The following is a 72,089-nucleotide window of genomic DNA, read 5'->3' as shown; positions in this document are numbered from 1 at the left end:
TTCCCTAGAAAACTTAATAGCATCATAAATTTTAAAGGTAATCTCCTCGTCACCTACTCTAAGTACCAATTTACCGTCATCTACGTCGATTACAGCCCTAGTAGTGGCTAAAAATGGGTGCCCTAAAATTAAAGGCACTTCCATATCTTCATCCATGTCAAGCACAACAAAGTCAACAGGAAATATGAATTTATCTACTTTCACAAGTACGTCTTCTATAATGCCCCTAGGATATTTAACAGATCTATCGGCTAATTGAATACTCATCCTAGTAGGTTTAGGTTCCCCAAGACCAAGTTGTTTAAACATTTTATATGGAATCAAATTAATGCTAGCGCCTAAATCAGCTAGTGCTTTCTCAACATTTAGACTACCAATTAAGCAAGGAGTAGTAAAACTTCTTGGATCTTTCAATTTGGTTGGAAGCTTGTTTTGGAGTATGGCTGAGCACTCCTCGTTGAGTTCTACTGTAGATAAGTCCTCGAGTTTCCTTTTATTTGTTAGAAGCTCCTTCAAAAATTTTGCATATGTAGGCATCTGCGAGATGGCTTCAACAAAAGGTAAGTTGATATGTAATTGTTTAAAAAGTTCAAGAAACTTACCAAATTATGCATCAATGCGGTCTTTTTTCAATTTTGCTGGGTATGGAACTGGGTATGGAACTAGTTTGTCACTATTTTCGGGTTTTTCTTTCCCCCTTTCACTTACCACGGCTTCTTGTGTTAGCTTCTTTTCAATTTCTGCTAACACTTTCCCACTCCTTAGCGTAGCTGCTTTCACATACTCTTTTGATCTGGTGTTACTAGGTAAACTTCCTAGTGGTCTTTCTGAGATCAATTTGGAAAGCTGGCCTATCTAAGTTCCGAGCCCTTGGATCGATGCTTGTTGATTTTTAAGTGCTGTTTCAATGTTCTAAAAATGAGTTTCTGACACCGATATAAACTTTGAGAGCATCTCTTCAAGGTTCGGCTTCTTTTCCTGTTGATAGGGTGGTTGTTGAAAACCCGGAGGACGTTGTGGTTTTTGATTTCCTTGACCGTCCCACGAGAAATTTGGGTGGTTCCTCCAACCTGCATTGTAAGTGTTACTATATGGATTGTTCTGAGGTCAAAGATTATTACCCATGTAATTTAATTGCTCGTTATCCATGTTGTGGGCATAAGGTTGGTATTCCGAATGGTTTGTTCCACCTCTACTTACTTCGCACTACATTACTGGGTGAACTTGTGAAGAACTAAGAAAACCATCAATCTTTTTATTTAGAAGTTCTACCTGGTTTGACAGCATAGTAACTGAATCGACGTTATAAACATCTGCTGCTTTAGTTGGCTTAGTTCTCATGACTTTCCACTGATAGTTATTCAGTGACATCTCCTCTATAAACCCATAGGCATCTTCAGGTGTTTTATTGTTGATGGTTCTACCAACAGTTGCGTCAACCATTTGTCGAGTCGAAGGATTCATGCCATTATGGAATGTTTGAACCTGAAGCCAAAGCGGTAACCCATGGTGAAGGTACCTTCTCAATAAGTCTTTGATCTCTCCCATGCATCGTAAAGTGTTTCTAAGTCCATCTGCACAAACGAAGAGATATCATTACATAATTTAGTCATTTTAGCTGGCGAAAAGTACGAGTAAAAATTTTTCAGTTATTTGTTCCCAAGTAGTAATTGACCCTCGTGGTAACGAGTTCAACCACTGTTTAGCTTTATTCCTCAATGAAAAGGGAAACAACCAAAGACGTATGGCATCATCAGAAACGCCATTGATTTTAAATGTATCACAGAATTCTAGAAAGTTTGCTAAGTGAGCGTTGGGATCTTATCCTGCAAACTGTCAAACTGAACAAACTATTGTATCATTTGAATTGTGTTAGGTTTCAGTTCAAAAGTATTTGCAGCTACAGCAGGTCTAACTATGCTAGATTCAGTTCCTATTAAAGAAGGTTTAGCATAATCATACATAGTGCGTGGAGTAGGATTTTGATTAACCGCAATTACAGGTGGTAGCTAATTGCCTTAGTTTTCAGCCATCTCTTCGGTTGGGGGTTGAGTATCGCCCTCTTGCTTGTTCTCTATGTATCTTAAGCTTTGTCTTATTTCTCTTTGGTTTCTACGAACTGTGCGATCGATTTCTTCGTCAAAAAGTAGTGGTCCTGACGGGTTTCTTCTAGTCATAAACTATAAAAACCTGCCAAGAGAAAGAAAAAGTAAATTAATAAATAATAATAATAAATTAAATTGCAAGAAAAATAAATGGCTAAAGTAATAAAAATTGAGTATTCCTAATATCTTAGTTCACCGGCAACGACACCAAAAACTTGATCGTGTGATTTCATGATAAGCTTTAAATATTTATAATTACTTGTTCTTGAACTAACTATTATCGCGATGTAGGCAAGTGTACCTATCGAATAGTAGTATAGTTTTAGCAAGACTGGATTATCGAACCCTAAAGAACCAAAAGTACTAGTAATGACTGTCTTTTTATTATCTAGCCTAAGAATAAAGAGGTTTTCATTTTAACTAACTAATTATCTAAACTAAGAACTCACAGAGAATAGAATTGGAAAATTACTTTTGGGAAAATCGATTGAATGAAGGCATACCTAAGGAAAAATCCACCCAGACTGTACTTGTTATTCTGGCTCCGAATCGGACGATTTATTCATTTAACTTGTTCCGTAAAAATCCCTAAGTTATGTTATTATCCCTATTCAAGACTAATAATGTCTAATCCCTAGATTGAATAACCGAGGCTTTTCTCTAATTAACACTCTAGGGTTGTATTAACTCGTTTTATGGATCCCCTTATTAGGTTTCACCCTAATCCGGCAAAATCTTGTCACCCTATGTCTAGGCGCGCAATCAACTCCGCTTAATTATGACAAATGTACTCTTAAGCAAGGTCTATTCCTCCTCTGAATAAGATCTTATCTTGAATCAGTATCCCAGGATATCAAAACAAGAATTAAGAACGCATAATTAAGAACAAGTTAAATATTTATCATACGATTCAGAAAATAATAACAAGATTCATCTTAGGTTTCATTCCCCTTAGGTATTTAGGGGTTTTAGTTCACAACTAAACAAGAAAACATCTCAGAATAATAAAGAATACAAAACATAAAGAAAACCCAAAACTCCATAAAATGCATTAGGAGCATCGAATTCACCAATTCTAATGGGAAATCATCCATAAAATGCGTTAAAATTTGGGTAAAAATATGTATAAATTACGGTTTATCATCTGATTTCAAGTAGTCAAGGGGGAGAGGCTAATCAAGCCTTCTTCCAACTGATGAGTGAGTGGTTCGCGGAGTTCGTTCGAACAAATCCGGCTGCTTAGCAACCTCCACTGCCACATGTTCCTCAACAAACCCCTGTAGTTCCTCAAGGTATTGATCTTCTACGATTAAATAAACCACCTGTTGATAAGATTCGTAAACATGGGGCTAAGGAGTTCTGGGCTACCATTGATGATGATGCTGAGAGGGTTGAGTTCTAGCTTGAGAACACGATCCAAGTATTTAATAAATTATCTTGTACTCCTGATGACTATATCAAATGTGTGGTATCTTTACTTAGAGATAATGCATATCATTGGTGGAAAACATTGATATCCGTGGTTCCTAGAGAATGAGTTACTTGGGAGTTCTTCCAATCCGAGTTTCGGAAGAAGTACATATGTCAGTGATTCTTCGATCAAAAGCATAAAGAGTTTCTAGAATTGAAACAAAGCCGAAAGACTGTCACTGAGTATGAAAGATAATTTGTACATTTAAGCAATTATGCCTGGGAATATGTTTCTATTGAGGAGATCATGTGTAAAAGGTTCATTGATGGACTGAACGAGGATATAAAATTGTTAGTCGGGATTCTTAAATTGAAAGAATTCATTGTTTTGGTTGAAAAAGCCTGTAAAGTTGAAGATCTTAACAAAGACAAATAGAAAAGCTAATTTTGAAGCAAGAGATTCGTGAAAGAGATCAACTAGTAAATCTTATCAGTCTGCATCGAAGAAATTTTAAGAATCATTTAATCATTCTAATGCATCTGTGGGACATTCAATCAGAGATCGTGAAAAGCAACCTGTGAGTTCTAAAGCTTAAGCTACATCTATTGCTAGTGTTGGCAGTATGAGATAAAACCAACCTGAATGTAGACATTGTGGAAAACGGCATATCAGTGATTATAGATTCAATGATCGGGCATGTTTTAAATGTCGATCATTAGATCATTTTATTCGTAGCTGTCCTAAATTGGCTGAGCAAGATACAGTACAAAACACGAGGCCGAGTAACACTACAACTAGTGGTAGACCACCCAGAAATGTTGTTAACGTGAATGGTAGTCAAAGAACGACCAAAGACTCTACTGTAAGGTATGAAGCCAGAGCACCTATACGAGCCTACGCTATTCGTGCTCGCGAAGAAACGTTATCTCCAGATGTTATTATCGGTACTTTTACTCTCTATGATACTAAAATTATTGCATTGATAGATCCAAGATCAAATCATTCTTATATATGCATGAATTTAGTATCCAGTAAAACTTTGCTTGTAGAGTCTACTGAATTTGTAATTAGAGTATCGAACCCCTTAGGCAAGTCTGTGTTGGTTGATAAAGTGTGCAAGAACTGTTTGTTGATGATTCGAGATTTCTATTTTCCGACTGATCTGATGTTGTTACCATTTGATGAATTTGATCTAATTCTAGGTATGAATTTGGCTAACGCTACATGATGCTATAGTGAACTGTAAAAGAAATACAATTGATCTAAGATGTCAGAATATTGAAATTATCCGAATTGAGTCATATGATTTGAATGGTTTACCAGCAGTGATTTCTTTAATGTTAGCTTAGAAATATGTGAGAAAGGGTTGTGAAGCTTACTTTGCTTATGTGCTTGATACAAAAGTGACTGAAAAGAAGATCGAATCAGTGCCAGTTGTGTGTGAATATCTGGATGTGTTTCCTGAAGAGTTATTGGGTTTACCACCAATCTGAGAAGTTGAGTTTGGCATTAAGTTAGTGCCGAGAACAACACCGATATCTATAGCTTTGTACCGAATGGCCCCGACAGAGTTAAAAATAAATAAAAGCTCAATTGCAAGAATTAATTGACAGAGGGTTTGCAAGATTGAGTTTTTCGCCCTGGGGTGCTCCCATGTTGTTTGTGAGAAAGAAAGATGGCACGATGAGAATGTGTATTGACTATAGACAATTGAATAAAGTGACTATGAAGAATAAGTATTCTCAACCCAGAATAGATGATTTGTTTGATCAATTAAAAGGGGCTATAGTGTTTTCAAAGATAGATTTGAGATCGGCTATTACTAGTTGCAAGTTAAAGACTCTGATGTGCCAAAGACAGCTTTTAGAACGAGTTATGGTCATTATGAATTTTTAGTTATGCCTTTCGGACTAACGAATGCACCTGCTGTCTTTATAGATTTAATGAATCAAATTTTTAGACCGTACCTAGATCGGTTTGTTGTTATGTTTGTTGATGACATATTGATATATTCACGAAATGAATCTGAGCATGCCGAGCATTTGAGAATTGTATTGTAGACTCTGTGTGATAAGCAGTTATATGTAAAGTTCAGTAAATGTGAATTTCGGTTGCACGAGGTTGGTTTTCTAGGTCATATTGTGTTAGCATCAGGTATTCAAGTCAATCCGAGCAACATATCTGTGATTATAGATTGGAAGCCTCTGAGAAATGTTTCTGAGGTCCGCAGTTTTTTGGGACTAGTGGGATATTATAGATGATTTGTGAAAGGCTTTTCAATGATTGCAACTCCATTGACGAGATTGCTTTAGAAAGATGTAAAGTTTGAATGGTCTGAGAAATGTCAAAAAAGTTTTGGTCAGCTAAAAGCCCTTTTGACTGAAGCTCTAGTGTTAGTATATCCAAAATTGGGTAGAGAATTTGTGATCTATAGTGATGCATCGTTGAATGGTCTGGGGTTGCATTTTGATGCAGGAAGGAAAAGTCATAGCTTATGAGTCGAGACAGTTGAAGCCGCATGAAAAGAATTACCCGACGCACGATTTAGAGTTAGCAGCTATTGTGTTTGCGTTGAAGATTTGGCGCCATTATCTGTTCGGTGAGAAATGCCATGTTTATTCAGATCACAATAGCTTGAAATATCTAATAACTCAGAAATATTTGAATTTATGGCAGCGGACATGATTAGAATTGCTAAAAGATTAGGAGCTAGTGATTGATTACCATCCGAGAAAAGAAAATGTTGCTACTAATGCATTAAGCCGAAAATCTTTGTTTGCTCTTCGTGCAATGAATACTCAATTGGCTCTATCTGACAATGGCTCAGTTGTAGCTAAGTTGAAAGTGAAACCTTTATTTTTATAGCGGATTTGCGAAGCTCAGAAAGTTGATAATGAAATGTTAGCAAAACAAGCTCAATGTGATTCTAACCTTGATTCAGAATTTCAAGTTGACGCTGATGATTGTTTAAGATTCACAGGCCGAATATGTGTTCTGAGAAATTCAGAGTTGATTCAAATGATTTTGAATGAAGCACATAGTAGTCGTTTATCGATTCATCCTAGAAGCACAAAAATGTATAACGATTTAAAACAACTCTATTGGTGGACTAGTATGAAACGTGATATCTCATAGTTTATTTCTAAATGCTTGATTTGTGATGGTCGCTAAAACTAACTAAAAATTTGACTAAGGCAAGTGCACCTATCGAACAGTAGTATAGTTATGGTGAGACTGGAAATATCGTATCCATGGGGACTAAAAGTTCTAGTAATTACTATCTTTTTATTATCTAGCCTAACAATTAAGAGAATTTTTAATCTAAAACTAATTATCTAATTAACTAAGATTGCAATAGAGATTAAAGTTGGAAAATACTTTCAGAAAACCGAAGGAGAAGACAATACCTAAGGAAGAATTCACCTAGATTTCACATATTACCTTTGAATTAGACGATTTATTCACTTGACTTAATCCGTAGGAATCCCTGATTTATGTTAATATCTCTCTCGAGACTAAAAAACTGACTCTAGGTTGATTAATCGAAATCTCTTTCTAATTAAAACCCCTATTGTCGCATTAACTCGATCTATGGATTCCCTTATTAGATTTGACTCTAATCCGGCAGATTTATGTCGTCCTATCTCTAAGATTGCATGCAGCTTCGCTTAATTATGAACGATCTACTCTTAAACAGGGACTTTTTCTCCATTGAATAAGCACATAAAAAACCTGAATTAATATCTTGGAATATTAAAGCAAGGATTAAATCTTACAATTAAGAATAAGAACAAGTATTTATCATATAATTCAAAGAGTAATAAGATTCGTCTTAGGTTTCATCTACCTTAGGTATTTAGGGAGTTTAGTTCATAATAATGGAAAACATCTCAAAAATTGGAAAACAGCAAAACATAAAGAAACCCAAAGAACTTCTAGGGAATTGGATGGAAATCTTCAGTCTTGATGTAGATCCTCCTTCTGAGCTAATCCTGATGGTTGTTCTTGAGTGTTTTTTGCCTTCTATTCTCTGTGTCCCCTTTGATCCTCCTTCTAGGGTGTTTATATAGACTTTGGAATGCTTCAAAACTCTCAAAATTAGCCTTTTCTGAGTAGAATTAGACTTGGGCTCGACACGGACACGGCCGTGTAACACGCCCATGTGAAGGTGCTCAGGCCGTGTGTAATTCTAACTTGGTTTAGTGTTGACACGGCCATGACACACAGGCATGTGGTCTACCCGTGTGTCACACACAGGCGTGTGTATCACCCATGTAGAAGTGCCTAGGCCGTGTGAAACATTGATTTAAGCCCAATTTGTGCCTTTTTGGCTCGTTTCTCGCTCTTTTTCCTATCCTAAGCTCTCCTGAGTATAAAACATGAATTTAAAGGATTAGGAGCATCAAATTCAACAAAACCAAGGAAAAATCATCCATAAATATGCCAAGCATAGGGTAAAAACATGTATATATTATGGTTTATCAATTTTTCAGCAAGTTAAAGCTGAGCATCAGATACCGTCTGGTTTATTGTAGTCGATTATGACTTCTGAGTGGAAATAGGATAGAGTAGCTATGGATTTTGTGTCGGGATTGCCCCTATCTCTGAGAAAGAGAGATACGGTCTGGGTTATAGTTGACAGATTGACAAAATCAGCTCATTTTATTCCAATACGAACGGACTATTCGCTTGAAAAGTTAGCTGATTGTATATCTCTGAGGTTGTGAGATTACACGGAGTACCTATTTTTATTGTTTCGGATAGAGATCCAAGATTCACATCGAGGTTTTGGAAGAAACTGCAAGATGCACTGGGTTCAAAACAACATTTTAATACCGCATTTCACCCGCAGACGAATAGTCAATCCGAGTGAGTTATACAGATACTCGAGGATATGTTGAGATGTTTCATTCTTGAGTTCGAAGGTACGTGGGAAAAGTATTTGTCGTTGATTGAATTTGCATATAACAACAGTTTTCAATCGAGTATTAAAATGGCACCGTACAAAGCTTTATACGGTCGAAAGTGTCGAACACCGTTGTACTGGACTGAACTTAGTGAGAATAAGATTTTTGGGTTCGATTTGATTAAAGAGACTGAACAGAAAGTGAAAGTAATTCGTGATAATTTGAAAGCAGCGTCAGATCATCAAAAATCATACGCAGACTAGAAACGGAAAGATATTGAGTTTTAGATCGGGGATAAAGTGTTTTTGAAAGTATCTTCGTGGAATAAAACTCTTCGATTTAGTTGTAAAGGTAAATTGAGTCCGAGATTAATCGGGCCGTATGAGATCATTGAAAGAATACGTCTAGTGGCATATCGATTAGCTTTACCGAGTGAGTTAGAGAAGATTCACAATGTTTTCTAGGTATCGAAGTTTCAATGATACCAATATGACCCTTCACATGCTATTTCTCCTTCAGAGGCTGAAATTCAGCCAGATTTTTCGTACAGTGAAGAACCGATTCGAATTTTAGCTCATGAGATCAAAGAGCTGAGAAATAATAAAATCGCATTAGTGAAAGTCCTATAGCATTAACACGGGGTTGAAGACGCTACGTGGGAACTCGAAGATGCTATGAGAGAACAATACCCGAACCTATTCACTGGTAAGATTTCTGAGGACGAAAATCCCTAATGGGGGAGAGTTGTGACAGTCTGGTTTTAGCTAAATCAGAACAGTGGTTTCAGAACCACAAATTTGAGGTCAAAAAATTATTTTTAATATAATTTTTGGTGTTTATAGTATATGATTATATATGTGTGAAAATTTCGTGAAATAATTTTAATGTTTGAATGCTTAATTTGATGAAGACTAAATCGAGTAAAATACAAAAGTTGCATTCTAATTGTTTAAGTGTTTAATTACTATGGTTTATTAAATGCAAAGTCTTTATGTTGTAATTAGACCTTTGATGATTGAATTTGACATAAATGGGCTTAATATCATGAAATTTAATGGCTTTTAATTAAAGTTAAATTAGTAAAATTGTAATTAAACTTATATTAAATAAAACAAAACTAAAATAAGCTTTAAAATCATCATCTTCAATCGAATTTGAAGGAGAGAATACTCCATTTTTAGGGCTCATACATTCGGTACCTTTGAAGCTTGATTAAGGTATGTTTTGAGCTTGGTTTTTGATGATTTCTACGTTTTTGTGATTGTTGTATCAAGTACTAGCTAGCCCAGTGACTAAATTGCAAAACTGCTTAATGTTTTAAAAGTTTCCATTGATGAATTCATATGTTTTTGAATGTTTGATGATGAATTATGAAAGTTTAGTGATGGATATCTATGTTTTGTAAAGTGATTTAGAGTAAAAATGCTTATTAGGGATTAAATTGTGAAAAGATAAAAAAGTGGGGTTAAAAGTGTGAATAAATGTGAAATATGGGCTGCTAGGGGTACTATAGTAATTCAGCACACATGTTCTTGAATTGAATTGGTGTAATTTTTTGTTTATTGAAATAATGACTAAATTGTAAAAAATGTGAAAGTTTAGGGCCAAAGTGCAAATTGGCTTAAATATGTGTTTTTGGACTGAATTGATTGAATCAATAAATAAATAAGTTAATTTTGAATTCATATATATCCTGAAAGAAAGAAATCAGATTTAGATCGGGGAAAATCGAAGATTATTGAATAGTTGATCCAGTCCATTTATCCCTAATACGAGGTAAGTTCATATGCAGATAAATGTCTTTAAATTGAATTATACATGTTTAATTGTCATTGAATTATTATGAATGTTGAACAAGCAAGTACGAGCAAGAATCGATTGAGTTACGACATCCGAAAGTCTCGTACGAACCTTAGGAATAGTGTAGGACATTGGCATGTAAGTCCATGTCTGGGACATTGGCATTGTATTGTGATTACGTGTAAGACCATGTCTGGGACATTGGCATCGTTATTCAATTTCGTGTAAGACCCTGTCTGGGACAGTGGCATCGATATGTGATAACCTGTAAGACCATATCTAGGATATGGCATTGTACGAGCTTTATGTGATTTCTGAGTATCCTTAACGATTTTGAATGGTTCAACAGGCAAAGTGAAGTCGAGAAAAAATGTGTGAATGAGTTAAATGGCTCAGGTACATACAAGATTCATACAAGTAATGAAAGGGAAGTAATTATGATATTGAATATGTGTACAATGAGAAAGGTTTGTGATCTTATAAATGTTTACTTATAGTTGCCTATTGATGAAAATGATATTGATTCATGTGATAATTTATTTTTATATGGCTTACTAAGATTTTAAAGCTTACTTTGTGTGTTCTTTCCTTGTTTTATAGATAATCGAAGCTAGCTCAAATTCAGGGATCATCAGGAACATTGTCACACTATCGATCAGCTTGTTTGTACTTTTGAAGCTTTGTATATATGGTATATGGCATGTATAGGCTTGTGTCATTTTGGTATGTTTTGAACTTTGAATTTAGCCATATGAGTTAGCTTGTAAATGGTGTTGTTGATGAAGTTGAATTTAACTTATGTTATGAGTTAATATGTGATGTATTTATGATGCCTTATGTTTTGGTAGACATGATATGGTTATTTTAATGGGTTGATGAATAAGTATTTAGTAAATTGTTAATGATGTATTATGGTTTGAGAAATGGTAAGCTTTGGTATAATTTAAGATGATGTTTGGATGCCATTTTGGTTTAGTAAATGCTTGATGATTTGGGTTATGTCCAAAAATGGATATTAGTTAAAGTATCAATTTGATTTGGCATGTTTTTGGTTGTGGAATTGAGTAGTGAAAAGAATAATGTATAAATGGCATGAAATGTGTATGAAATAACATGTTTTGATTGAGAATTAATGTATTGAAATGGTACTATTTTGGTTGCTAGGTGCCCATGAGGAAAGGGTGGCAAATTGGCTCTGCAAATAGCCTATTTTTGTCCATACGGGCATTGACACGAGCCTGTGTCTCAGCCATGTGCGACACACGGTCACGCTACACTGCTGTGTGTCCCCTGGTGTACCCTTCAAATTTAAGTTAGTATACCCTATAGGTTTGACACGATCTAGACACACGGGCGTGTCTACTGGCCGTATGTGGCACATGGGCTGGCATATGGGCGTGTGGCTGGCCGTGTGACCCAAGTCAGTAACCCTTCCGGTTTTCCCATAGCCGTGGCACACGAGCGTGTCCTCGACCGTGTGGTGCAAGTTAGTATGTATGCCTTATTTTCACACGGCCTATGACAGGGCGTGTCTGGTGGTCGTGTGAGGCACACGGCCTATTCACACGGGAGTGTGAACCCTATATGCAGGAAAATTTTATAAGTTTCCCAAAGTTTACAAATGTTATCGGTTTAGTCCCGAACCTTGTTTAAGCATGTTTTAAGGTCTCGTAGAACCTTATAAGGGACAATATGATTATGTTAGATTGATATTTATGTGAATTGAATCATGTATGAGACATGTATATTATATGTTATGCTTTGATTGGTAATGCCTCATAACCTTATTCCGGCAACGGATACGAGTTAGGGGTGTTACATAGTTGTTATTTAAAAGTATTTTATTAAGTGATTTTTGATGAATTTTTTGATTAAGGACTAAATTATTGAAATAGAAAAAATGCAAGGATTTGATGTGAAATTATTACAATTGTGGGTTGTTTTGTGTGCCATAAATATTTAGCTAATATGAATTGGCATTAAAAATGGTTAATTTGCATGCTTTAGGCTTAGGGACTAAATTGAATAAAAGTAAAATGTTAAGGGTAATTTTGTAAAATATAAAAGTGACTAAATTGCATAAAATAATTTTTTTTACTATCTAAATTAATGAATTAAATGAAATTATTGATTTAGATCAAGATCGAGTAGAAAAATGAGGAGAATGGAAATTTACCAAATAGCCTCGTACTTTGACATTTCTGCGATTTGGCCAGGTAAGTTCGTACAGTTAAAATTTAACATTTATATACATAGGTGATTGATATTACATGATATAATATATATTCTATTGTTGGAAATGAATCATTATCTGAGTTATAATATTGAATCTGATGTTCTGTTTGAATTGAACACGGGATAGAGTACATTCATGTTTTGGTGTGTTACGGGGGTTTGGAGTGGAGATGGCATTGGAGGGAGATATCTTTATATTACCCAAGTAAACTGAGGTCCAGCATTTGTTGCGAACTCTCGTTTTATACTTTCTGTTTGGCATGATTCAGGCGGATAAGCTCTTATGAGCTTCTGTTGGCAATTTTCGAGTGGACTAGCTCTTATGAGCTTCTTTTGGCGTGTTTTCGGTGGACCAGCTCTTATGAGCTTCTATTTGGCATATTTCGGTTGGATGCTCTTATGAGCTTCTGTTTGGCGTGTTTCAGTTGGATCAGCTCTTATAAAATTTTGTCTGGTGTGTTCGGTTTATCTGATGATGTACTCTTATCCGTAAGTCATTCTTCGAATGGAAAATCATAGTAAGGTAATCTATTTAATGAATTTGAAAGATTTTTTATTTATTGAATGTTGATATGAACATAGATGAATTCATCTAATTGTAAATCTCGGTAAGGTAACTTGTTAGTGATTTTGATAAAATTCGCATATATTTAAGCTTGAATTGAATATTTCAATTCACCGGTTGAGATTGTAGATGATAAGAACACATATGATTAATTTTTGTGTTTATACTTTGTACTATGCAAATGAAAAGAGTAAAGAAAAAGAATAAAAAGTGATTTGCGAGTTGATGCATGAACATGTGTTGTGGATAATACTTAGGCTTGTGCCAAGCTTAAGATTGGATTATATCATGCTTAATCATAAAGGTATACATTGAAATGGTAAGTGATTTAATGGAAATATGCTTATGTTCATGAAAAGGTAGTATAAATCAAAAGATGTAATTTCTTATGAAATTATTTATCATGTATTTGAACCCAAAAGAGTTGTGCATAATTGTACTAACTTGTGTACTGATGATGACGATTAGGCTTGTATCAAGCTTGTGGTTATGGTTGATGTTTATGTTTATGTCTTGTGTTATGCAAATGAAATGGGTGAGAAAAGGTAATGAAATGGTAAGTTCACAATTGAAATGTAATGTGATAAGATAAAAAGGATTGATGAGTTAAATGACTTACCTATATGTGAGAAATTTATTTATGCTAAAGGAAAATTTACCTATGTCATGAATAATCACAATAATTTGTGAATTGATAATGTAATTAAGCTTATGCTAAGTAAATGGAACAGAAAGTAAGTAAGTGGAATGATTCAGAATTTTAAGAAAAGATTGATGATTATGTAGTACAACTTATAAGATCTTATTATGTTATGAATAGAAAGTATATATGAGTTGATAGTTTTATAGTTTGATAAATCTTGTGGCATTGGTAAAGCTTTACATTTGTCGAATAAAGTTCATATATATGATGAAATGTTATGTTTAATATTCATATGAGCTTGCTAAGCATTCATTGCTTATGTATTACAGATTATCGGAAGCTCGATCAAGTTGGAAGCTTGTTAGAGATCTATCACATTATCCAGTGATTATATTGGTAGATTTGATATCTTGATCAAGGTTATAATGGTATGTATAGGTGGACTTGTGTTTGATGAACTAGTTGTTATGTTTGGTTTGTAAATATGGTAATATGGTTGGTGTGCTTTTGGCATTTGATGTCTTGATGATTGGTGTTTTTATTGCCAAATTGATGCATGGGTTAAATGGCCAAAGTGGTTTGTGTTGGCATGGTTGAAATGTGGTCAATTAGGTTATGTGTTAGATATGGAATTTAGTTAAGGTTGTTTGGATGAAACATGATCATTTTGAGGCAAATGTAAGCATGAATGCTTGGTTGTGATTGAGGTGTCGAAATGACATATTGGTTGACTGAACAAATGTAAGTATGAATGCTTGGTTGTGATTGAGGTGCCTAAATGGAATATTGGTTGAATAGATTTATAGTATATTGAAATGGACTTATTATGCATATTTTGGCATGTTTTGTTGCCTTGATCATAGGTTCATTTGGCATATGGGTACTTGTTGAAATTGGGTGAAAGAAAAGGCTTGATCTTGGCCTATTTCTTGTCCACACGGCTTAAGACACAGGCGTGTGTCTCAGCTATGTAAGCCACACGACTGTGTGACCCCTGCAGTATAAATTCTTCTAAATTTTTCCTAAACTTTCTAAATGTTTCTGAACAGTTTCTATTGTATTTTTAAGGCCTCGAGGGCTTAATTAAGGGACATTATGAATTTATTTGATTGAAATTAGAATATATATCGCATTGATGTATGAATTGAATGGTTTATTGTTATGTGTGTTCAGTAATGCTCTGTAACCCTGTTTCAGTGACGGATATGGGTTAATGGTGTTACACTATGAATTTCAAAAGTGAATAAATCCATAAACGGATTTAAGATCTATTCTTATTGGGTCTAGTCTGATGCACTACCAATCCAATCAGTGAAAAGAATTACCCGACGCACGATTTAGAGTTAGCAGCTATTGTGTTTGCGTTGAAGATTTGGCGCCATTATCTGTTCGGTGAGAAATGCCATGTTTATTCAGATCACAATAGCTTGAAATATCTAATAACTCAGAAATATTTGAATTTATGGCAGCGGACATGATTAGAATTGCTAAAAGATTAGGAGCTAGTGATTGATTACCATCCGAGAAAAGAAAATGTTGCTACTAATGCATTAAGCCGAAAATCTTTGTTTGCTCTTCGTGCAATGAATACTCAATTGGCTCTATCTGACAATGGCTCAGTTGTAGCTAAGTTGAAAGTGAAACCTTTATTTTTATAGCGGATTTGCGAAGCTCAGAAAGTTGATAATGAAATGTTAGCAAAACAAGCTCAATGTGATTCTAACCTTGATTCAGAATTTCAAGTTGACGCTGATGATTGTTTAAGATTCACAGGCCGAATATGTGTTCTGAGAAATTCAGAGTTGATTCAAATGATTTTGAATGAAGCACATAGTAGTCGTTTATCGATTCATCCTAGAAGCACAAAAATGTATAACGATTTAAAACAACTCTATTGGTGGACTAGTATGAAACGTGATATCTCATAGTTTATTTCTAAATGCTTGATTTGTGATGGTCGCTAAAACTAACTAAAAATTTGACTAAGGCAAGTGCACCTATCGAACAGTAGTATAGTTATGGTGAGACTGGAAATATCGTATCCATGGGGACTAAAAGTTCTAGTAATTACTATCTTTTTATTATCTAGCCTAACAATTAAGAGAATTTTTAATCTAAAACTAATTATCTAATTAACTAAGATTGCAATAGAGATTAAAGTTGGAAAATACTTTCAGAAAACCGAAGGAGAAGACAATACCTAAGGAAGAATTCACCTAGATTTCACATATTACCTTTGAATTAGACGATTTATTCACTTGACTTAATCCGTAGGAATCCCTGATTTATGTTAATATCTCTCTCGAGACTAAAAAACTGACTCTAGGTTGATTAATCGAAATCTCTTTCTAATTAAAACCCCTATTGTCGCATTAACTCGATCTATGGATTCCCTTATTAGATTTGACTCTAATCCGGCAGATTTATGTCGTCCTATCTCTAAGATTGCATGCAGCTTCGCTTAATTATGAACGATCTACTCTTAAACAGGGACTTTTTCTCCATTGAATAAGCACATAAAAAACCTGAATTAATATCTTGGAATATTAAAGCAAGGATTAAATCTTACAATTAAGAATAAGAACAAGTATTTATCATATAATTCAAAGAGTAATAAGATTCGTCTTAGGTTTCATCTACCTTAGGTATTTAGGGAGTTTAGTTCATAATAATGGAAAACATCTCAAAAATTGGAAAACAGCAAAACATAAAGAAACCCAAAGAACTTCTAGGGAATTGGATGGAAATCTTCAGTCTTGATGTAGATCCTCCTTCTGAGCTAATCCTGATGGTTGTTCTTGAGTGTTTTTTGCCTTCTATTCTCTGTGTCCCCTTTGATCCTCCTTCTAGGGTGTTTATATAGACTTTGGAATGCTTCAAAACTCTCAAAATTAGCCTTTTCTGAGTAGAATTAGACTTGGGCTCGACACGGACACGGCCGTGTAACACGCCCATGTGAAGGTGCTCAGGCCGTGTGTAATTCTAACTTGGTTTAGTGTTGACACGGCCATGACACACAGGCATGTGGTCTACCCGTGTGTCACACACAGGCGTGTGTATCACCCATGTAGAAGTGCCTAGGCCGTGTGAAACATTGATTTAAGCCCAATTTGTGCCTTTTTGGCTCGTTTCTCGCTCTTTTTCCTATCCTAAGCTCTCCTGAGTATAAAACATGAATTTAAAGGATTAGGAGCATCAAATTCAACAAAACCAAGGAAAAATCATCCATAAATATGCCAAGCATAGGGTAAAAACATGTATATATTATGGTTTATCAATTTTTCAGCAAGTTAAAGCTGAGCATCAGATACCGTCTGGTTTATTGTAGTCGATTATGACTTCTGAGTGGAAATAGGATAGAGTAGCTATGGATTTTGTGTCGGGATTGCCCCTATCTCTGAGAAAGAGAGATACGGTCTGGGTTATAGTTGACAGATTGACAAAATCAGCTCATTTTATTCCAATACGAACGGACTATTCGCTTGAAAAGTTAGCTGATTGTATATCTCTGAGGTTGTGAGATTACACGGAGTACCTATTTTTATTGTTTCGGATAGAGATCCAAGATTCACATCGAGGTTTTGGAAGAAACTGCAAGATGCACTGGGTTCAAAACAACATTTTAATACCGCATTTCACCCGCAGACGAATAGTCAATCCGAGTGAGTTATACAGATACTCGAGGATATGTTGAGATGTTTCATTCTTGAGTTCGAAGGTACGTGGGAAAAGTATTTGTCGTTGATTGAATTTGCATATAACAACAGTTTTCAATCGAGTATTAAAATGGCACCGTACAAAGCTTTATACGGTCGAAAGTGTCGAACACCGTTGTACTGGACTGAACTTAGTGAGAATAAGATTTTTGGGTTCGATTTGATTAAAGAGACTGAACAGAAAGTGAAAGTAATTCGTGATAATTTGAAAGCAGCGTCAGATCATCAAAAATCATACGCAGACTAGAAACGGAAAGATATTGAGTTTTAGATCGGGGATAAAGTGTTTTTGAAAGTATCTTCGTGGAATAAAACTCTTCGATTTAGTTGTAAAGGTAAATTGAGTCCGAGATTAATCGGGCCGTATGAGATCATTGAAAGAATACGTCTAGTGGCATATCGATTAGCTTTACCGAGTGAGTTAGAGAAGATTCACAATGTTTTCTAGGTATCGAAGTTTCAATGATACCAATATGACCCTTCACATGCTATTTCTCCTTCAGAGGCTGAAATTCAGCCAGATTTTTCGTACAGTGAAGAACCGATTCGAATTTTAGCTCATGAGATCAAAGAGCTGAGAAATAATAAAATCGCATTAGTGAAAGTCCTATAGCATTAACACGGGGTTGAAGACGCTACGTGGGAACTCGAAGATGCTATGAGAGAACAATACCCGAACCTATTCACTGGTAAGATTTCTGAGGACGAAAATCCCTAATGGGGGAGAGTTGTGACAGTCTGGTTTTAGCTAAATCAGAACAGTGGTTTCAGAACCACAAATTTGAGGTCAAAAAATTATTTTTAATATAATTTTTGGTGTTTATAGTATATGATTATATATGTGTGAAAATTTCGTGAAATAATTTTAATGTTTGAATGCTTAATTTGATGAAGACTAAATCGAGTAAAATACAAAAGTTGCATTCTAATTGTTTAAGTGTTTAATTACTATGGTTTATTAAATGCAAAGTCTTTATGTTGTAATTAGACCTTTGATGATTGAATTTGACATAAATGGGCTTAATATCATGAAATTTAATGGCTTTTAATTAAAGTTAAATTAGTAAAATTGTAATTAAACTTATATTAAATAAAACAAAACTAAAATAAGCTTTAAAATCATCATCTTCAATCGAATTTGAAGGAGAGAATACTCCATTTTTAGGGCTCATACATTCGGTACCTTTGAAGCTTGATTAAGGTATGTTTTGAGCTTGGTTTTTGATGATTTCTACGTTTTTGTGATTGTTGTATCAAGTACTAGCTAGCCCAGTGACTAAATTGCAAAACTGCTTAATGTTTTAAAAGTTTCCATTGATGAATTCATATGTTTTTGAATGTTTGATGATGAATTATGAAAGTTTAGTGATGGATATCTATGTTTTGTAAAGTGATTTAGAGTAAAAATGCTTATTAGGGATTAAATTGTGAAAAGATAAAAAAGTGGGGTTAAAAGTGTGAATAAATGTGAAATATGGGCTGCTAGGGTACTATAGTAATTCAGCACACATGTTCTTGAATTGAATTGGTGTAATTTTTTGTTTATTGAAATAATGACTAAATTGTAAAAAATGTGAAAGTTTAGGGCCAAAGTGCAAATTGGCTTAATATGTGTTTTTGGACTGAATTGATTGAATCAATAAATAAATAAGTTAATTTTGAATTCATATATATCCTGAAAGAAAGAAATCAGATTTAGATCGGGGAAAATCGAAGATTATTGAATAGTTGATCCAGTCCATTTATCCCTAATACGAGGTAAGTTCATATGCAGATAAATGTCTTTAATTGAATTATACATGTTTAATTGTCATTGAATTATTATGAATGTTGAACAAGCAAGTACGAGCAAGAATCGATTGAGTTACGACATCCGAAAGTCTCGTACGAACCTTAGGAATAGTGTAGGACATTGGCATGTAAGTCCATGTCTGGGACATTGGCATTGTATTGTGATTACGTGTAAGACCATGTCTGGGACATTGGCATCGTTATTCAATTTCGTGTAAGACCCTGTCTGGGACAGTGGCATCGATATGTGATAACCTGTAAGACCATATCTAGGATATGGCATTGTACGAGCTTTATGTGATTTCTGAGTATCCTTAACGATTTTGAATGGTTCAACAGGCAAAGTGAAGTCGAGAAAAAATGTGTGAATGAGTTAAATGGCTCAGGTACATACAAGATTCATACAAGTAATGAAAGGGAAGTAATTATGATATTGAATATGTGTACAATGAGAAAGGTTTGTGATCTTATAAATGTTTACTTATAGTTGCCTATTGATGAAATGATATTGATTCATGTGATAATTTATTTTTATATGGCTTACTAAGATTTTAAAGCTTACTTTGTGTGTTCTTTCCTTGTTTTATAGATAATCGAAGCTAGCTCAAATTCAGGGATCATCAGGAACATTGTCACACTATCGATCAGCTTGTTTGTACTTTTGAAGCTTTGTATATATGGTATATGGCATGTATAGGCTTGTGTCATTTTGGTATGTTTTGAACTTTGAATTTAGCCATATGAGTTAGCTTGTAAATGGTGTTGTTGATGAAGTTGAATTTAACTTATGTTATGAGTTAATATGTGATGTATTTATGATGCCTTATGTTTTGGTAGACATGATATGGTTATTTTAATGGGTTGATGAATAAGTATTTAGTAAATTGTTAATGATGTATTATGGTTTGAGAAATGGTAAGCTTTGGTATAATTTAAGATGATGTTTGGATGCCATTTTGGTTTAGTAAATGCTTGATGATTTGGGTTATGTCCAAAAATGGATATTAGTTAAAGTATCAATTTGATTTGGCATGTTTTTGGTTGTGGAATTGAGTAGTGAAAAGAATAATGTATAAATGGCATGAAATGTGTATGAAATAACATGTTTTGATTGAGAATTAATGTATTGAAATGGTACTATTTTGGTTGCTAGGTGCCCATGAGGAAAGGGTGGCAAATTGGCTCTGCAAATAGCCTATTTTTGTCCATACGGGCATTGACACGAGCCTGTGTCTCAGCCATGTGCGACACACGGTCACGCTACACTGCTGTGTGTCCCCTGGTGTACCCTTCAAATTTAAGTTAGTATACCCTATAGGTTTGACACGATCTAGACACACGGGCGTGTCTACTGGCCGTATGTGGCACATGGGCTGGCATATGGGCGTGTGGCTGGCCGTGTGACCCAAGTCAGTAACCCTTCCGGTTTTCCCATAGCCGTGGCACACGAGCGTGTCCTCGACCGTGTGGTGCAAGTTAGTATGTATGCCTTATTTTCACACGGCCTATGACAGGGCGTGTCTGGTGGTCGTGTGAGGCACACGGCCTATTCACACGGGAGTGTGAACCCTATATGCAGGAAAATTTTATAAGTTTCCCAAAGTTTACAAATGTTATCGGTTTAGTCCCGAACCTTGTTTAAGCATGTTTTAAGGTCTCGTAGAACCTTATAAGGGACAATATGATTATGTTAGATTGATATTTATGTGAATTGAATCATGTATGAGACATGTATATTATATGTTATGCTTTGATTGGTAATGCCTCATAACCTTATTCCGGCAACGGATACGAGTTAGGGGTGTTACATAGTTGTTATTTAAAGTATTTTATTAAGTGATTTTGATGAATTTTTTGATTAAGGACTAAATTATTGAAATAGAAAAAATGCAAGGATTTGATGTGAAATTATTACAATTGTGGGTTGTTTTGTGTGCCATAAATATTTAGCTAATATGAATTGGCATTAAAAATGGTTAATTTGCATGCTTTAGGCTTAGGGACTAAATTGAATAAAAGTAAAATGTTAAGGGTAATTTTGTAAAATATAAAAGTGACTAAATTGCATAAAATAATTTTTTTTACTATCTAAATTAATGAATTAAATGAAATTATTGATTTAGATCAAGATCGAGTAGAAAAATGAGGAGAATGGAAATTTACCAAATAGCCTCGTACTTTGACATTTCTGCGATTTGGCCAGGTAAGTTCGTACAGTTAAAATTTAACATTTATATACATAGGTGATTGATATTACATGATATAATATATATTCTATTGTTGGAAATGAATCATTATCTGAGTTATAATATTGAATCTGATGTTCTGTTTGAATTGAACACGGGATAGAGTACATTCATGTTTTGGTGTGTTACGGGGTTTGGAGTGGAGATGGCATTGGAGGGAGATATCTTTATATTACCCAAGTAAACTGAGGTCCAGCATTTGTTGCGAACTCTCGTTTTATACTTTCTGTTTGGCATGATTCAGGCGGATAAGCTCTTATGAGCTTCTGTTGGCAATTTTCGAGTGGACTAGCTCTTATGAGCTTCTTTTGGCGTGTTTTCGGTGGACCAGCTCTTATGAGCTTCTATTTGGCATATTTCGGTTGGATGCTCTTATGAGCTTCTGTTTGGCGTGTTTCAGTTGGATCAGCTCTTATAAAATTTTGTCTGGTGTGTTCGGTTTATCTGATGATGTACTCTTATCCGTAAGTCATTCTTCGAATGGAAAATCATAGTAAGGTAATCTATTTAATGAATTTGAAAGATTTTTTATTTATTGAATGTTGATATGAACATAGATGAATTCATCTAATTGTAAATCTCGGTAAGGTAACTTGTTAGTGATTTTGATAAAATTCGCATATATTTAAGCTTGAATTGAATATTTCAATTCACCGGTTGAGATTGTAGATGATAAGAACACATATGATTAATTTTTGTGTTTATACTTTGTACTATGCAAATGAAAAGAGTAAAGAAAAAGAATAAAAAGTGATTTGCGAGTTGATGCATGAACATGTGTTGTGGATAATACTTAGGCTTGTGCCAAGCTTAAGATTGGATTATATCATGCTTAATCATAAAGGTATACATTGAAATGGTAAGTGATTTAATGGAAATATGCTTATGTTCATGAAAAGGTAGTATAAATCAAAAGATGTAATTTCTTATGAAATTATTTATCATGTATTTGAACCCAAAAGAGTTGTGCATAATTGTACTAACTTGTGTACTGATGATGACGATTAGGCTTGTATCAAGCTTGTGGTTATGGTTGATGTTTATGTTTATGTCTTGTGTTATGCAAATGAAATGGGTGAGAAAAGGTAATGAAATGGTAAGTTCACAATTGAAATGTAATGTGATAAGATAAAAAGGATTGATGAGTTAAATGACTTACCTATATGTGAGAAATTTATTTATGCTAAAGGAAAATTTACCTATGTCATGAATAATCACAATAATTTGTGAATTGATAATGTAATTAAGCTTATGCTAAGTAAATGGAACAGAAAGTAAGTAAGTGGAATGATTCAGAATTTTAAGAAAAGATTGATGATTATGTAGTACAACTTATAAGATCTTATTATGTTATGAATAGAAAGTATATATGAGTTGATAGTTTTATAGTTTGATAAATCTTGTGGCATTGGTAAAGCTTTACATTTGTCGAATAAAGTTCATATATATGATGAAATGTTATGTTTAATATTCATATGAGCTTGCTAAGCATTCATTGCTTATGTATTACAGATTATCGGAAGCTCGATCAAGTTGGAAGCTTGTTAGAGATCTATCACATTATCCAGTGATTATATTGGTAGATTTGATATCTTGATCAAGGTTATAATGGTATGTATAGGTGGACTTGTGTTTGATGAACTAGTTGTTATGTTTGGTTTGTAAATATGGTAATATGGTTGGTGTGCTTTTGGCATTTGATGTCTTGATGATTGGTGTTTTTATTGCCAAATTGATGCATGGGTTAAATGGCCAAAGTGGTTTGTGTTGGCATGGTTGAAATGTGGTCAATTAGGTTATGTGTTAGATATGGAATTTAGTTAAGGTTGTTTGGATGAAACATGATCATTTTGAGGCAAATGTAAGCATGAATGCTTGGTTGTGATTGAGGTGTCGAAATGACATATTGGTTGACTGAACAAATGTAAGTATGAATGCTTGGTTGTGATTGAGGTGCCTAAATGGAATATTGGTTGAATAGATTTATAGTATATTGAAATGGACTTATTATGCATATTTTGGCATGTTTTGTTGCCTTGATCATAGGTTCATTTGGCATATGGGTACTTGTTGAAATTGGGTGAAAGAAAAGGCTTGATCTTGGCCTATTTCTTGTCCACACGGCTTAAGACACAGGCGTGTGTCTCAGCTATGTAAGCCACACGACTGTGTGACCCCTGCAGTATAAATTCTTCTAAATTTTTCCTAAACTTTCTAAATGTTTCTGAACAGTTTCTATTGTATTTTTAAGGCCTCGAGGGCTTAATTAAGGGACATTATGAATTTATTTGATTGAAATTAGAATATATATCGCATTGATGTATGAATTGAATGGTTTATTGTTATGTGTGTTCAGTAATGCTCTGTAACCCTGTTTCAGTGACGGATATGGGTTAATGGTGTTACACTATGAATTTCAAAAGTGAATAAATCCATAAACGGATTTAAGATCTATTCTTATTGGGTCTAGTCTGATGCACTACCAATCCAATCAGTCACATCTATGTATCTATTTTCTGGGAGTCTTCTGCTTTGATGCCCAAGACAAACATCTCCTTGAATGGACTTGATAGACGAAATATTAATCTTTCAATCAATTTTCTCATTTTCGATTAGACTAAGGACATATTTAGGTTCGTCTAACAATATAAGTTGTCTTTTTGTATTACGATCCGACCACATAATACTGCTTAGTATTAGTTTAACATTAGACAAGTAGTGAGTTAATATTTTCTTTTATTTTGCTTTACATGCAAAAACTATGCGAGGACATTATACAAACAGTATTAATGAAATTTATCAATAATTTTATTAACCAATCTGTTCAAAAAAATTACAAGTGTGCATAGATGGAAATACTACACTTAGGGCACCAGATTCAACAGTTTCTTATGATCATCTTGCTTATTGTGGAAGCATTTGTTTTGCTACAATGTTTGTAAAAAAAATGTCTAAGTGGGAGAATGTTAGTGCAAGTAGTTGTTGCACCATTTATTATATTATCTTATTGTAACAAGACTAAACAACAACAACAAAAAGTTGTATTTGGATTTTATAGGTTGGTAGTCTTCTTTTTTTTTTTGTAACATCCCCAAAATTGTTATGTTATAAAAATATTATTACGTGAGAATCGTGGTTAATGGATTCCTTGGAAAAGTAAAATAAGGAATATAGAGTATAAAAGAGAAGGTTGATGGATGCCAAAGGAAGTTCAATTAAGAAGTATGTCGTGATATATTAATTTAAGGCAAGCACTAAATCATAAAATGTGAAGTTCTAAGGTTCAAGCATAATTATTCGAAATTTGAGGGTTAAAATGTAAATATGGAAACTTTAAATGACCAAAAGTGAAAATAACCAAAAAGTTCTTATGACACAAAATTGGTAAGTAGGGACTAAATTGAATAAGTAGAGAAAGACGAAGGACTAAATCATAATTTTATCAAAAGCAAATAGTGATTCGAGGATGGAATGATAGAGAATTTTTAAGGGAAAAATGGACATTTCTTCATTTGGAAAATTATCAATTATTGAAGTGCAATAATTAAGGATGAAAGGTGTTGAGAAACAATTAGTTGGATTATTTTAATATTATTTTATTAATTAAATAATTAAATATTTGATGAGAAAAGTGTATTACATCATTTACCTTCCATTCGTATGCCACTTTCATCCATATATGAGGGAACTTTCATTTTTACTCATTTAAGTCCTTTTCACCATAACCATCAAATCCAAGATAGAAACCATCAAATTTTTATTGTAATCCTTAGTGAAATCAAGAATACAACATCATAGCAAGGTGATTTTCAAGTGAAGAAGTTGAGTGTTCATGTTTGAAGAGATAAAAAAATCAAGTTAAGGTTTGAAATCAAGAGAACAAGGTATGACTACTGATTGGTTGCGCAGGTGCGCATTAAAACAACTAATTTATGGAACAATTTTTAAAGTCTGATTTTACTGCAAGCATACAGGTCAGTTGTAGTATTTATAATGTTACAATGAAATACCAAAGTATTTCAAGGATCGAACCTAAAGGAAGAGGCGATTGAGCAATAACTAGCATACACAATAGAAGCTAAGTGGCTACTAATACGATTTTATATTACAGTGATTCATAAAAGATAAGTTTGTAAGAAAATTAAATATTTTACTCTAGGAACTAAATTGCAAGAAATGTAAACTAAAGGGATTATCTAGCAATTGATTAATGGGGGTTGGTTGACTTCAATGTGGTTCACCAAATCTCGGACTAGGGATATAAATCGCGTAAATTAACAAGTGACCCTATTTATCTTCTGATCTTAATTTTACCTACTTAGGCGGATTAGGTCCGGGTTGTCTTCCGACCTTGCCGGTTAATCCAAGACTCACGAATGAGTGCGCAACAAGATTACCTTTCAGTCTAACTTTATCTTAATATTCCCTTAGGGGTGTCACTATCTAAGTTCTTAGTTCTATTCACATTAGTCCAATTTGTTTCGATTTAGTCGTTTGTCTAAAGATTTTAGTTTATCCACATCTCCATCAACCAACCTCATTAAAGATTTAGCTAGACATGCTCAAAGTCAAGAAAATAAACATAACAATAGAAAACAAAGCAGCCATGAAAGTAAAGCTTAAGAAAAATGTGAAAGTTGAGATTTTTATTCAAGAAAACTTAAATAACCTGAAACCAAAAGCATTTACAAAAAAATCTAAAGCAAGAAACATAAAATGAACAAGTTTTAATAGATTTAAAGTAAAATAAACTGAAATACATTAAACTAAAGCTTAAAGAGTCTTGAAAATAAGGTACAATGACTAGAAATGTAAATAAACCTTACCTACAGTGTTAACTAACTTAACTAACATAAAGAACATAAAGAACAAGAAGTAAATGTAGAAAAATAAAATCTAATCTAAGGTAGAAGAAGAGAAAAATAAAAACCCTAGAAAAGTGTAGAGAAAAACTAAATAAAACTTATAGAAAACTAAGTTAAATGTGTGTCTCTCCTCCTCAACAATTTTTGGTTGTTTTGAAGGGTGTTCTGATGACTTTTCTATGCCAAAATTTCCCTTACACAGGCCTGTGTGATTGGTGGGTCTGGTAGACAAAGGTTGCCCTTTTTGTCCAAGTTTTTCCCTCTGAAAAAGGTGATATCGCGATACCCAAAAGAGGATATCGAGATAACTCAAGCAATATTAAACTTAGGGTCTTCCTTGAAAGGTGGATAGTGCGATACCCAAGGAGGATGTCGCAATACCATTGAAAGGTCTCTTGGTCTTCTATACTGTCAGAGGTATCGCTATTCCGAAGGTTGGATATTGAGATATCTTTTCCCTAGATGTCGTTCTCGCTTGTTTTTGACCTCTGACACGTCCCTACATCACTCAAACACACGTTAGACCTCTCAATGGCACTATCGACCAATTTGGGTAAAAATAGAAAAAATGAGAGATTTTTACTTATTACCCAAAAAATATAAGAATACAAAAATAAGGAAAAACTAAGCTAAAAACTCTATTTTGATCGAGAAAAGCTCATTATGTGTGTTGGAAAAGCCTAAGTTGCCACATCGATTTGCAGTAGATCAAATACCAAGGTTTTATTATGCTTTCAAGTTTAATCTCGTTAGAAAAGTATAGAAATGATGCTAAAGTAAAGAATTCTCATGAAAATTTTTATTTCTTGACATGTTATTGAAGAGAGATAGATAAAGTAATTCAAGTGGTAAAGAAAAGAGAAAAAACAAATGATTAAAGGTTGAAAATGTAATAGCCTGGTTTTTAGCTAAATTGAAATTATGGTTTTGAAATCACAAATTCGAGGTCGTAAAATTATTTTAATATTATTTTTGATGGTTACAGCATGTGATTATATATGTGTGAAAGTTTCATGTACTAATTTTATCATTTAAGTAGTTAATTTGAGAAAATGACTAAATCGCATAAAATGCAAAAGTTGCATTCCACTTGTTAAAAGTGCTTAATTGCCATGGCTTATTAAATGAAAGGTCCTTATGTTGTAATTAGACCATGGTTAGTGGAGATGGACATAAATGGCATTGAATTATATGAATTATACTGTTTTAAACAAAGGTTAAAATGGTAATAATAGAATTAATGTATAATTAAAATAAAGCAAACATGAAATTAGTCCATTATCATCTTCTTTGCGCAGAAATTAAAAGAGAAAGAAAGCAAATATGAAGCTTTAGGGTTCAACCATGTTGGTGATCAATTGAAGGTTCGTTTTTGTTTCGTCTTCGATGATTTCTATGTTTTTGTGATCGTTGCTTTGTGTTCTAGCTAGCCCGTACTTTAATTTTTGAAACTTTTGATGAATTCGTAAGTTTCCATTGATGAATGCTTGAGCTTTTAAATGATTGTTGATGAATTTTGAAAGCTTTATGATAGATATTAAAGTTTTGTTAAATGATTTTTGACAAAAATGTCAAGTAGGGATTAAATTGAGAAAAGTGTAAATTGAGGGGTTAAATTGTGAAATAAATAAAAATATGGGCTTCTAGGGACCTATAGAGAATTCAGCTAAGCATGGGTCATATTGAATTTTGTGAATTTTGTGTATTTATGAAATAGGGACTAAATTTAATAAATGTGTAACTTTAGGGGCCAAAGTGAAAAAATTCCCAAATATGTGTTTGGGGATGAAATGGAATAAGTTGGAGATTAAAAAAGTTAATTTTGAATGTATATAGATTAAGAACAGAAGAAATCAGATTTAGATCGAGGCAAATCGAAAGTTATCGAATAGCCAATCCAGTCCGTTTATCCTGAATACGAGGTAAGTTCATATGCAAATAAATGTCTTTGAATTGAATTATATATGTTCCATTATAATTGAATTGCTACAAATGTTGAATGAGAAAATACGAGCAAGAATCGACAAAGTTGCGATATTCGGAAGTCCCGTACAAACCTTAGGAATAGTATAGGATACACATAATACCCCACACCCGAGTCCTACACCAAGATGGATACGAGGGGTTACCACATTTAAACACGTTCATCCTAACTTTTTCGAATCATCAAGACTTGATAAATTTTAAAACTTTATATAAACTCCTTAACATTTTCCTACGAGACCTCAAATGTCCAATGGAAACCATTCGAGACTATAACACCTCAAACCCGGCCCAAACATTATGGCCGAATCCGACGTGTCACATTGAAGTTTTTAAGAAAACCCATGCCTCTTTCAACGTCCTTCTTAGTGTTTTAAAAGATAGTCTTTGCTAAGTTAATAAAGTGAATGGAAGCTGTGCACCAGGTAGGTATCCGAAACAGAGAAGGTGAGCCTAGAAGGCTGCTTAAGTACCAAGCTCTTGATTGGATCCAATCCTAGACATGCCCACAACCATTGCCACACTTTGGTGCTAGGTTAGGTTTTGAGAAAAACGAGTTGGAATTCATTTAAGTAGATATTTTTGATAAACCGATTAATTGTATCGTTGCGTTATTTTGAAAACAATTATCATTTTGGAAACGCGCCCTAGGTCTAACTCATATTGTTATCAGAAAAATATAGGGTATAAGATAAAATAATCCCAGAAAAATAACTAAAATGGCCTTATTACAACCCAAAACCAAATAATAATATTAATAAGATAAAACTTATAAAGAAATAAATCGGCTACTTATTGCAATTAAAAGAAACAGAAACAGTAGTGTGGCCATCTCCGAGTCCCTCGCAGCTCTAAACCATCTAAGCTTAGGGATTACCTGATAGGAGACTGGAGTTAATCCACGCTCCGAGCACTCTTAGCCGACGCCCAACCCAAACGAGCACGCCATACAGCGAAAGGGATCAGGCAAGAAAGGTACCTTTACTCTCCTCATGGTTCCCTCTATTTAAAGCCAGCTTCGCAACCATTCTTATGTTAGCTTCCTGATGTGGGATCCCTCCAACATCAGAGTTTAAATTCAACACCAACTCTTGCTGCCCCCTGTTAGCAAACTAAATGCTCCTTGCTTGCCATGGGATTCGAACCCATGCCTCCCCTCAGATGCTCCACACGCTACTTGCCACTAAGCCACGAGGCTTTTTGTGTCATATTTTATCCCCAATTAATTATAAGGTCTAAAGGCCAAAGTCCAGGTTCCCTTAAAAAAAACCAAAATAAATTGCAAGAGCGAAGGCTTGAACCTAGGCTCCCATACAACCTTAATGACGCCACAACCACTAGACTATAAGCTTCCTTGTGTCATTTATTTAACACAATAATTTAAAAACCCTCATCCAAGCATCCAGGGTTTTTTTTTCACTTAATACCAAAATTTTGCTAAAGCCCAAGTTTGAACCCAAGATTTCTCCAACACTTCTCAGTGCCATTAACCACCAAAGTAGACATTTAATTGTGTCATTTCATTGCATAATTAAATACCTATATACATCCTCCTTACGGACCCGCACTCAAGGCCCAATACTTCTAGGCCCAAATTCGGGGTGTTACAGGGACTGGCTTGGATCCTTAGCCAACTTTAGAAAAATAACCCTTGAAATAGAGCACACTCCCGTGTGGATGGGCGACATGCCCATGTGGTCATTAAGACATGGCCGTGTTAATGGCCCATGTAACACACACGGCCTAAGCATCAAGGGACACGCCCGTGTCCCATGCCTATGTGAATTAAATTCTAAATTCGAACCTATAGGGGTTTTCACACGGCCTGACACACGCCCGTGTCTATGGCCCGTGACCCTCAAACGGCCATGACACGCCTGTGTCCTAGCTCGTGTCCAAAAACCTTGACATTCTATTTTTGACGTCAGCATCCAATAAGGGGTACATGGCCAAAACACACACCCATGGCCATAGGCCGTGTCCTCCACACGGCTGTGTCTCTGCCGTGTGTTTACTACCATGCATACTGACTTGAAACTTTTACGTGTAGGGGACACACGGCCGGACAACACGCCCATAGGGCTGGCCGTGACACACGGCCTAGACACAAGCCCGTGTATCTACTCGTGTGGACAATATAAGGCTATTTACAAAGCCCTATGCCACCCTGAAACACAATTTAATACCAATCAACATATCAAAATCTAACTTAATATGATTTATCAACCAACAACCATAGGTAAGACCTATATACATTTCATAAATTCAACCAAGACAATTTCACATTCGTAAAAGACTATCTTGCGTTCATATATTAGCTTACAATATTAGCCAATTTCATGGCCTTATACAAAATGAGTCAAATGCTAAAACAAGCCAACACCTTTGGCCCCAAAACAATGTGACACAAAAATAAAATCAAAAGTTCCTATACATGCCATAATCAAAATGATAAAACTAGTTATACCAAGTGCTTCAAGGATAGTGTGGCTGGCTTCTCTGATGTATGCAATGATCCTCAAACTACTTTGGTGGCACTATAAGAAAATGGAAAGGAAATAGGGTAAGCATGGGAGCTTAGTAAGTACATATTCATAAATAAGTATAATTAAAAACACATTTATCAAATAGTGGTTTACCATACTTAAAGGAAATATCATTTTAATCTCACTATCTTACTCTTCACTTATCCTATGTATACATACCTGCAATTACCTGTAAAATAACTCAAATTCATTCTCTCTATTGGCATACCTCACTGGAAGTATCGCCAATCAATTTATCAAGTTACCCATTGAACACTCGGAAATACCAATGAATACTCAGATAGTTTACTCCTAAGTACTATACAAGTAGCCAAAGCTACCTCATACTTTGTAATACTTGCATAATTGAGCTACTCACGGGCCTTTTTACCAAGTCAGTACCCGGACCCTATAGCTCTATCATGTAATGCCCACTCATTGAGCTACTCACGGGTATGCACACAAAATCAGTACCCGGACCCACATTACATATTTCACTTATCTCATGAACTCAAACTCAACTCATGAGTTCAGACCACTCAATTTCTCATGACTTTCCTTTTTACATCCTATGCTATTTTTGAGGTTCAACGGGATCTCGTATCTAACCTGACGTTGTTGTACTTGTTCATAACGTAGGTTACTCTTACCTCACATTGTTTATACTTTTATGACATCAAGTAAAATTATGATACATGGTAAAAATAAAACATTTAAAAGTAAGCTACAATGACATGCTATTTACATATGTACTTACCTCGGTACAAAATGATGGGAACGAGATTAATCCTCGTAAACTTTGTTCTTACCCCGATCAAGACCCGAATCACGCTTCTCTTGATCTATGTTGATAAAATTCATTCATTTCATTAGCATATCAATCTAGATACTCAAAAATTTATAATTGGACAAAATGACCATTTTGCCACTAGGCTTTCATAAATTACCATTTTACCCCTAGGCTCGAAATTTCGATTTTTATCATATTTTCTCACTAATCAAGCCTACAAAAATACTTTTTATACTAGAAGCAGTCCAAAATTTTCATTATTTCATACATTTATAACCTATTTTACAACTTATGCAAAATGGTCCTTAGTTAAGGTTTCCATGAAAACTTCACAAAAGTTGTTTATTACCTATCCAAGACTCATTTTCTTCCATAAAAATTCAGCAAACAACCTAAATGCTCTCATTGAAAACCCTATACTTTCAACCATTTTACAAAATAATCCCCCATTAGAAAGCTCATGCTATAAGGGTCTCAAAAGTACAAAAATATTTAAGAAAAGTCATCAAGATCACTTACTTGCAAAGGTTTAATGTTGCTGAAATTTTGAAGCTCAAAAACCCCTCTAATGGCTGAAAATTTCGGTGGTAGGAGAAGAGAATGAAAAGATGAAGTCCTTTTGTTTTATTTTATTCAATAAAGTCACCAAACCACCTAGCTTTTGACTTTTTGACCAACTTGTCCCCTATGGTCGGCCACCCTTCTAAAATTGGCCTAATTGTCCTTTAATGACCTCCACATTATGATTCATGGCAAGTTTAACACCCTTAACTATCAAAATGGTACTTTTTCAATTTATGCAAATTAGTCTTTTTTCGCAATTAAGCATGCAATCGCTAAAATAAATTCACCAGAATTTTTATGCACTCATATAATCATGTTATAACACATAAAATAATATCAAAAATATTTTCTCCAACCTCGGGTGAGTGGTTCCGAAACCACTGTTCTGACTAGGCCCAAAATCGGGCTGTTATAATTCTCTCCCTTAAGGATTTTCATCCTCGAAAATCTTACCAGTAAAAAGATTTGGGTATTGGCTTTTCATGATTTCCTCTCATGTGGCCTTTTCAACCCCATGTCTCTACCATAACACTTTCACAAGGGGAACGTTCTTATTTCTTAATTGCTTAACTTCTTGAGCTAGGATTTTAACAGGTTCCTCACCATAAGACATATCCGATCTAATCTCTACTTTAGTCGAAGAAATCACATGTGAAGGGTCAGAGTGGTATCGGAGTAACATGGACACATGGAATACGTTGTGGATCTTTTCCAATTCTGATGGCAAGGCTAACCGATAGGCTACTGGCCCAATTTTCTCAATCACCTTATAAGGTCCGATAAAATGCAGACTCAGCTTAATCTAAGGACCTTCCTCTACGGGGATACTTTTAGAAATACCTTATCTCCGACTTCAAACTTGATCTCTTTTCATTCCAAATCCACGTAGAATTTATGTCTATTCGAGGTGGCTTTTAGACAGTCACGAATCACCTTAACTTTTTCTTAAGTCTCCTTGACTCTCTCTAAGCTCGATCCAATACAAAGGCGTTCGGCACTTACGCCCATACAACGCTTCATAAGGTGCCATTTTCAAACTCGACTGATAGTTATTGTTATAAGCGAATTCGACTAGCGGTAGATACTTCTCCCAAATACATTGGAACTCTAGGGCACAACAATGTAACATATCCTCAAGAGTTTGAATTATTCTCTCCGACTGACCGTCGGTCTGTGGATGGAAAGCTGTGCTAAAATTCAACTTTTTCCCCAAAGCTTCTTGCAACTTCTTCCAAAACCTCAAAGTAAACCTCGAGTCCCTATCCGAAATAATCGACAACGGCACTGCATGAAGCCTCACAATCTCGAAAATGTACAAGTCAGCTAGCTTATCAAGTGAGAAATTCGTTCGCATCGGAATAAAGTGAGCTGACTTTGTCTGTCGATCAACCACAACCCATATGGCATCTTTCTTCCTCTGAGTTACCGAAAAACCCGTCACAGAATCCATAGTAACCCGATCCCACTTCTACTCGGGGACCATGATAGGATGAAGTAAACCTGAAGGTACTTGGTGCTCTGTCTTCACTTGTTGGCACACTAAACATTTTGATACAAACTCCGAAATGTCTCTTTTCATACCCGACCACCAATACATTTTCTTCAAATCATTGTACATTTTCATACTTCCGGAGTGTACCAGCAAACAATCACTATGTGCCTCAATTAAAATTTTTCGAATCAACTTGGTATCCTTAGGAACAAAAATCCTACCGTGGAACCTCAAGCAACCAGCGAAATCAATCCGAAAGTCTAACTCAACACCCGATTTACACTGAGTTCTCTTGGCTAACAATTCATTGTCACTTATCTGAACTTCACAAATTTCTTGGAGAAACGTCGGTCTAGCTTTTAACTCAGCTAGAATCGAACCATCCTCTGACAAAGCCAATTGAGCGTTCATTGCTCTCAGTGCAAATAATGATTTTCTACTCAATGCATCTGCGACCACATTCGCCTTACCCGGATGGTAGTCGAAATCAATTCATAATATTTTAATAGTTCCAACCACCTCCGTTGTCTCAGATTTAAATCCTTCTGAGTCATCAAGTACTTAAGACTTTTATGATCGGTGTATACATGGCATATCTCTCCGAACAAATAATGACTCCAGATCTTTAAGGCAAACACTATGACGGCCAACTCTAGGTCATGTGTCGGATAATTCTTCTGTGAGGTTTCAATTGTCTCGAGGCATAAGCTATAACCTTACCTTCCTGTATAAGTACGTATCCCAAGCCATTTAGAGAAGCATCGCTATAAATCACAAACTCATTTCCTGATTCGGGTTGTACTAATACTGGAGCCTCAGTCAATAACTTCTTCAACTTCTCGAAACTCTGCTGGCACTTATCCGACCATTCAAACTTAACTTCTTTTTGCAATAACCTTGTCATAGGAGTAGCAATCATGGAGAAATCCTTTACAAATCGTCTGTAATAACCATCCAAACCTAAAAAGCTTCTAACCTCGGTCACATTCTTTCGCGGTTCCCATTCAACAATAGCAGGAACCTTGCTGGGATCAACCCCAATGCCATCGCTCGAGACAATGTGACCTAAAAATTTGACTTCTCGAAGCGAAAACTCACTCTTACTAAAATTGGCGTACAAATGATTGTTTCTCAGAGTCTGTAGAATGATTCCCAAGTGTTCGATATGCTCCACCTCATCTCTAGATTAGATCAAGATGTCATCGATAAATACTACGACAAACTTATCCAAGTATGGCCAAAAAATCCTATTCATTAAATCCATAAACACAGTGGGAGCACTTCTTAAACCGAAAGGCATGATGAGGAACTCGTAGTGGCCATACCTCGTCCTAAAAGTAGTCTTAGGCACATCTGACTCTTTAACTCCCAGTTGATAGTAGACGGATCTCAAGTCTATCTTAGAAAACCATGCTGCTCCTTTCAATTGATCAAACAAGTCGTCAATCTGCGGTAACGGATATTTATTCTTGATTGTCATCTTATTTAACTGCTGGTAACCTATGCACAGCCTTATGGATCAATCTTTCTTTTTCACAAAAAGCACCGGAGCACCCCACGATGAAAAGCTTGGTCTCACAAAGCCTTTATCGGTCAATTCTTGTAATTGTGACTTTATTTCCTTCAACTCAGTTGGAGCCATTCGACACGGAACAATCGAAATAAGTGTTGTCCCTGGCATTAGCTTTATACCAAATTCAACTTCTTTATTAGGGGGTAACCCGGGCAATTCATCCGAAAATATGTCTGCATATTCGCATACAACTGGTACTGTCTCAACCTTCAACTCAGACTCCTTAGCATTTATTATAACAGCCAAATAAGCTTTACAACCTTTCCTCAAACATTTCCGGGCAGACATTGAGGATATTACAATAGGAAAATTCTTCGGTTCATCTAATTTAACCCAAAGAGTTTCACCATTTTCACATTTTAATTTAATAACCTTTTTCCTACAATTTACTACAGCATCATGGAGTGTCAACCAGTCCATACCCAAAATGACATCAAACTCATTGAATGGTAACAACATCAAATCAGCCAGAAAACAGTGACATCTAACTATCAAGGGATTTTTTTGCATACTTTATCGACTATCACATGCTTGCCTAGAGAGTTTGACACCTTAATCATAAACTCCGTAGAATCAACAGGTATGTGCATACATACGAATGAGTGGAGTCAGGATCAATCAAAGCAATAATAGTATTATCATAGAGAGAAAATGTACCGGTGATCACATCGGGAGAAGATGCATCTTCACGTAATCGTATGGCGTAAGTTCTAGCTGGAGCTCTACCTTCTGATCTCACTATGGTGTCTCTCATTACGTTTTTGTTACTAGCCCCAAGTCCAACATTTTTCTATGGTCTTTCTTTAGAATTTGTGACACTTGGCCTTCTACTTTGAAATTGTTCTTTCTCGTTCATCCCAGGGCAATCCTTGATAAAATGGTCTTGAGAACCACACTAGAAATAGGATCCATCGGTCAATCTAGACTTTCCAAAATGGCATCTACCACAATGCTGGAACTCTGGTCGAGGAGACCTAATGTTACCCACACTAGCCCCTAATGTAGCCCGAGATTTAGAATCCGAATCTTGCTTATTACAATCTCTATACGAGTGTCCAGCTGACACATGAGAACGGGAGTAAACATCCCTGGATTTCTTAGACTGAGATGGAAATGACTTACTTGAATTTCTTTTCCTTGCATCTCTAGTCTCCGCCTCAGTTTTCTTCTTCTCCTTAATCAATTGTTCGGCCTTACAAACCCGATTAACGAGCACTACAAACTCCTTCAATTCAAGGACACCCATTGACAATCGGATATCCTTATTAAGTCTGTCTTCAAACCTTCGACACATCTTAGCCTCGAAGGACACACACTCTCGAGCATACTTACTAAGTTGGATGAACTCCCTTTCATATTCAGTAACCGTCATGCGGCCTTGCTTCAAGTCAAGAAATTCCTTACGCTTTTGATCCATGAATCTCTCACTAATATATTTCTTCCGGAATTCCTCTTGGAAGAATTCCCATATGACCCTCTCGAGAGGTACCACTGAAACTAATATTTTCCACCAGTGGTATGCCGAGTCCCTAAACAAGGATATGGCACACTTTAAGCATTCTTCGGGAGTACAAGATAATTTATCGAATACCCTGATGGTATTCTCTAGCCAGAACTCTGTCCTTTCGGGATCATCATCCTTATTTGCACGGAACTCCTCGGCTCCATGCTTTCAGATCTTGTCCACTGGAGGTATATTTAGTCTCATAAAATCCATACCTTGCAGTGCTACAGGGATAGGTTGAGGGATAGGTAGAGGTGGAGGGGGTTGAGCATTCGGGTTTGCTCGGACTTACTCTGTGTACCATTTATACATCATGTGGAGAAAGGCTTCCCGAGCCCCTTCTTCTCCTCTCTAACTAACCGTGGGAGGTTTATTATCGGATGGCACTGCCTCTTCAATAGGAACCGGTGCATTACTTTCTACATCATCTACCATAGTTCGATCAGGATCCATTTCTATAAGAAAACATGATAACAAAATCAAGAGCCATCACACTATCACAATTTATTTATGGCATGTATAGCTAGACTCATACACATGCTAGGTTAGTCTGAGAACCAACTAAACCATAGCTTTGATACCACTAAATGTAACACCCCACACCTGAGTCCTATGTCGGAACCAGATACGAGGCATTACCACACTTAAACACGTTCATTCCAACTCTTTCAATTCATCAAAACTTGATAAATTTTAAAACTTTATATAAACTCCTTAAGATTTGCCTACGAGACCTCAAACGTCCATTGAAAACCAATCGGGACCGGCTCGGGTCCTTAACCAACTTTAGAAAAATAACCCTTGAAACAGAGCACACGCCCGTGTGGTCATTAAGACATGGCCGTGTTAGTGGCCGGTGTAACACACACGGCCTAAGCATCAAGGGACACGCCCATGTCCCATGCCCATGTGAATTAAATTCTAAACACGAACCTACAGGGTTGTTCACACGGCCTGACACACCCGTGTCTATGGCCTGTGTCCGTCAGACGGCCATGACACGCCCGTGTCCTAGCCCGTGTTCAAAATCCTTGACATTCTGTTTTTGATGTCTGCATCCAATAAGGGGCACACGGCCAAGGCATACACTAGTGGCCATAGGTCGTGTCCTCCACATGGCTGAAACACACAGTCGTGTCTCTACCCATGTGTTTACTACCATGCATATTGACTTGAAACTTTTTCATGCAGGGGACACACGGCTGGACAACATGCCCATACGGCCTAGACACACACTAGTGTGTCTACCCGTCTGGACAATATGAGGCTATTTACAAAGCCCTATGCCACCCTAAAATACAATTTAATACCAATCAACATATCAAAATCTAACTTAATATGATTTATCAACCAACAACCATAGCTAAGACCTATATACATTTCATAAATTCAACCAAGCCAACAATTTCACATTCGTAAAAGACTATCTTGTGTTCATATATTGGCTTACAATATTAGCCAATTTCATGGCCTTATACAAAATGAGTCAAATGCTAAAACAAGCCAACACCTTTGGCCCCAAAACAATGTGACACAAAAATAAAATCAAAAGTTTCTATACATGCCATAATCAAAATGATAAAACTAACTATACCAAGTGCTTTAAGGATAGTGTGGCTGGCTTCTCCGACGTAGGTGACGATCCTCGAACTACTTTGGCAACACTATAAGTAAATGGAAAGGAAATAGGGTAAGCATGGGAGCTTAGTAAGTACATATATGCAAATCAGTGTAATTAGAAACACGTTCATCAAACAATGGTTTATCATACTTAAAGGATATATCATTTTAATCTCACTATCTTACTCTTCACTTATTCTATGTATACTTACTACATCTCATCACATACTAAGGTCTTCATTCAGGAGTTTAGTATACATACCTGCAATTACCTGTAAAATAACTCAAATTCATTCTCTCTATTGGCATACCCTCACTGGAAGTATCGCCAATCCATTCATCGAGTTACCCATTGAACACTCGAAAGTACCAATAAATACTTGGATAGTTTACTCCTAAGTACTATACAAGTAGCCAAAGCTACTCATACTTTGTAATACTTGCATAATTGAGCTACTCACAGGCCTTTTTACCAAGTTAGTACCTGGACCCTATAGCTCTATCATGTAATGCCCAGTCATTGAGCTACTCACGGCTATGCACACAAAGTCAGTACCCAGACCCACATTACATATTTCTCTTATCTCATGAACTCAGACTCAACTCATGAGATCAGACCACTCAATTTCTCATGACTTACCTTTTTATATCCTATACTATTTCCGAGGTTCAACGGGATCTCGTATCTAACCTAACATTGTCGCATTTGTTCATAACATAGGTTACTCTTACCTCGTATTATTTATACTTTTTTGACATCGATAAAATTATGATACATGGTAAAAATAAAACATTTAAAAGTAAGCTACAATGACACGTTATTTACATATGTACTTACCTCGGTACAAAATGATGGGAATGAGCTTAATCCTCGTAAACTTTGTTTTTACCTCGATCAAGACTCGAATCACGCTTCTCTGTATCTATATTGATAAAATTCATTCATTTCATTAGCATATCAATCTAGATACTCAAAAATTTATTATTGGGAAAAAATGACCATTTTGCCCCTAGGCTTTTACAAAATAACCATTTTACCCCTAAGCTCGAAATTTTGATTTTTATCACATTTTCTCACTAATCAAGCCTAGCCGAATACTTTTTATACTAGTAGCAGTCCATAATTTTCATTATTTCATACATTTATAACCTATTTTACAACTTATGCAAAATGGTCCTTAGTTAGGGTTTCCATGAAAATTTCTTCACAAAAGTTGTTTATTACCTATCCAAGAATCATTTTCTTCCATAAAAATTCAGCAAACAACCTAAATTCTCTCATGGAAAAACCCTATACTTTCAACCATTTTGCAAATTAGTCCCCCATTAGAAAGCTCATGCTATAAGGGTCTCAAAAGTACAAAAATATTTAAGAAAAGTCATCAATATCACTTACTTGCAAAGGTTTAAAGTTTCTAAAATTTAGAAGCTCAAAAACCCCTCTAATGGCTAAAAATTTCGGTGGTAGGAGAAGAGAATGAAAAGATGAAGTCATTTTGTTTTATTTTATTCAATAAAGTTATCAAACCCCTAGACTTTTGACTTTTTGACCAACTTGTCCCCTATGGCCGGTCACCCTTCTAAAATTGACCTAATTGTTCTTTAAAAACATCTACATTATGATTCATGGAAAATTAACACCCTTAGCTATCAAAATCGGACTTTTGCACTTTATGCGATTTAGTCATTTTTCCCAATTAAGCATGCAATTGCTAAAATAAATTCACCAAAATTTTTATAACACATAAAATAATATAAAAATATTTTCTCCAACTTCGGGTGAGTGGTTCCGAAACCACTGTTCCGACTAGGCCCAAAATCGGGCTGTTACAATACGAATGTCATGGCATTTGGTTATCGAGATGTGATTACATGTAAGACCATGTCTGGGACATTGGCATTGTATTGTGAATACGAGTAAGACCATGTCTGGGACATTGGCATCATTATTCGATTTCGTGTAAGACCCTATCTTGGACAGAGGCATCGATATGTGATAACATGTAAGAACATATCTGGGATATGGCATTGTATGAGTTTATGTGATTCCAAGTATCCTTAATGATTTCGAATGGTTCAACGGGCAAAGACAAGTTGAGAAAGAATATGTTAATGAGTTAAACAACTCAGGTACGTACGAGATTCATACGAGAATTGGAAAGAGAAGTGGTTGATGAAATTACAGGTAAATTTTTGAATATGTATTCATTGAGAAAGGTTTGTGTATCTATATGTGTCTATTTTTGTATTTGGCCTATTAATAGAAATGTTGTGATTCATGTGGTAAATTTATTTGTGTATGGCTTACTAAGCTTTTAAAGCCTACTTTGTGTGTTCTTTCCATGTTTTATAGATTATCGAAGCTAGCTTGACATCGAGGATCATCGGGGACCATCATCACACTATCAACTACTTATTGGTATTTTGGGATGCTTGTGAATTTGGTATATGGCATGTATAGGCTATTGTATTGATGATATGTTTTGAGATATGATATTAGCCATGAGATTTGGCTTGTAAATGTTAGTGTGTATGGCCATTTGAATTGGCTTGATTTATATGTTGACAAGTGATAGGTATGTGATGTATATAATGCCTTATATGTTAGCTTATTTTGGTATGTTTGCCTTAGTTGCTGATATAGCTAAATAGTTGTTATTTGGTTAGTTAGTAGATGATGTATTAATGCTTGGAAGATTGGCATATTGTGGTTTGATTTTGAGATAGAGATATGGTGCAATTTGTGTCATGAAATAGATGATAATTTAATGAGTAAATACATTTAGTAGTTATGTGAGATTGATGATTTTGGCACATGGATTTGGTATGTTTTTGAATATGGAATTAAGTAGTTGATATGGTTGAATATAGATGACATGATATATGTATCAATTGGCATGTTTTGGCTGCCTATATATGTGTTGAAATAGTACCAATTTGGCTACTTTTTGTACATGAGTAAAGAGTGGCAAATTGGCTTTACAAATGGCCTATTTTTGTCCACATGGGAAAAGACATGGGCGTGTGTGTTAGTCGTGTGAGACACACGGTCATGCTGTACGACCGTGTGTCCCTTGGGGTACCCTTTCGAATTAAGTCAGTATACCCTACAGTTTTGACACGGCCTAGGCACACGGGCGTGTCTATTGGCCGTGTGTGGCACACGGGCTAGCATATGGGCGTGTGGCTAGCCGTGTGGCCAAGTCAGTAACCTCCTTAATTATCCCACGGCCATAGCACAAGGGTGTGTCTTCGGCCGTGTGGTGCAAGTTAGTATGTATGCCCTGTTTTTACACGGCCTGTAACACAAGCGTGTTTGGTAACCGTCTGAGGCACATGGCTTGCTCACACGGGCGTGTGACCCTTAAATGTTTGAAAATTTTCTAAGTCTATCAAAGTTTGCAAATGTTATCAGTTTAATCCCGAACCACTCCTAAGCATGTTTTAAGGTCTTCTAGGATCTTACAAGGGACAAAGTGATTAAGATGAATGGGTTTTTAATGATGATTGCACTAATGTATGATTTTTGTTGCGGTTGATCAGTAATGCCTCCAGCGACAGATACGGGTTATGGGTGTTACAGAAGATATGTAATTACCCTTGAATTCCCTTGTTACCTAAGGATTAAAATGTAAACTTTGTGAAAGTTGTGGTAAATAAGTAAAATAAAGTGTAAAATAATTTGATATGTGAAATAGAATATTTTTAAAAAAAAGTTTAATAGAAGTTAAATATGGCAATGAAATCGACATAAAGTGATGTTGAAGTGAGACTATAATAAATATTGTATGTCCATGATGCTAAGGACTAAATCGTGAACTTCATGAAATTTATGATTGAAATAAGAAAAATAAAGATCATATAAATTAGACATGTAAATTACTAGATTAAAGTGTTATGTGATAGGGACTATTGAATTTCATGGTAAAAAGTACTAAATTGAAAAGTATGTGAAAATTTTATGTGTTATTATTGATAAGTGAAAATGATGTAGAGAACACGAAATATAAGGTGTACTGTGAATTAAGAATTTACCAAATAAAGTTCTATGATTATTGTAAATGAAACTACAATTGTTTTGAAAATTGTGGAATAAATTATTCGTGATTAATTATTGTAAATTCAGTTATATTTGAGTGTCCATGTAGACTACCATTGAATTTCGTGGATATAGTTGGCATACTATAGAAACCCAAGCGCTTCTGTGTTAATCGTGATATTCGTGATATTGTACTTTGGTGCCAATCTTTCCAACACTTTTGTGCTTCATGTATCATGATATGTTTTGTGTATTCATCTGGTTCAAACATGTCTATCATGGGCTAAAAGTTGTGGTAAGTAAGTTTTGATAAAAAGTTCTTGCTATATCGTGAAATGAAAAAGTAGTGAATCAAAGTATTAGTGAACTTTATAATTATTGAATAACTTTTTTTTTATTAGTGGTAGTATTATTAGTGTGGAATAAACTAAGCAATGGTAAGATTTGAATTCGTGGGTACTTATTAAGCTACAATGTAGCTTAACATGTTATTTTTCAACACGTAGGTGAATGATCAGATTGAAGTTCTCGTTCGAAGTAGTGACCTCGACGCTATTCATCACATCTTCAAGGTGTGGAAGAAAAGAAGTATGAAATAAATTTCATGGTATAGAGTATGCAATGTACATAGGTGAGTTAATGAAGTAAGAAAGAAAGTGTCTAGTTGTTCTAATATTTGAGTTTAATATGTTTTGAATGGTAAATATGAGGTATTACATAGTTTATGAGCTTTAATTATTGTTTGGAATGATCGTGGACAGTTCTGGTATGATCTGGAGATGTTTGAAAACAAAATTTTTAAGGCTCCTCTCCCAAGTCTCAAGACATACAAAATGTGTCTCGAGACACAAGAACTTTGAAGCTAAAAAGCTACAGTATCAGGGTCATGTTTGAGAAAAACCGAGACATATTGGACTTTGTCTCAAGACATAAGCCCCTTTGTCTCGAGACAAGACAACTTTGAAGCTAAAGTTCTACAATAACATGACATTGTCTCGAGACATACAAACCTAGAACTGAAAATTTTTAGTTGGGCCAAAAGAGACTTGAAACGAGTTTGGGATGGAATTAAACTTTATTGTTAATCTAATAAAGTTCTAAAAAGAGTAATGTGACCTTAATAAGGGCCCAAATCATAAGTATTTGATATATAACAGAATGTTCAATGCTAAATGTAACATTCACTACTCGAGTTTCTCGGATAAGAAGTATTACATTTTTTATGTGCATTTATGAAATAAATAAAATAACAAAATACAAGATAAATCTTTAAAAAGACTTCTAAAAGGAGAGATGATTGAAGCTACAAAGATGGGATTATTCTATTTAAAGATAAGGCCTCAATCTTATCCCCATTTTAAGGAAGCTTAAGTGATCAACTAAGTTAAGCTACACATGTTCTGCCTTTATATAGAAAGCTTCACTCTTTTAGTGTGATTATTGAGCGAGTACAATATAATTCATGTTTAGGAACTTCTTTTAAGTGCAAATATGCTATGAATTACTTACAAACTGGATGAGTGTTTACATCTCTCAGTAAAGGAAGTTGCTTGAAGGAGTAGATTCACAATAAAAATGTGATTGTGAGGCTGCAACAATTGAGTGATTGGTTGAATTTTGAATTGTTGTTTATATTGTGTTTGAGTTCTAAATTCATCTCTGGGCTAGGCCTAAACGTAAGTTTACACCAAATTATGTAAACATTTTTTGGTTTTCTTATTGTGTTTATTTTGATACTTTGTTCCAACAACATTTTCAACATGTACGTCCATTTCAATTATTTTACATGATATTCAAATCTGTTAATATCATGATAAAATAAAAATTTCAAATACCTTTTAATCAATTAATACACTTTGTTAGTAAAATTTAATTTGAATAAATAAACCATATTTTAAATAACAAAATCACATTCAAATATGACTCTTAAAATTAATAAAAAATTTGTAGTTAATAAAATAATTGATTCAAATGCAAACAAATATATCTTGGGTCTATTATTATTGGAAATCGGGAGAGGGAAATCAGGTTGTTTCATATTAAAGGCATGTATACGTACAACAATAATGCTCTATTATTTTTACATAATATATGAAATATAAACTGTTTCCTTTTGTACAAGATGGATTTTTAAATTTTTTGATCTGGCTTGAAATTTGACATTAATAGATGAACACTGAAAAGAGAAAAAAATGAACACGGTTATCGTATAAGAAAAATTGAATTACATACTTATCTGAGTGTCTCTTTCAAGAATGTTAAACTAAACCTCGATAAAAATTAGATCAATTGATCATGATTCGATGTTTCAACTCACATTTTCACCTCACTAATTAATATACATATTACAACAATATAGTATTAAATGCAATTATTACATTTGATGAAAAAAAAATTAGATCAATCATAAGAGTATAAAACTTACAAAAAATCACGAGAATGAATAGCAAAAGCCGTTTTCAGACATGCGGGTTTGCAACACCTTAATGAGAAATTTACAGAACGTAAACCATTCGACACACTACAACTTTTTAGGTTAATCTCAAACTGACATGGGTAAAATAGATAAAAAAAGTATATTTTATATGAGACACGGCATTCAACATTCTATTCATGTCTTCAGTGTCATAGACAGCCAGTAATTTAGCGGCCACTATTCAAATTTCTTGATAAGGGAAAGGTCATTTAGCATTCTCTCGATGGCATCGTCGTCGTGAGCCCGTCCTTTAGTCTGCATATCAAAGACAATTAGTTGCTACAGGTTAAAACAAGTTTAACAATTTATATTAATTCTTCTAAGTTCTTGCTTAAAACAGTGAGAAGAAACCCAATAAATTCTAGAAATAAGCTTGGCCTCAAAAGCAAGGGATAGCTTCTGATGAGCCATTGTCCTTGTTTTCTTTATATATATATATATATATATAGAGAGAGAGAGAGAGAGAGGCCATTAAAACAACAAAATCCCCTACTTACGTGCTACACAATACATGTGAAAAGGATGCAGCAGTATAATCTAAACAGCATCCAATTGGTCTCATTTTTTGTGGTATAACTTATAGGGGTAGACAAACAGAAAGGCCCAATGGTTTCTTGTTAAAACTTACACGGCACAAATGCAAGTGAAGAAGGATGAACAAATCAATTACTATCCAGACAACGAAAAGATAAAAGGAGCATAAAAGTTGTAGAACTATACGAGTTTGATTAGTATTTTCACCTTGATGGAAGGCACCATAGCAATTGCTTCCTCCACAGTTTCAGGACACAGGTTGCCAAGAACACAAAGCTGCATAAATAAAACACAATATGAAGATTTTTCTACATGGTCATTAACATCATAATTCTAAGTTTAATGCTTTAGAAAGTATGGATCCTCACCTCGAATTCAGCTAACTGATATCTACTCAGAATTCTAATCATCAGTTAAGGTTCACAATAGAGAGGCAAGTTAAATATCCTAAGAAAAGCAATAAAATATGCGCAAGCATTATCGTCATAAGGAGGAAGTATTAGTTGAAGAGAAAATAATGCGATCTGCTTTAATCAGATAATAGAAGAGTATTGAAAACATGTTGAAACTTCCTTAAACTAACATCAGCTGAAGTTAGCTTAAACCTCTTTCAACTTTCACATAAACTGATCCAACAAGCCACAACACAATAACAGACAGTTCCAAAAGGACAGCAATTTATAGGAGAAAGGGGCACCAAAAAAGCTTATCAAGACCAGTAAATATGATATGTTTAAATAAGGTCTATTTAAAATTTATGGAAACTTAGAGGATACTCTCGAACTTGTCTCACAGCATCTGGATTTTTATAACGGCTAAAGCGTTTTACATACTGCAGTGACTTCTCGAATACCCTGTGAAACAAAGACAAAAGACAATCATTCATCGCATCAAGTGTGAACGGAAATACAGCAATAAAGGCATGCAATTTCCTATACACGTCCCATTAGAAGGTCCTTATTTTACAGTCAGGTTCCATTTTGTGAGCAGAATTAAGGATATAATATATGATCAAATTAAGTATATTGCCTTTTTGCTATCTTATTTTGGCTCATGCATAACCAGTGCCGTCAAGGCTTTAGCACTAGACAACAAAAGTGCCTTAGACCCTTTCAGGTGAGGCCAAATTAATCAGGCACATGTCTAGTTCACCTAGGTACACTTTTCTATAATGCGATAAGCATGAAAATGCCTGCTTAATTGAAGTTATCCCTAATTTCTTTTACCTTTTTCATTAGATATACCTTTACAAGTAAGAAAGTAGAGTATCTAAATCTATGATTCTCTATATTTGAGTATTCAACAAGAGACTTGAATCACAAGGAAATCATGCATATTGACCAATAAAAGAAATTGGATGTTTTGTAGATAAAATAGACTGCACTTTAGAGTTGATCACATATCTTAAGCTTTATATATCAAGATATATAGACAGACGCATACAAAAAGTCACACGTATACATATTGCTTTTTAATTCCCTTAGGTTAGGGCTTCTTTTGAGCCTTGCGCCCTTGACAACTCTGTTCATAACAAAAGTTCCATCTCTTTATTCAGCAAAACCCAAGGATAAATCCTTCACTCTCCCCACATATAGGTTTCTGCAATCATCTATACAGTATATAAAGTCCAACTAACCTTCTGATTGAAAAATATAGCAATCGGAGAAGAAGCTACATCCTAATTAATCCTATCATGTGCACCAAACAATAAGACAAATAGAAACAAAGTACATGAAACAAAGTACCATCCCAAAGACCAAAAACCGAAAGAAACTTATGTTTAGAAAGGCGCTAATGGTTCTTAAAAAATCATGTCGGCTTAATTAAACAGAAACCCCAGTAAGCCAATTACACAGAAATATTTAAACGAGGGGAAAATAGAAAGACCCAATTTACAATTGAGGTTGGTTTTGGAACTCACTGGGAAACTTGATTCATGGGATCGTCAGACATTTGCTGAAGCTGCTCATACTTATGCTCGAGAATTAAAGCCACTTCACAATTCATCAAACACTTCGCCTTCAAAAACTCTATCCATAACAATAAAAAAATAAAAAATAAAAAGAAATTAGCATGTGTGTTTTAATAATTTTAAAGAACAAGGAAAAGGAGGCTTACCTTCTCCAATTTTGAGCTCAGCAGCGTTTTCTTCCTCTTCGCCAGACATCATTAGCCAAAGATGGTTTTCGTCTGGAAGAAATATAATTTTGTAAAACCATAAAAAACGAAGATCAAAAACAAATATTTGTATGGATTTTCGCAGCTGCTTACCTGCTTGATTTCGATGCGTGAAGTCGGAGTGAAATAGTGAACAACGCGAATATAAGGACCTTCCGCCGTAGGCTAACAAGTTGTAAGTTACCATAAAGACCAATAAGAAATTGTTATATAAATAAATAAATATAAATTTTGTTACCATATAAAATATTGTTATATAAATAGATATGTTCAAAAATCATAAAAAAAATTTAAAATTTGGTATTATAAAATTTGCAATTTTTAATTAATAACTTTTACAATTTTTTTAAGAATTTTTACAAAGTATTTAGTTATATGGTTGGTTTTCAATAAAAATTTAAATATTTAGATATAAAATTAGATTTTTAATAGGAATTTGAGTAATAGTTGTAGATTTTTATAGTTCTTATAAGATTTTGTTATATAAATAAATGTAAACTACAATCATATTTACTCTAAAATAGGGTTTATTTTATTTTGGTCACTATAATAAATATTTATCAATTTAATCACTTTAATTAAGGTAATTACCCGAATTAGTTATTAATCCATTATTAAAGTTGAGATGGTGGAGGAGACCATCCATAGCCATAGATTTCCACTACTTACTTTCCTAATGAATTGATGACCATTTTAATTAATTAAGATTAAGGTGTTAAATCATGTTAGTGGGAGAGAAAAAATGGCTTAAAAGAAAACAAAGTCATCTTCATTTTACCCGTCTTTTCCTATCGTCCATGGCTAAGGAAGGAATTTAGCTTCTTTTTCTCTCCTTTGCCGTAAGCTTCCAAGGCTAAATTGGTAAGCTTTTTCCTTTGATTTTTCATGGATTATTAAGTAAAGATAGTTGGTAATTCAAGCCCAAGATGGTAAGCTTGAAATCATGAAGAATGTGGTAGGATACACTTAATTTTATAATAGATATGTTGGAAATGAAATGGATTAACTTACAATGTTGTTAAATTAAGTGAAAGTTTAACGGTTATGTTATTAGGGACTAAATTAAAAAGAATTGAAAGTTATTAAAAAATTATGACATGAATTGAAATTTAGAGGTTCCTAGTGAAGAAATATGAAATCGGTTTTTGATTCGATAACGAATACCGAAATATATGAGTATTTGGAAATTTTAATTTATAAGGATTAAAATGAATAAAATAAAATTCTTGTGTAATTAATATATTTTGATATGTTTGTGTGAAATTAAGATTGTCTCTATAGTCGAAGTTATCAAAGTAACTATAAATGAAGCAGAACATCCAGAGATAATGGAAAGCTAAAGTCAACATTGAGTGATCAATTCTAGTTTATACTTTTATAATTTGATTTCAATATATATACATATAGATGCATGCATAATTCAATAATAGAATGGAAGTAAAATGGATGTTAAAGTCGTACGTGACCAATTGGTATGTAAATTCTTTACTATGTGATATGATTGAGGCCGAATAAATGAATGTGTGCAAAAGTGAATATTCAATATGATAATTATATATGAAAATGCTTGTTATATGTGATTCAATTGTTATTTTAATGGAAATAAGTTTTGTGAAAATTATAAATGTAAGATGTCCTATTGATGTTGTCGGATAGAGTCACGAGTATAGTTGGCATGTCATAAGGTCCATTTTGATAAGTGGGAGATTCAGCACTATGCGCATATATATATTGTGATAATTCTCTAATTCACTAGGGGTTGAGAACGTATCACCAACTCAAATCCCATAAGAGTGTGAGCGAATTCTGGTGTGGTTGGTGAGTGTAAAAAATAAAATGTCGATAACGACAAGAAAACAAAGAAAAATAGAACACAGAGATTTTACATAGAAACCTTTTTGGGAAAAAACCACGGGCAGAAGAGAAGAAAATTCACTATTTCGAATTCAAATGATACAAGAGGAGAGACGATTACGTCTATTTATAGCTTTGTAAAACTATATTCTAATCAAAGTCAAATAGAAGTAATGCAGTAAGGTTAAAATATTTTATTCTAATCAACATCAAATAGATTAAGCATATTTTCCGAAAATTCATTAAAACTCAAGAAATCTTTAACGAAACTTCAAATTAAGTTTAGAAACCTCTTAATCATGTCAAAACTAATTGAAAAATACTTTGAAATAACGTTTTTTACTCAAAATCCCAAAATCCACCATTAACGAGCTAATTTTCATCCTTTATTCAAAACATGTGATTTAATGGCTAAAAACTTAGTTTTAAAGACTAATAACATTAGAAACTCATAAGGAATTGAACCGTTACCTTAGTTGACGAAAATCTAAACGTTTGAGCAAAAACCCAAAAAATCCAAAAGCTTGACAATGGAGAAAACTATGATGTTTTTGCTATTTTTTTCTTGGTTTCAATTGAGGTTTATAGCTTGAAGGATAATAAAAATCACAAGAAATAAAGTTTAGGAATCAAAATTGATTGTATAGTGCTTAGAGAAGTAAGGGACGACAACAACAATAAAAGAGGAAGAAAACTAACGTGAAACTTATAGGTAGGGGATAATATTAGTGTGATTTTTAAATTTTGGTTTAATTCCCTCTTAAAAACTCATAATTTTGACTCTTTTACAAATTAGTCCAATTTTCAAAATTGAAGGTCTTTAAAACTCTTTTTTCAAAAATTGATTTAATTTTCTAAAAACCATAGTTAAAAATATTATCGATAAATCATGTCGCAAAATTCCAAACACTCTAAGGCTAAAATCCCTAAAATACCCCTAAAACTCCTAGGCCATCTTTTGGGGTGTTACAATTCTCCCCCACTAAAAAGAATTTCGTCCTTAAAATTTCCCTACTAGCACATCAATTGCTTAATCACAAAATATGTTATTTCTACTTTTAAATTAACCATCACACTTTCCCTATGCATTCTGATTCTTATTCTCTCTAACTTTGTACTATTTTTCTTAATGATCCTAGTCACTACCACAAACTTATCCTGTAGTAACTTTACTAACAGTTTCCTCCACTCACTATGACATTCTCATCTAAATAATTCACAACCATTTTTTTCCTAACTCACTAGTCTCTATCGATATTTCCTATTTATTAGTTAATTCACTTAAAATTTACTAAGGCATAGGACCTAAATCTACAATGAGAATAAAATAAGTGATTACAAGGGAAAAAATACCCTCAATCTCAACATTTGAATCTTGATCATTCGGTTCCTTAATTGCATAAACCCGAGCTGGACCTTCAGACTCAACCGGTATAGCAATAGTATGAGCAACAATTCGCAACCCAACCAGTCTCCTATTACCTCTACCGTGACAATAGCCTCTAATAGGTGCAGAAGTAGGTGTCGAACTCTGAGTCTACGAAACCTCAACTCTATTTGGGAAATCCCTCAGAAAATATTCTTTCGAACCACACTTAAAACAACCACTTGTCAACTTACGACACTCACCCGAATGCCTATGCCCACAATGTGCACAAAATGGCAGAACTACCCAATGAACCACCAATACTAACTACAACACTATCTTGCTACCCAGATTGACTTGGTCATAACTCGTGTCGTGCAGTCCTATCAGAACCCTGAATATCACGTCTTCTCTTAGACAGTGGTCCAGATGCACCATCAAAAGTTCTCTTACCCAATTCAGTTACCACAGAACGAGGCAACTTAGCCAAGTCTCCTAAACTGCTTTAGCTTTCTCAATTAACTCATCAAACATATGTATATACTATGCTACCAAACTAACTCATCAAACATAAAAATTCAGTCTAATTTACAAATGAGTCCAATTTGCCACATAAACATGATGTCATAAATGACATCATCTATAAAAAAAATGTTTAAAATTCTTTCTTTCTTCATTTTGTTTCTATCTTCTTTCTTCTTCTCTTTTCTCTCTTCCCCTCTAGCTATTGTTACACTAAAAAAGAACTCATTTTTATCAAACCCTACACTTGCATTTCACTCTCTCTATTACCTTTTTAAATTACTGTAAAAATGAAAGCAAACCCATTTCTAAACGATACATTTAATCCATAAAAAAATACTTAAAATTAAATAAAAAAACAAGTTCACCCCCAAATGAAAATGCTAAAAAACAAAATAAAAAAAACCCAAAAAACTAACATCATAAGCACATGCATTTGAAATCCAGAGATTTGATGAGTTAATGAATAATAATATGTATAAAGTAAATAGCTTATTACTTTGTTGAATAACATTTTGCACATTACAGAATTAACGTATTGGAAACTAGTTTTCCTTGCATATTTCTTTGTTGTTCTTATTTTATGAAAAGAGATGAAACTTATTATCCAATTAGTTGAAAAAAATTACTGATTTTGTAAGCTTAAGTGAAAGAAAAAGGGGAAATCAAGTTATAGCAGAAAACAAAGAGAAAATACGATAACTTGAAACTTCGATGCAATAATTAAGAAATACCTTTTGTACGAAAGTACTTCTGAGGAACTTATGGTACTAGAAAGAACATATGTTTTCTCCCTACTTATTGGTTAATTTGTCCCCATTTTTTTATCTTTAGCACATATTTTAGCATTTTCAGTTCAGTAAATTACATTTTATAACTCAGTGGATCTTAGTCTATTTATCCTTAATTTTGTCATATTTTGGTACTAATGTTGCTATATGAGTATTTCCAGATTGCGCCTAGAATTGTCGCCACACTTGACAGCTGTCCGGATAAGAATAAAAATGTGTGAGCTGTCTAGTCTGGTATAACCAACTTGTACGTGCAGAGGTAGCATGATTCTAATGAAAGGGCACTTGTGCTATTTGGATAAATATTAATATTCACGTGAAAAGGAAGAAGGGGAGAGAGGCTTTTTGGGGGGGGCATTATCTTCTTCAACCTATCTTTTGAAGCTTTTCTGCTATGGCGACTTAAGTCTCATATGGGTGAACCGACATGAAAGGGATGCAGATCAGCTCCTGACGAGAAGCCCTGAATGCGACATAAGAGGGAATCAAGAGATTCAAGTCGAGATTGTCTAGGAATAGTATTCTCCACTTGTTTCTTTTATATTTCTTTTCTAAACAATGGTGATTACTTTCTATATCATGTTTGTACGAAAGTACACATGATTTCTGGGTTAAATGTTATTTTATTCCATCTTACTTCTACTGTTTAATCTTTGGGTTTGAATGTTTTTAGCATGGAAGTGTTATTGCAATCATTGGCACTAGAAAATGCATTGACATTTCAAGCTAACAAGCATGGCAACAGAAATTGCTTGAGGATTAGAGGAATTTAACCCACTTGTTCTTAATAGTGTTCCATTTCCATCATCAAAAGCTGTGGTTAATGTGCATGTTTAAGTCTTAGATTAAATATAGAAGTTAAGCTTGTTAAGATATTTATTGCAATTTAATGTATCGATAATCACATATCCTTTTATACTTTGTGAACACTTAGTATTTTGTTGAATATTCACATTGGGGATCCCAGTTTATCATTGTCATATTTTATCTTATTGTTTTCAAGTTATTGCTTCAACAACTACTCTTACAATTTATCTCGTTTCTATTTATTTATTGCATTGACATTGATAGACAAAAGACAACCATCCTCGTGGGATCGATATCCGAGAGACTCATATCTATCTACTATACTTGCATCGACAGTGTACACTTGCACATTTACGTTGTAACATTAAACAGTCGATAAATTTTTGGCGCCGTTGCCGGAAATGGCATTTGTTTGATATTTATTTTTGTTTTTTTATATAATATTTAGTTGCCACTAAATTTTTTCTTTTTGTCACTAATTTTCACATTTTTTTTAGGTGTTTGATGACCTGAAGCAATTCAGAGTTTATTACCAATTTTGGTCCAGAAATTGAAAGAACCGTTTGGGGGAGACTTTAAGAGCAAATGAATATGGCTTTACCAAGAAACAATGAAGCCATACTCTAGGTGCAGCACCAAAATGCTAATGACCCACCGTTGTTGCAAGACGCTCAAATACAAAACAGGATTATACAAGACTTTGTAGTACCTATCTTGGATGACTTACAATCGGAAATTGTTAGGCTAGCAATCCAAGTTGCGAATTTTGAAATCAAGCCAGTAATGTGTCAAATGTTGAATTCTAATGGGCAATATGCTAGACTGGCACATGAAGATACACGAGAACATTTTAAATCATTTTTATTGATTTGTGCTTCCTTCAGTCAACAAGGCATTCCTGATGACGCTTTGAAGATGTAATTATTTCCTTATTCCTTGCAGGGAAGAGCTCATACTTAATTCCTTGGGCTACCTGCCGGATCAATTACTTCTTAGAATGCACTAGCAACATAGTTTGTTTTGCACTTTAACCTGACGACAATCTCTGAAATGATATTGGAGCTTATCATTAGCTGGATGATGAGAATCTTTACACTACATGGGAACGTTATAAATTTTTTCTTTGACGTTGCCCAATGCACGACATTCGACAGGAAACATAAATTGAAATTTTCTATAATAGGCTAAATTCACACATAAGGAATCTTGTTGACGCATCAGCCAATTGGATTGTACTTATAATAATGCTGTTAGAATTCTTGAGAGAATTGCTCAGAAAGATTATCAATATCTTATCTCTAGAACTGCACAAGCAAAAGCTACTCCGGAAATTATTGAATTGGATGCAATATCTGCACTTAGTGCTCAAGTTTATTCTCTTGCAAATATGATAAAAAAAATATGCAAGGGACTAGTGACGTTGCATCTATACAAGTCGCTCAACAAGTTGGTGTTTCTACCTTTTGTTGTGAGATTTGCAGTGACAATTATAACTATGAAGATTGTCCACAACATGCAGAGAATGTTGTTTATGTCAATAACATCTGCAACAATTCTTATGGCAACTTTTATAATAATTCTACATGTAATAAAAAATCTTGGGAAACTCAGACTATTGGACAAAATGCTGTGACATTCTGATATGAGAATATATCCACTCAAGGCAATTATAATCCAAGACAAGGGAATTACAATCAACAACAACAGAACTACAATCAGCATACACAGATGCATCCACAACAAAGCCAGATGCATCCACACCAGAATCAGATGCAGCCACAACACTCTTCAATGCCAAATCAGCATGTTCAAGGGCATCGACAACAACAGTACACACAAGCTTCTCCTTCTGACTCATTAGCAACTATTAAGGCTTTAATACGTGAGCATATTACTTTAATAGAAACTATTTTGCAAGGGAATTCATCTTCTATTTGGGCATTGGAGGCACACTTAAGAAAACTTACTTTGAATCTGGATACTTGACCGCCGGGCACACTACCTAATGACACGAAAAATCCAAGTCCGAGGGGGAAAGAACACTACAAGGCTATCACTCTTAGGAGTGGTAAACAAACTGACGAGCTAATTATAGACTCTACTATAGCACCTCAAAATACTGATGAAGTGATCTCTGGTGAGAAGGTTGAATCTGAAGAACTTGTCAATGTACTAGATAAAGAAGTTCCACAAATTATCACTCATATTCCTAATGTCCAACCCTTAAAACTGTCAACGCAATCAAAGGTGTCGGCATAATCAGATGTATTTGCATATTTACTTTTTCCACAAAAATTCAAGGAGAATGAGGAGGATAAGTAGTACAAATAGTTCCTGAACACACTGAAGCAACTTCAGGTCAATATTCATTTAGTAGATGCTCTTGTGCAAATTTCGAATTATGGGAAATTTATTACGGAGCTCATGTCAAGAAGAAGAATCTCAGTGATATTGAAACTATTGCACTCATAGAATATTGTAGTGCTATTTTGACAAATAAGTTTCCCCCCAAAATGAAAGATCCTAGGAGCTTTAATATCCCATGTTCAATTGGCAACCATTATTTGGGTAAGGCTTTATGCCACTTGGGAGATAACATCAACCTAATGCCACTATCTACTTCCAAAAAGTTAGGAATTAGTCACATGAAACCTACTACAGTGACATTGTAACTAATAGATCGAACCTGAAGGGCAAATCAAAGTCATCTTAGTTCGTATGGATAAATTCATTTTTTCGGCCGATTTTATCATACTTGACTACGAGGCAGATAAAGTGGTTCCCATAATTTTGGGACGTCCATTTTTAGACACTGGACGAACTCTTATTGATGTTTACAAATGTGAACTAACCATGCGACTTAATGATGAGCACGTTACCTTCAGTGTTTTTGAATTTATTCAATGCAAAGATAAAGAAGAATGCCATACTGTTGATGTACTAGATGATTTAATTAAGGAAGAATTCAATGACCAAAGCACAATACTTTCTGCAGAGCTTGCATTGACATCTTATGATGAATTCTTAGACGATTATGATAGTATGGTTGAAGTTAATAATATTGAACTCAGGCATGGATGGCAAATTGAATCCTTAGACTTAGTCAACAGAATAGCTCCAATTTTCAAGTTGTTAAGAAAGAAATTATAAAATGGCTTCATGCTGGAATTATTTACCCTATTTTTGATAGCAATTGGGTAAGTCCAGTACAATGCGTTCCTAAAAAGAGTGGCAACACTGTGGTTAGCAACTATAAAAATGAATGAATTCCTAGACGCATCCCTACGGAATGGTGAGTCTGTATGGATTATCGCAGACTTAATGCTATCACAAGGAAGGATAACTTCCTACTTCCTTTCATTGACCAAATATTGGACAGACTTGTTAGAAGAGCCTATTACTGCTTCTTAGACTGCTATTCTAGGTACAATCAAATTGCAATTGCACTGGTAGATCAGGAGAAAACAAATTTCACCTGTCTCTTTGGTACTTTTGCTTTTCGCCGTATACCTTTCAGTCTTTGCAACGTACCAGCCACATTTTAAAGATGCATGATGGCAATATTCTCAGACATGATTGAAGATTTTTTAGAGGTTTTTATAGATGATTTCTCAGCCTATAAGAATGATTTTGATTATTGCACTGACAATTTGGATAAATATTGAAGCGATGTGAAGACACACATCTTGTTCTAAATTGGGAAAAAAGCCATTTCATTGCAACTGAAGGTATTGTGTTAGGCCATCTCATCTCTAGTCAAGGTATTGAAGTAGATAAAGCTAAAGTGCAAATCATTGATAATTACCTCCACCAATAAATGTGAAAGGTATTCGCAGTTTTCTTGGGCATGCGAGGTTTTACTGAATATTTATCAGAGATTTCTTGAAAATTGCAAAACCCTTATGCTCATTACTGGAATAGAATTGAAAATTCTTCTTTGACGATGCATGTCTGGATGTATTTATTCAATTAAAGAAGCAGCTAGTAAATGCACCCATTTTCGTTGCACCAAATTGGTCTTAACCTTTTGAAGTTATGTGTGATGTAATTGAGTCGTGGGTGCTGTTCTAGGACAACGCAAGGGAAAAATATTTCACACCATCTATTATACTAGCAAAACTATTACAGAGGCTCAAATCAATTATACCACTACAAAGAAAGAATTGTTGGTTGTAATCTTTACTTTCGACAAGTTTCGTTATTATCTTGTCGGTGCAAAGGTTACCATATTTACTACTCACTCGGTGTTGAGATATCTTTTTGCGAAGAAGGATGCAAAACTAAGACTAATTCACTAAATCTTATTTTTGCAAGAATTTAACATCGAGACAAAAGACTGCAAAGGTTTAGAGAATCAAGCTGCAGACCATCTGTCTTAATTGGAAGTTGGCAACAAAGATGGAAACAAACTTCAAATTTTTAACACATTGCCAGATGAGAGGTTATTTACTATAGATGCAACCCTTGGAATGCAGATTTGGTTAATTATCTAGTTTGTAAAAAACTCCCATTGGGTGTGACAGGCCATAAAATAAAAGATATCTTCTTGAAGTAGTGAAGTATCATTGGAATAGGCTGTATTTATTCAAGGAATGCAATGACAACATCATTCGGCATTGTGTTCTGGAATAGGAGATGTTTTTAATCCTGAGGCACTTTCATAATGCTCCTTACGAAGGTCATTTCGATGACATGCGAACTACTGCTAAGGTTCTCCAATCAATATTCTACTGGCCTTTATTATTCAAAGATGCCCACAACTTTGTGAATCAATGCGATAGGTGTTAACGCATTGGTTCTATATCCTGACGCAATGAAATGTTGCAGCAGCCAATTATAGAGGTTGAATTGTTCGATGTTTGGGGTATGGATTTTATGGGACCATTTCCTAGTTTGTAACACCCCAAACCAAGCGTAGACGTTATGGCCGAATCTGGTAATGTTACAATAGAGAGGTTTTAAAAACAGTGCAAAACCATTAAAGCTTTGTAACCCATTTTCGTTATTACAATTTTTATTGGAAACGTTATTTAATTAATTTATTTTCCAAATCATAATCTACAGCGAAAGTCTTAAAATTGTTATATTTTGGAAATCTAGCTCGTATTTTCAGAAATATATTTATTTTCGTAAGACCGAGATTGCAGTCAAACATTACAATAAAAGAATAAAAATGCATCCAAAACCAGATTAAAAACTAACAGTCCAGAGAGTCCAATAAATATAAAACTCCCAAAAATAGTTCTTAATTTAATTAAAACCAATATTTAAGGTCAGTTTACGATTTCGTGGTCACCGTGAGAGTCCATTGTATCGATCCGCCTAAGTCTGTGGATTACCTGAATAGAATAGACAAACAAACGTGAGTTTTTGTAAACTCATTGTGTAACCGAACAGAAATAAACATGCATTACAAATAGATATCACATACACAGTTAGATTCAGATTTAGACTCGGACTAAAGTCCTTTACAGATACAGATACAGATAGCAGATAAATAGAACAGAAACAGTGAGTCCTACCCCCATCCTCTACATACCATCTCCGACCACCCCATCACACCATGTGGGGTTAAAAACACCCACCCATCCCTACACACCATATATTGTCGATGCAACACATTACAAATAATATGCAGTCAAGTTGTCAGAATATAGGTTAAATGTCGCCATACAGATCACTTCCTCTACATATACAAACCCCACACCAAATACAGATGCAATAATAACAGATTTAATATGCTTGCTTAAACAGTACAGTCAGACATACATTTAGTATCCTATTCATATCAGTCTATTAGAATATCATAACACACAAAACAGGGTTTGGTTAACCCTTACCGACCCTACGGTAGGCCCATAGTCGACGAAATGACCAGTGAGACCCTAGGGAAAATTTCAAAATTATAAGCCCACATGCCCATGTGGCCCATACACCTAGATTGGCCTTACTCATGTGGCCCACACGGCCACAACTAAGCCATCACACGGCCGCACATGGCTATGCCTTCGTCGACCATACAACCGTGTCTCGTACACGGCCAACCACACGGGCAGACACACGCCCATGTGGCGTCGAAAAAATAGTTTTTTAGCTTTTACCAATGTTCAGTTTTCTCCGTTTCGAGTACACACTTGGTACATTTTTTATGCGAAAACAATCCCGAGCCGAACAACACCTAAAATCGAACAACAGATCCTCTAAAATTAGTCTTAATTCACAACTAAATGAACCAACAAACCGAAAATAGTTCAGAACAAGCGTTCATCACTTACCCCAAAACTCAAAGCAATTCAGACTATGATTCCGCAAGAGGAGAACCCCGTTCCTCACGATTTTTTACTGTCAAACACTCAAAATTAACTAACAAAAATAAAGCATAAAGATCGATTTGAGCAACTTAAGAAACGACTACCCCAATCCACACAAACTCACCCCTTACACTTACCAAATCACACAAAGCACCGAGGAATAGAAAATCAGAATTTAATGACAGATTTTCAAACCCAAGAAAGCAACAGATTTTTGCCAGAATAAGAAGAAAATATCAAAAAAATTTAAAAGAAAAATAAAAGATTTCCATACAATCCCCTATTTTTCTCCTACAAATCCCACTACTCAAAACTCCCTCAGAATTTTAGCTCCACCGAAACTCTATCAGACAACCGAGTAAAAATTAACATCCACACTTGTGCAGAGATTCGAACACAAGACCTCCAACACCCCAACTCCTTTACCACTGGAATGAGCAAGCTTATTCTGATATGGATTAACAAACAATTTTATAAAAGTCCACTCAACAGAGGTAAGGCTTGGATTAGAAAAAAAAAACAAAATTTGGCAAAGGTGACACTTGAACCCAAGACCTCTCAAACACACTCAGAATACTTAAGCACTAAAGCAGACACATATTTTTGTTAGATATTTACAGAACTAGAAATAAATTATATAGGGTGTTACAAAGTTCATTTGGAAATCTTTATATATTAATAGCTGTTGACTATGTCATTTGGAAATCTTTATATATTAATAGCTGTTGACTATGTCTCGAAGTGGGTTAAAGCTGTTGTAGTCCTAAAGGATGATGCAAAGACAGTGCTTAAATTTTTTCACAAGCATATACTTACCCGCTTTGACACACCAAAGGCATTGATTAGTGATCAGGGTACACACTTTCATTGCAACCAAGTGTTAGCTGTACTGAAGAGAAATGGAGTTAATCATAGAATGGCTACTACTTATCATCCGCAAACTAATGGACAAGCCAAAGTATCGAATCAACAAATTAAAAATATTCTTGAAAAGGTTGTGAATCCTTCGAGGAAAGATTGGTCTTCCAGACTAGATGATACTTTATGGGCATTGCAGAAAGCATACAAAACTCTATTAGAGATGTCACCGTATCAATCGGTTTTTGGAAAAGTATGTCACTTACTAGTTTAATTGGAGCACAAAGCAATGTGGGCAATTAAGCAGGTGAACATAAACTATGAAGCTACTGGAAAGAAAAGGTTTTTGGATATCACTGAACTAGAGGAGATTAGGCGAAATGCCTATGAAAACGTTGCAATTTAGAAGGAAAAGACCAAACGATGGCATGACAGAATTATTTTACGGCAATAATTTATCGCGAGTTAACAAGTTTTATTATTCCATTATAGACTGAGATTGCACCCGGGTAAATTGCGCTTACGTTGGTCTGAACCTTTCGAATTTGTCGAAGTATTTCCTCATGGTACAATCAGAATCAAAGATTTACATAAATGACACCAGTTCAAAGTGAATAGACAGTGGTTGAAACACTATTTTGGGAATATTAATCAAAAGCAAGCAATGACCATTAAATTGGTCGAAATGTTTTATTTTTTATTGAATTTATCATTATGTGATTTTATTTTATTATTTTTGTTCAAGTTTGTTTTACTTCTTTTATTTTTTTTATAGAATAATTAGGTACCATTGTCGACCTAGTTGGGATTTATTTTCAACGTAGTTCATACTATTGTACTATCACTTATGACTCATCAAGAGGAAGAGAAAGCACTTCAAAGACAAAAAGCCTAAGAGGAAGAAGAAATATTGTGCAACCACATTTGTGGCTGAGAGAAACTGAGTTAGTTTCTTTTCATTTTTTTAGCTGTAGTGTTCATGCATTGTACGTAGATGTAATTTTTATTTTGTTAGTGCACATTGTCGTTGCATTTGTAACAGTCCGGTTTAGACCCTAGTCGAAATAGTGGTTTCAAGACCATAAATTTGAGTCAAAAAGACATTTTAATATTATTTTCTGTGCTTATAATATGTGAATTAATATCTGTGAAAGTTTTGTGTGAAAATTTTATTGTTTGTGTGCCGATTTGATAAAAAGGACCTAATCGCATAAAATGTAAAAGTTGCATGCTATATGTTAAGTGTGCCTAATTTTTATGTCTTATTAAAAGAGAGGTCCTTATGATTTTATTTTACCATAGCTATGGTTAATGGACATTAATGACCATCCATTAAGTAATTTTATAATGGTTTTACAAAGGTTATTATAGTAATGAGTATATTATGTTAATTAAAATAAAAAAGGCATGAAATTATGCCATGAATGTTCATGTTGCCGAAAATTGAATAAGAAAAAGAAATAAAAACTCAAGCTAGGGTTCGGCCTATTTAGGTATGTATTTTGCTTTATTTTTGATAATTTTTACGTTTTTGTGATCGTTGCTTAGTAATCTTTCAAGCCCATGCCTTAATTTCTGAATTTGATGATGATTTTAAGTTGTGCCATTGTTGATAATGTGAGTATTATGAAGTTTGATGATAGTGAATGAAAGATATGTGTTAGATAACTATGTTTTGTATTGGGATTTTTGATAGAATTGAGTATTTTGGACTAAATTGTGAAAATGAGAAATTGAGGGGCTAAAATGTGAAATAAATGAAATACGTGGGCTTATATGAGCTAAGTGAATATTCGTCCAAGCATGTATATATAGAAATTTTGTGTATTTTGTGATTTTATGAAATAGGGACAAAAGTGTTAAAATGTGAAAATGTGAGGGTTATTTTGTAAAATGCCCTAAATATGTGTTTATGGATTGATTTGAATGTATATGTGATTGAATAAGCTAAATTTGAATGTTTTTAGATCAAGAACCAAAGAAAACGGAATTAGACCGGGGAAAGTCGAAAGTTGTCGAGTAGTGGATTCTGTTCGTTCGAGTCTGTACGAGGTAAGTCAATATAAAAATAAATGTGTTAAATTTAATTATTATTACTTATATGATATTTGAATTGCGGTGAATGGATATGAAAGCTGAATATATGAAATCTGAGAAAGTTTCGATAATGTGACGAAGTCCGAAAAGTCTCGTACGAACCATAGGAATAACTAGGGTACATATGTCATGACATAGGATTTTTGATATGTAATTTCATGTAATGCCACGTTTGGGACGTTGGCATCGATTTGAAATTACGTGTAAGACCATGTCTGGGACATAGTCATCGTATTTGATTTCGTGTAAGACCCTGTCTAGGATAGTGGCATCGATACTTGAGTACATGTAAGACCACATCTGGGACCTTGGCATTGTACGAGCTTTTCAAGTTATCTGCGTATCCTATTTGATTCCGTACGATTCAACGGACACTCCGAGAAATGAATAAATATATGAATGTATATTTGCTTCAAATACGTATGAACTGTATATGGAATTTGGTAATGAAAGGTGAGTATAAATATGATCTTTTGATATGTGAGCTACATGGAATTGTGATGGACTTATGAGCAAATGGTTATGAATAATTGAGCTAAATGAGAAATATGAACTTGCTTTTGAGTTATGCCATGATTTATAAGAATGATTTGGTTTACAATTGTGATATGTGATAAGTTTATTTGTATATGGCTTACTAAGCTTTTGAAAGCTTACTTTGTGTTTGTTTTCAACTATTTTATAGATATCGAAGCTATCGGGAGCTCAAGGATTGTCGAGGATCATCACCACACTATCAAACTCTATTTTGGTACCTTTTGAAAATATAAATTTGAAATATGGCATGTATAGGCTAGAAGTATTTGAGATATGTTTTAAGTTGTGAAGTGTAAATTTAGCCATGTGATATGGCTTGGTTTTAGTTGTGTTTATATATTTTGAGTATAAACTATGTGATAAAATATTTCTAATATGATGTGTTCATAGATGGCCAAGAGAATTGGTCAAGTTGGTAAGTTTTTAATATGTGTCTATTTTGAAATTTGGTAAGATTTTGACATGAGATTGATTGAGTAAATTAAGGTTATGAATCTTATTTTTGGTATGACTTTGGCTCATGTTTTGGTATGTTTTGGTATGAATTAATAGCATGAAATTGGTTTATTATAATATGGCATGATTGGTGTATGATTTGGTTGTGAATTGGTTGAAAATTTGGTATAAAATGATTTGGTTTTGATGCTTGTAGGGAGGACCCTTAATGGGTGGCATGTTGGCCTTGTAAATAGCCTATTTTTGCCCACACGAGTAGGGACACGGGCGTGTGTCTCAACCGTGTTACTCGAGGGCCATTTTGAAATGTGCCTGAGCAGACCACACGGTTGCACACATATGGGCGTGTGCTAGGCCATGGGGCCAAGTCAGTTTCGAGCACGGGCTAGACACACGGGCGTGTGACTGGCCGTGTGGCTAAGTTAGTAGCCTCCCTAATTTTCACACGGGCGTGTCATGTGGTCGTATGGATAAGTCAGTATGTATGCCCTATTTTGCCACGGCCTAGACACACGGGCGTGTCTAATACCGTGTAAAGCACACAACCTGTTCACACAGGCGTGTGACCTTTGTAACTTAGAAAAATGTTTAAGTTTTGAAAATTTTTGTATCTGCTCGGTTTAGTCCGGACCTCTTTCTAAAGCATGTTTAAGGTCTTGTTGACCTAGGAAAGGGACTTTATGTTGATTTTTGACTATGATGCTAAGATGTTTGTGAAATGTATGCGAAATGTTCCGATATGTCCAGTAATGCCTTTTAACTCTAGTCCGGCAACGGATACGGGTTAAAGGTGTTATAGCATTTCTATTGTCATTACATTTTAATTTTAGTGTATTGAGGACAATGCAAACTTTAAGTTTAGGGGAATGCATATTGGGTTTGGAAATACACCCACATTTCAAAAAAAAAATTTGAGTTTAATGAAGTATGCAAGGTTTATTAGTGGTTAATGCAAATGTGTTTAAAAATTTTTGTTACATTCGATGCTTAATTCTTGAATCATGTGAATTATCAATGAATGAGTTGGATAAATTTGACTGAATGTTGTATCTTCAATTATTTGATGAATGATTTAGATTGCATTAGTAATGGATGCCTAGTAGCATTCCTTAAATCTTGAATGAATCTGCCTTTTACAGCTGTTTATATATATAAGTTATGAATAAGAGACACTCTAAAGTGAGTGTGTAACGTCCCAAATTTTATGTTTTTGTTTTTGTGAATTTATGACACACAAGTGTTGATAAACCGTAATATATACATATTTTTACGCCATGCTTGGCATATTTATGGATGATTTTTCCTTGGTTTCATTGAATTCGATGCTCCTAATCCTTTAAATTCATGTTTTATACTTAGGCAAGCATTGGAAGGCAAAAAGAGCAAGAAACTGGCCAAAAATAGACAAAATGGGCCTAATTTAGCATGGCACACAACCTAGGCACTTCCACACAAGTGATCCACACGCCTGTGTGTGACACACGGGTAGACCACATGCCGTGTGTCATGGCCGTGTTGACACAAAACCAAGTCAGAATTACACACGGCCTGAGCACCTTCACACTGGCGCGACACACTGCCGTGTCCCTGTCGACCCTAAGTCTAACTCTACTTAGAAAAGGCCAATTTTGGGCTAATTTGGGCATTCCAAAGTCTATGTAAAGGCCCTAGAAGAGGATTAAAGGGGACACGCAGAGTTAAAGGCAGAAAATACTCAAGGACAGCCATCAAAGTCACCTCAAAGGCAGGATTTACATCAAGACTGAAGATTTCCATCCAATTTCCTAGAAGTTCTTTGGATTTCTTTATGCTTTGTTGTTTTCCAAATTTTGAGATGTTTTCCATTATTATTATAAACTAAACTCCCTAAATACCTAAGAGAGATAAAACCTAAGATGGATCTTATTATTATTTGAGTTATATGATAAATACTTGTTCTTTTTTTAATTGTGAACTTAACCCTTGCTTTAATATTCCAGGATATTAATTCAGGTTTTTGATGTGCTTATTTAGTGGAGTAAAAGTCTCCGTTTAAGAGTAGATCATTCATAATTAAGCGGAGTTTCATGCAATCCTAAAGATAGGACGACATAAATCTGCCGGATTAGAGTCAAATCTAATAAGGGAATCCATAGATCGAGTTAATGCGACAATAGGGGTTTTAATTAGAAAGAGATTTCAATTAATCAACCTAGAGTCAGTTGTTTTTAGTCTCGAGAGAGATATTAACATAAATCAGGGATTTCTACGGTTTAAGTCAAGTGATTAAATTGTCTAACTCAAAGGTAATAAGTGAAGTCTAGGTGGATTCTTCCTTGGGTATTGTCTTTTCTATCGGTTTTCTAAAAAGTATTTCCAACTTTAATATCTATCGTAACCTTAGTTAGTTAGATAGTTAATTGTAGTTTTAAAACATCCCTTTCATTCTTAGGCTAGATAATAAAAAGATAGTAATTACTAGTACTTTTAGTCCTCGTAGATACGATATTTCTAGTCTCACCACAACTATACTACTGTTCAATAGGTGCGCTTGCCTTAGTCAAATTTTTAGTTAGTTTTACGATCATCAAGTTTTTTGCGCCGTTGCCGAGGACTAAGATATTAGGAATGCTTAATTTTTATTACTTTAGCCATTTTTAATTATTGCAATTTAATTTTGTTTTTATTTTTAATTACTAATTTTTCTTTTCTTTACATCCGACAGGTTTTTATAGTTTATGACTAGAAGAAACCCGTCAGGACCTCTACTTTTCGATAGTGAAATTGAGAGCACAGCTCACAGAAACTGAAGAGAAATAAGGCGAAGCCTACAATACATAGAGGAAGGGCAAGAGGATGATATCCATACTATGACTGAGGAGATGGCTGATAATCAAAATAATCCGCTACCTCCTGTGGTTGCTGCAAATCTAGTAGATTAAATTCCTGCTCCTCGTACTATGTATGATTATGCTAAACCTACTTTAACAGGAATTGAATCGAGTATAGTTAGACCTGTTGTCGCTGCAAATAATTTTGAAATGAAACCTAACACGATCCAAATGATGCAACAGTTTGTTAAGTTTGATGGTTTGCAGGACGAGGATCCAAACACTCATTTAGCAAATATTCTAGAATTCTACGACACCTTTAAGATCAATGGCGTTCCTGACGATGCCATTCGCCTTCGGTTGTTTCCCTTTTCATTCAAGAATAAAGCTAAACAGTGGTTGAACGCGTTACCTCGAAGGTCAATCACCACTTGGGAACAAATGACCGAAAAATTTTTGCTTAAATATTTTCCGCCAGCTAAAATGGCTAAATTACAGAATGATATCTCTTCTTTTGTGCAGATGGATTTAGAAACACTTTATGATGCATGGGAGAGATACAAAGATCTATTGAGAAGGTGCCCTCACCATGGATTACCCCTTTGGCTACAAGTTCAAACTTTTCACAAATGGTTAAATCCCTCGACTAGACAAATGATCAACGCAGCTGCTGGTGGAACTATCAATAACAAAACACCAGAAGAGGCTTATGAGTTCATAGAAGAGATGTCACTGAATAATTATCAGTGGCAAATCATGAGGACAAAGCTGACAAAAGCAGCCGACTTTTTTAACATCAATTCGGTAATGCAGCTGCAGGTACATCCAGTAATGCAGTACGATGCAAGTGGAGGTGGATTAAACAATTCAGAATATCCACCCTATGGCCCTAACATGGAGAACGAGCAATTGAACTATATGGTTAATAATCCTTGACCTCAAAATAATCCTTATAGTAAAACTTGCAATGCAGGTTGGAGGAACCACACAATTTTCTCATGGGGAGGCCAAGGAAATTAACGACCACCACCCCCTTCAGGCTTCCAACAACAACCTTACCAGCAAGAGAAAAAGCCGAACCTTGAGGAAATGATGACAAAGTTTATTTTAGTAGTGGAAACCCATTTTTAGAACACTGAAACTGCACTTAAAAATTAGCAAGCATCAATTCAAGGACTCGAAATCAATTTGAAAACTAGCTAAGATGATTTCAGAAAGACCACTAGGGAATCTACTAGTAACACTGAACCCAATCCAAAAGAGCATGTGAAAACAGTTACACTAAGGAGTGGGAAAGTGTTAGCTGAATCTGAAAAGAAGCCACCACAAGAAGCTAACAGAAACAAAGGAGAGGAGGTAAAACCCGACAACAATGAAAATTCAGTACCGAAGGAGTATAGACCACCAATCTCATATCTAGCAAATTTGAAGAAAGACCGCATGGATGCACAATTCGGTAAATTTCTTGAACTCTTTAAACAGTTGCATATTAACTTACCCTTTGTTGAAGCTATCTCGTAGATGCCTACATACGTAAAATTTTTTAAGGAACTTTTGACAAACAAAAGGAAGTTTGAAGAATTGTCCACAGTAGAACTAAACGAGGAATGCTCGGCCATACTCCAGAGTAAACTACCAACCAAACTGAAGGATCCAGGAAGTTTTACTATTCCCTGCTTAATTGGTAGTTTAAATGTTGAAAAGGCATTGGCTTATCTAGGGGTGAGTATTAATCTGATGCCTTACAAAATTTTCAAGCAACTTGGTCTTGGGGAACCGAAATCCACTAGGATGAGTATTCAAATAACTGATAGATCTGTTAAATATCCTAGTGGTATTATAGAGGATGTGCTTGTAAAAGTAGATAAATTTATATTTCCTGTTGATTTTGTTGTGCTTGACATGGATGAGGATGTTGAGGTGCCTTTAATTTTAGGTCGTCCATTTTGAGAACTACTCAGGCTGTTATTGATGTGGGTGATGGTAAACTTGTGCTTAGGGTAGGTGACAAAGAGATTATTTTTAAAATATATAATGCCATGAGATTTTCTAGGGAACAAGATGATTCATGTTATTTTATTGACTCTATTGATCATGCTACTCAAGATTCTTTACAGGAAATCGTACATAATGACACGTTAGAACTGTGTCTTGCCCAAGGAAAGGCGGTAAATGACAGTGATTCTGCGATAAGTAAGATAAAAGCTGAACTAAATGCCAATGAGCCCTCATTGAGACATAAGAGCTATGAAGACATTGAGGTAAACAATGAATTAAAGTTAAAACCCTCTGTTGAAGAACCTCCTAAATTGGAATTAAAGCAACTACCAAATCACTTAGTGTAATGCCCCGTACCCGAGACCGTCGTCGGAGTCGAATACGAGGTGTTAACGGACTTAATTCATTACTTATACAGCTCAAATAATTTATTTTTAAAACTTCCAGACAAGCTGGCAATCTGCATTGTAGTCGCTTAAAAATTCATATCTCGAGTTCCAAAACTCAAAATCCAATTCTGTAAATTTTTCCTGAAACTAGACTCATATATCTATCTACTAATTTTTTCTAGAATTTTTGGTTGGGCCAATTAGTACAGTTTATTAGTTAAAGTCTCCCCTGTTTTAGGGTTCAACTTCTTTTACCTCTGTGTATTTCGAACCAGATTTCTCTCTGTACGAAATTTCAATGACTATGCTGTTTATTTCTATTAAAACTAGACTTAATAAGAAATCTGTATATAAAGAATGACTTCTAATTATTTTTTACAATTTATAGTGAATTCTTAAAGTCAGAACAGGGGATCCAGAAATCACTCTAGCCCTGTTTCACAAAAAATCAAATATCTCATAAAATATAATTCATATACCTGTTTAGTTTAACCCATATGAAAATAGACTCATTAAGCTTCGATTCTTTAACTTACTCATCATTTAAGTCAATTTCTGCTATTTTTAGTCATTTTTCAAATTCACATCATTGCTATAGCAATATTCTGTTTTATAACAAATTTCACTTTACTATAGATATCCATGGACAAAATAGCATTTTAAACATACATGGCATCAAATATGATTTAGATTGGCCATTCCAATGGTTAATCATTCACAAACCCTTTTCTTACCAAACCATAACCATGTCATAAAATCATTTACACAAAGTGAGTATTTTGCCATACATGCCACATTCAAAATACACAAGCCATTTTACCAATTTAGGCCTTCGAATAGTGTGAACGAGTCTTTGACCTATCCCGATTCTCAAGCCGGCTTGTCAACAACTACAATGAATGAAAATGAGGGGGTAAGCATAAATGCTTAGTAAGTTCACATGCAAATAGCAAGTAACATAATCATGCAATTCCACATAAAACATCATTTGCATAAACAACATCAAGACATTCGTGTTTCGTTTGCATTTAATATCTTTCTACAATTTCATCATACCAAGTTCTCAACCCGAGGATTTAAGCACATACCTGTCAAATTTTCTCATTCACCACACTTACCAATATATCACATTCGTTTTAGGCATTCTTCTCATTCACTTAAGATTCACCCGTTGAACACATCGGAATATAATTCGAATACGCGAATTTCATGAACGTAAGTGCCATACCTGCAGCTAGACAAACTCAATAGCCTACGGAACTTATGTAGCCAAGCTACCATGTAACCCGCCCATAAGTGAACTCGGACTCAACTCAACGAGCTCGGGCGTTCGCATCCATAAGTGAACTCGAACTCAACTCAACGAGTTCGGAACTCAAATATCCTAGTGACATGTCACTTGTATTCTAATCTATTCCCAAGGTTCAAATGGGCTTTTTCCTTGATTACACATCTGTGCCGTCTTTCACGGAATATCGAAATCGATACTTTGGTGATAGATCATACTTATCAAGTAATTCACATAATTACATATTATTCAACAATAACCACAAAATATAACATTTAATGGTAATAATAAGCATCATATCATATAAACAACATTAAATTGCTCAAAATGACAATTATGTTGCTACATTTACACATGAACTTACCTCGATACAAAATATTAGCAATCGAGCCTATTCTTTGTAAACTTTGTTTTTCCCTCAATCGCGACTTGAATCTCGTTTCTCTTTATCTATAATGCCAAATTAATCTTATTTAATACATACATTCATCAAAATAGTCTTTAATACGAACTTTGGCAAAATTAAATTTTTGCCCCTAAACTGCATAATTACACTTTTGCCCCTAGGCTTGGGAATTAAACTTTATCCTTTATTCTTATGTTTTATGACATGCTGATCATTTTTCCCTTCTATAGCAACATCAAATTCACACTCTAACATGCACTTATGACTATTAGGTATTTTTACCGATTAAGCCCTTTTACTCGTTTTCACTTAAAACCGAGTAGTACAAGCTTTTTAACATAATTTAAAACCTCATATTCTATCATAAAACACCAAAATACACAAATTTCATCTATGGGTATTTTTCCAAATATGAACCCTAGGTTGAATTATTGCTAGCATAAGCTTAATCGAGCTACCGGGATTCCAAAAACGTAAAGAACATTAAAAACGGGGCTTGGAATCACTTACTATGGAGCTTGGAAGCTTGAAACAAACCCTAGCTATGGAGAACCCTTGAAATTTCGGCCTAATGAAGAAGATGGACAAAAATTGGCTTTTAATTTTGTTTTTAATTCATTTTAATAACTAAATGACCAAAATGCCCTTCCTACTAAACTTTCAAAAAAATCCATCCATGTCCAATTTTTGTCCAAAGACTTAGAAATTGGTCAAATTGCTATTTAATACCTCCTCATTAATATTACAAAGCAATTTCATACTAAAAACTCCTAGAATGCAAGTTTTGCAAATTATTCGATTTAGTCCCTAATTTCAATTTAAGCACTTTAGGCATAGGATTTCATCACGAAATTTTTCACACAATCTTGCAATCATATCATACACATAAAAATAATTATAAAATAGTTATTTCTATCTCGGATTTGTGGTCACGAAACAACTATTCCGTTTAGGCCCTAATTCGGGATATTACAACTCTCCCCCTTTTAAGGATTTTCGTCCTCGAAAATCTTACCGGTAAACAGGTGTGGGTATTGGTTTCTCATACTTTCCTCAGGTTACCATGTAGTCTCTTCTACCCCGTGCTTTTGCCCCAATACTTTCACGAGAGCGACACTTTTATTTCTTAGTTGTTTGACTTCTTGAGCTAAAATCTTAATCGGTTCTTCTTCGTAAGTCATATCCAGTCGTAGCTCAACTTCTATTGGTGAAATTATATGTGAAGGATCCGAACGATACTGACGTAGCATAGATACATGAAAAACATCATGCATCCTCTATAATTCAGATGGCAATCCTAACCGATAAGCTACTGGTTCAATTCTTTCAATTACTTCATACGGTCCAATAAAACACGGACTTAACTTGCCCTTCCGTCCAAATCTAAGGACTTTCTTCCATGGAGACACTTTCAAAAATACCTTATCACCAACTTGAAACTCGATTTCCTTTCGTTTCAAATCCGCATAAGATTTTTGTCTATCTGAAGCAGCTTTCAAACAATCTCGAATCACTTTCACCTTTTCTTCGGTTTCTTTTATTAGATCAACTCCATAAATCTGATTTTCCTTGAGTTCAGTCCAATACAATGGCGTCCGACATTTACGACCATACAATGATTCATAAGGTGCCATCTTCAAACTCTTCTGATAACTATTATTATAAGCAAATTCTACCAACGGTAAGTACCTTTCCCAACTACCTTGAAGTTCCAATCTGCAACATCTAAGCATGTCTTCAAGAATCTAAATTACTCTCTCTGATTGTCCATCAGTTTGTGGATTAAAGGCGGTGCTGAAATTTAACTTCGTACCTAATGCCTCTTGCAACTTTTGCCAAAACCGTGAAGTAAAACTCAGATCTCTATCCGAAATGATTGACAAAGGTATTCCATGAAGTCTAACAATCTCACGGATATACAATTCAGCCAACTTATTAAGAGAATAATCCGTACGTACAGGAATAAAATGAGCCGATTTAGTCAGTCTGTCAACTATTACCCAGATGACATTTTTCTTCCCCGGAGTTAACGACAAC

General features: G+C 34.7%; 1 protein-coding gene and 1 non-coding gene across 2 annotated transcripts; both read right to left on the bottom strand.

Moving 5' to 3' along the window:
• Positions 1-44,730: 44,730 nt before the first annotated feature.
• LOC107897505 (DNA-directed RNA polymerase II subunit 4) lies at positions 44,731-50,015 on the bottom strand. Its single transcript, XM_016822988.2, has 8 exons — positions 49,888-50,015; positions 47,656-47,727; positions 47,503-47,574; positions 47,306-47,414; positions 46,161-46,238; positions 45,753-45,786; positions 45,592-45,660; positions 44,731-45,105 (listed from the first exon to the last, which is right to left on the bottom strand). Exons 3-8 carry the CDS (start codon positions 47,552-47,554, stop codon positions 45,028-45,030), a joined length of 420 nt encoding a protein of 139 aa, XP_016678477.2. The 5' UTR covers positions 47,555-47,574; positions 47,656-47,727; positions 49,888-50,015; the 3' UTR covers positions 44,731-45,027.
• A 16,446-nt stretch (positions 50,016-66,461) lies between these two features.
• On the bottom strand, positions 66,462-66,567 carry LOC121208840 (small nucleolar RNA R71). Its single transcript, XR_005903964.1, has one exon. It is a non-coding gene; the product is annotated as a small nucleolar RNA R71 (small nucleolar RNA).
• Between the last annotated feature and the right edge of the window lie 5,522 nt (positions 66,568-72,089).

Source organism: Gossypium hirsutum, chromosome A10 (assembly GCF_007990345.1).
Source record: "Gossypium hirsutum isolate 1008001.06 chromosome A10, Gossypium_hirsutum_v2.1, whole genome shotgun sequence".
Classification (NCBI taxonomy): domain Eukaryota; kingdom Viridiplantae; phylum Streptophyta; class Magnoliopsida; order Malvales; family Malvaceae; genus Gossypium; species Gossypium hirsutum.
Note: the sequence above shows the minus strand (reverse complement) of the source record. Positions and strands in the feature narration are given on the sequence as shown.

Bases quoted from the DNA above. Each gene is read 5' to 3' on its own strand.
- LOC107897505 (XM_016822988.2), bottom strand. From the start codon at position 47,554: ATGATGTCTGGCGAAGAGGAAGAAAACGCTGCTGAGCTCAAAATTGGA. The intron at 47,415-47,502 runs GTAAGCCTCCTT...TGTTATGGATAG, and splicing joins TGAGCTCAAAATTGGAGAAG to AGTTTTTGAAGGCGAAGTGT. The intron at 45,787-46,160 runs GTATCCTCTAAG...ACTGATGATTAG, and splicing joins GCTGTGAGACAAGTTCGAGA to AATTCTGAGTAGATATCAGT.